The sequence below is a fragment of the Rhineura floridana genome, chromosome 7, assembly GCF_030035675.1.
Source record: "Rhineura floridana isolate rRhiFlo1 chromosome 7, rRhiFlo1.hap2, whole genome shotgun sequence".
Classification (NCBI taxonomy): Eukaryota; Metazoa; Chordata; class Lepidosauria; order Squamata; family Rhineuridae; genus Rhineura; species Rhineura floridana.
In genome coordinates, this window is record NC_084486.1 from 97,647,908 (window position 1) to 97,719,996 (window position 72,089).

The 72,089-nt window shown below is 43.0% G+C and overlaps 2 protein-coding genes across 2 annotated transcripts in view; one reads left to right on the forward strand and one right to left on the reverse strand.

The window, feature by feature from the left end:
- Positions 1-30,338: 30,338 nt before the first annotated feature.
- Positions 30,339-57,579, forward strand: LOC133389688 (galactose-3-O-sulfotransferase 2-like). Its single transcript, XM_061637715.1, has 4 exons — positions 30,339-30,436; positions 49,805-49,915; positions 51,187-52,084; positions 56,365-57,579. The coding sequence occupies exons 1-4, from the start codon at positions 30,339-30,341 to the stop codon at positions 57,202-57,204; spliced, it is 1,947 nt and encodes a 648-aa protein (XP_061493699.1). The 3' UTR covers positions 57,205-57,579.
- An 11,558-nt stretch (positions 57,580-69,137) lies between these two features.
- LOC133388467 (aquaporin-12-like) overlaps positions 69,138-72,089 on the reverse strand; it is a 5,293-nt gene continuing 2,341 nt past the window's right edge. The window contains exons 2-3 of the mRNA XM_061634422.1: positions 71,598-71,714; positions 69,138-69,380 (exon numbers count right to left, since the gene is read on the reverse strand). Of these exons, the coding sequence (XP_061490406.1) occupies positions 69,181-69,380; positions 71,598-71,714 (317 nt within the window). The 3' untranslated portion in view covers positions 69,138-69,180. The remainder of the gene's footprint in view (positions 69,381-71,597; positions 71,715-72,089) is intronic.

A 72,089-nucleotide genomic window follows, 5' to 3' on the forward strand; every position in this document is an offset into this window, starting at 1 on the left:
CATTAGCAGAGCTTGGAAAAGTTACTTTTTTGAACTACAACTCTCACAAGCCCAATCCAGTGGCCATGCTGGCTGGGGCTGATAGTAGTTGTAATTCAAAAAAGTAACTTTTCCAAGCTCTGCGCATGAGAGTGTCAGGGTAGGTTGTGCACTCACAGCTCTGTTCTTCAGCACCTCACCACTGCTGCCCACTGTCCAACATCTGCTGCCTGAGGCAGCTGCTTCACTCTGCCTAATGGTAGGGCCGGCCCTATCAGAAATAATGAATGTTCTAGGTTAACTAATACCATGCTCTTTCTGGAAGAAATCTAGTTACAGACTGTACTGTCACCCTTCTTCCTGTGTTGGACTTGTGGGCTTTGATGACTACAGACATGGCTTAAGATCCTTCCATGAAATATTGCTCCACAGGAAGGCAAAATTGGGAACTGATGTTTCCAAACCAGTCACAATGGTCCTGTTTAGCAAGAATGCTCAGAGAATTCTCTTGAAAACACCTCTAGCTGCAGTCTCATCGCATATATGGTTACTTAGATTCATTACTTTAAAATTCTATTGAATTGCCACCAGTGATTAAAGAACAAAATATTTTATTTTCTTTAAGCAAGAGAAACATCAAGAGACTAATCTCTCAGTAAGGCTTAACCTGCTGTTGAAAACAAGCTGTTGTGTAAGAATAAGGAAATAATAAGAAAGGATTCTTGCTTCAGATACCTCACCAAATATTATGCCTGCCCAAGGGTCTTGTTTTGTGTTTTTAAATTAGTTGCTGTGATTGGAGTGTATTGTACAAAGAACACTGCATGCTTGGCAGGGCAAAAGAATCTCTACACCACTGATCTCTTAATTGCAAAGAAAACTAGGCTGTCGGCAGGTATTCTAGAATACACTGCTGCGCCTTGTTCATTTCTGCTGAACTTGGAGCCAAGCTTCTGCATTCTGTTGTATGCTTAGTAAAGATTTGTGGCCCAGTCCTATGGATACATGTGCAAAGAAGCTCTCGGGATGGGCTGCAAGGTCTCCATTGTCTACAATGGTGTTGGGAGAGGAGAAGACTTCAAGAGGAGAAGACTTCACAACTGAACATTGTGGGATATGTTTGTAAGTTCCTGTGGGAGGGAGCATGACTGCAAAGAGATCCAATGTGTTGTAGTGGTTAGAGTGTTGGACTGAGCTGTGAATATCCAGGATCAAATCCACACTCAACCCTGAAGCTCACAGGGTAAGCTTGGACCAATCACTCTCAGCCTGGAATAGCTCACAGGGCTGTTGTGAGAAAGTCAGAACCATGTATGCTGATTAAGCTTCATGAAAGAAAGGTGGGTCAAAAATCTTTCATCATCATCTCATTTAAGTGTTTCAGGTAGGCAACACGAAAGAAACACAACAGCCCTTTGCAAAAGCTCAGTGTTCCCATATGGGGGGGGGATCGTGATCATGCTGCCAAGCCTCACCCTCTCCATGCATGAAATGACCCCATGTAGAAAAGAATGTCTACATGGGGCCTACAAACATATGCACAAATCATGGGGTAAGTCCATGACATGATCTACATTCCTAGGCCCTTGTGCAGACATTTCTCTACATGCAAACATCAGGCATTCAGAGAAGGCAGGGCCTGCAGATAAAATCCCTCACCCTACCCCTTCATGTGTATATTAAATGTTTGCATAGAATGAATGTATGTTGTTAAGGAAACAGTTACATTTGATGAATATTCACAACTCAGAATCCATCAGTGCAAGACTTCCACAGATAATATGCTGGCAACTGTCCTCTGAAACAAATGGGCTCTCTAGCTTGTTTTTTGATGAGGAATTCCAGGAAACTTTTTTGGGGGGAACCCCAATATTTGGAAGAAATCTAAAAATCTTTGACCTGGGTATGTAGATTCATTCTATCTCCCCATAAAAGGTTTTGCCTATCCGTGTCCCAATTTCCAAGTACAAGATGTGGCTTTAGGGGAGACATCACATGTCATCGCTTGTGCCACTGCAGATAAACCAGCCTTATAGGATTGGTCTGTAAAGGAAAATCCAGACGAACCCTTTCCCCTGTCCCCCCACCTCTAGTACATCTTGGCACTAAAAAAGTATCGTAAGATAAATTCACTAAATGGAGTGATCAGTTTATTCTTGCAGTACAAGCTGAGCAGATTTAATTAGAGTGCACTAAGCATCACATATATTACAATATGTGTTCTCATGATTCCCATCTGCCTGCTTTCCCCCCCATCTCCTATATCTTCATGTTTCTATCATAAATCATGGAAAACAGTGAGATCTAAGGAAGTCAAATTCAATTATGTTGGGGTCTGCTGTTTGGGGGAGCAATTGCAGTTGATTTTTAAACTGTGTCAGAGGTAAATGTTCCACAATGGGTTGACATTGCTTCAAAATCTCAGATAGGCCTCTCACCCTTCATAGGAAGCTGCATTATACTGAGGGCTGGTTCACACAAAGATTTGATGTGAGATGAGTGATTCCTGCACCCCCATTTAATTCACACAGTTTACATAACTTTGCAGACAAAGGGAAAGTGCGTTGCTGCTTTTCCCTTGAAATCTGAATCAAAGCAACCTGCTGAAAATGCGATAAGTGAAGGAAAAACCATCTCCACTTCACTGCGCTCCTCCCATGTAGGCTCTTTTCTCTGATGTTTTTTGCTGGGGGGTGGATCTCCACTTTCAAATACTCCCCTTTCTCTGCCCACTAAACTCTCCATGAATTCCCATTTTACTTCCAGTGGCTCAAGAAGCAACTTCTGACTGACTGCTCCCAAACTGCTACAGCCCTCTTTTCTTTTGCCCCTTACTCACCCAGTAAACCGCCTTCCTTCACTCCTGTTCTTGTGAACTCTTTTGACCCAAACTTCTTCGGGCTTTGCAAAAGCGAAGCTTAACTATCTCCGTGACTTTCCCGCACAGCGCCGCCAATTTACAGGAAGGAAGGGAATGTTGGGCTGTAAACCGTATGGGGTCAGCATCTACTTTTCAACGCACCATCATTTTAGACCCACACACACACAGAAAGCCTGTCTCTGACTACCTAATTTAAAAAAAGAAAAAGAAAGGGTTTTACTAGGAATAGGAGGGGGTATCTAGTCAGTGTCATGTCAATTTCATGCTGAGGCCTCTCCAGCCTTCAGCCTTTAAGCTGGAACAGTCATAGGGATTGCACCCCCTCTCCATTCTGAGTTCCATATGCCAAACATGTAAATTGGGGGCGGGGCCACAAGGAAACAACAATACTAAATGTGAATGGAAAACAGCAGATTGGAAGAGTGTGTGAATGTTGAAAATCTATCACGACGGGAAAAGCTTCGTCTTTAATACGAAGTTTAGCTCCCGTGTGAATCAGCCCACAGTCAGACCATTGGTCCATCTAGCTCAGTATTGTCTACACTGACTGGCAGCAGCTCTTCCAGACTGGGTTCTTTCCCAGCCCTACCTAAAGATGCCGGGGTTGAACCTGGGACCTTCGGCATGCAAAGCAGATGCTCTAGCACTGAGCTACTGCCCTTCCCCAGACAAACCCAGTCCAAGTCTGGTTTAAAGATAAATATAAAATGGGAGAAGAGAGGTCTTGAATTTGCCCACCAACAGTTAGCACATGGACAGCAGACTGAGAGGCACACAAGCCATCTGTTTATTGTCTTTTCCACTATGGCGAGATATAGCTCTATTTAAATTATAGCAATCATTTCTAAATTTTCATCTATACATAAGATTTGCAAATGTTATGCAAATCTGCATCCTCTTCTGTCCATCTTTTTGGTGATGTTTAAGTAACAACCCAAAATACAGCCTGGCACCACTGGTTTCTGGCAGAATGTGACTCCACCACCCTCTTTCCCTGATATGCATGGAACTACATGCATACTCCCAGTATACACATGTTCCTTTCTTCTACTGCCCTCCTACTACTCAAGGATTGATAAAGCAGGTGAAGAGGAAAGTCCCACATATATGTGGCTTGTCCCTAGGGTGGCCAGTTAAGAATCGCTAAAAAGAGGACATGCATCACCCAAAAAGAGGACAAACGACAACACAGATTTGGGGAGGGGAGAGAGTGCATGTGTTAATTTATATGTATAGATGCCAATTTAGATATAATTATTAAAATTTAAGTACAATACATCTCCCCATAGTGGAGAGGTCTTTGAGCAGGTGACCTGTGTTGTCTGCTCAGTCCATTATCCAGCTGCTGACTCTTAATGCACAACGTCAAGGCTCCTGCTGCTCTCTCTCTTCTTATGGTTCTTTTTCATGAAACTACACTTGGATGGATAGCCCTTCAAAAAGAGGACTGTCCTCTGTAACGGAGTAGGACACATGGCCATCCTACTTGTCCCCTTTTCAGACCTAATGCTCTCAGCTGCCACTGGCTGGAAGCTCCAGCCATCAGCCTGAAATTCTTCCATACGTATGAAGGTAACACTCTGAATTCTGTCATGCATGTGGCATGGATTTGCTTGGCATACAGGCTTCTGTTATGGCAAAGCAGGCCCTACTATTAGGTAGAGTAAGGCAGTTGATTTGGGGTGTCAGTTATTTAATTTACAGTAATACCTCAGTTAACAAATCCTCCAGGAAAGAAGCTCCTTTTAACAAAATCTTTTTCGGGTGCTTGGGGCTTGGGCGCACACTCTGACATAGTCACAATGTGGCTCCTTTTCTACTGGATTGTGGCTAGAATGGCACTCTTTGCCAGGTGGTGCAGGTGCCTCCACAGTTAACAGTGCTTCACAGTTTTCCTGGAAGCACTGTTTACTGCAGGCAGATCTGCTTGAGTGTAAGGGAGGGTGGCAGAGAGGGAGAGAAACAAAGACCAAACACAGGATGGTGATGGCGACAGTCCCTCACCTGCCTGCTTGAGTGTATGGAGAAAAGAACTGTGCTCAAAGTTTTAGATTGCTATAGCAATCTAATGCTACATGATGAAAGAAAAAAGGCAAGGCAAGCATACCTGGATGTATTTTGGAAGAAGCCTTCAAGTGGTCGGAATGCAAAACTTACCTGACCTGGCTGATTCATTTCAGACATGCTTATTGTTAGTTTTGAATAAAATGTTTGCTGAAATATGTTGAACTGCTTTTCTTTCTTGTGGCGTAGAAACCTATCCCTGTTACTTCCATGTTATTCCTACTTCTGGTACCAAAATTCTGTTAAAGAAGTAATGTCCAGGAATGCATATACTTCATTAACTGAGGTACTACTGTATTTTTGTTCTATTTTTACTGCGAGGGAGGGGGAGAGGTGCTTAAGGGTTTTTCTGCCTTAGGCCCTGGCCCTGATTATGAGGTAAACTAAATGTCCTGCATCTTGACAATCGTACATAAAATGAGTCATTTACTGGTAATTTTCTAATATCTATATCAGCCTTCCCCCACTTGGTGCCCTCCAGATGTTTTGGACTATAACTCCCATCATTCCTGACCATGCTGACTGAGGCTGATGGGTGTTCAAAACATCTGGAGGGCACCAGGTTGTGGAAGACTGATCTATGTCTTGGTTGTAATAGGAATACGGTCACATCCACACCATGCATTTAAAGCACATGGCTTCCCCCAAAGAATCCTGGGAACTGTAGTTTACCCTTCACAGAGCTACAATTCCCAGCACCCTTAACAAACTGCAGTTCCCAGAATTCTTTGGAGGAATAAATGTCCTTTAAATGTATGGTGTGGATGTAACCACAATCCGGATGATAACCTGTAAGAACGACGACTAAACAGGTATGTTGATGGCAGCAAAACCAAAAGAGTCTCTCAAGATCTCTCAGCAGAAACCAATAAAGTTTCAACTTTTGCCCCCAGCTTCCTGCAGGGATGATTCAGCAGTTATTCTTCATTCCTTCTGTGCTCTTCTTCCTAGGGTGGCTTTATAAAAATAAATAAATAACTACGCCTTGTGGCACCATATCGACTTACTTCTTGCAAAACCTTTGATAGCTTGCCAACATTCTCCTGCTTTGGATTTTCTCTCTGCCAGAGGATCTCAAACTTTGTCATAGGGCCCCAAAAGTTGAGAGAAAGAGAGAGTATTTTAAAGCTCCTACACGTTCTCAAGGCCCTAAGTAAACACTGCATGCAAACATAAACAATCTTAAAAGGGAAAGAAAGAAAGAAAGAAAGAAAGAAAGAAAGAAAGAAAGAAAGAAAGAAAGAAAGAAAGAAAAAGAATTTTCATTAAAAAGTACAAAGGAGGAGGGGTAAACTTTTTTTGTGCCCGCTACTTCTGTTTCAGATTATTCCCACCCCAGATATTTTCCTTACCTTGGGTTTCAAGTACATTTACCCCTGCAAGGGGAAAGAAGGTTTGGTGGGCCAGAACCAGGGGGCCAGTTGCTCCCCCCCAACTTACACTTTCACAGATGGAAAAACAGTTTGCGGGTGCAATTTGGAGCAAGGCAGCAGTGAACAGGGAAAGGGTCAACCTTCTCCTCACATACGTGCAGGCCCTCTTGGGGTGTTCCGTATTAGGATTAAATAGACACATGAGGGGGAGTCAGCAGGGATGAGTAAAGTAGCTCCCCCCCCATCACCATTCCAATCACCACCAGCAAGTTGAAGAGCAAACTTGTGAAACAGAGAGAGCCTCCTGTACTTATGGGTGTTTCCTGTGCATCCTGTTTTATGAAACAATGCTATCAGGTTTTTCTTTTTGCATGTAAATTTCATTAGGCCTTAAGAAAAGGCAAAGGTGGAAAAACCTAAACTTGATCTAGTTCCAGTGACAGGGAGAATAAATCAAAGAGGCGAAGGGCCCAAAAGAAGATTTACTTGTTAAATTACAGCACTCCCACATGCCAGTCAAACACAAATGACACACAGCTCTGTATTTATAGTTGTTGAGAAAAGTGAACATCAGGCTTAGTCAAAGCACATAAATACTGAGGTAGAAGGTGGTCAGGAAAGAATTACCTTCTCTCGCAACTTTCTACGGCTCTGTCTCCTCAAATGCTATAGCGCCTTTGACCAAATCTGGTGGTCCATTTTAATTTCAGTAGAAAAAAGTCATTTTATATTGGTAGGCAATCTTGCTAAACTTTTCAAAAGACCTGTTGTGCGCTGCTAGCTGTTTTCTCAGCTTCTGATGATGCCCATTTTATTTTGAATATTGTAAACATGCTTCGGGTGACCATGTGTCATGTTGCTAACTGACATTCATTTCTACAGCACCTATTAGAGACAGTAATTGTACAATTCTAAAATCCATGTTAGGGCAATACCTTTATTAGGCCAGCCAAAACATCACTTGCTTTCAAGTTCTCTTGAATTCTCCATCAAGCTTGATGTCAAACAAAGGAGTATTAATAATAATAATAATTGATTATATGATGATGAAGACATAAAGTCTACATCTGGTCACAGTCTTAAGATGGAATGGGGGAGGAACAAGCAGACATTCCAATGAGGCCCTTTTAGATGCTATACAGGTATCAGGTTGCACCAAGCCCTGCTAAGACTAACATGGATTCTGGATTTTTCTTATGGGCCAACTCCATAAGTACTATTTTTACTTCTTGTATGACTTGGAAAATATTTAATTTAGCTGTTCTACAGCAGGATCCTGAATTGGAGACATAAGGTTTTTTACACTGCCCCCCCCATTTTTTGCCATCTCTGGAGAACTCAAATGCTTGAACCCTATGCACCTGCAATTTCCATGATAGAGCTGTTCGGTCTAGTAAAAAGTCACAGACAGACAATGGATACTTCTAGGCAGACTTGCAAAGAGGAGAGGCTGCATGCATGTCTCAGATGTTACACAAAAAAGTCATGAGAGCATGAACAGCTTTTTAATTTCCAAAATATCTAGCTCCTGACAGGAACTAATATGCCAGTGAAACAATGATTATCTCTGTAAAGCGATGGAAGCTGGGTATAAGAATTACATTTCATCCTTGGCTATAATGAGTAGAGAAGAAAAGGAATGCGATGAATTAGCTGATTCAGCCTACAGATTGCTGAAGAAGCCCAATTGCAGTGTCACATCTGTGGAGCAAAAGTACAAAGCTAATCTGTTGCCCTGCATGTAAATATCTGGCTCTTTGCTAAGCAAACACCTGAGCTTCACACAACCTTGGACAGAGCATTTCAAAATGGTTCAATGAATTGACTGTTTAAGCAGCTGTGCCTGATAGCTGAAACTTACAATGCAATTTTATGCATGTCGACTCAGATATAAGTTCCACCAAATCTAAAGGAACTTTCTCCTAGATAAGTGTGCATAGGGTTGCAGTGTAATCCTATGCATGTCTCAGAAGGCAGTCCCACTGAGTTCAGTGGGAGTTACTCCCAGGTAATTATTATGTATAGCCCTTGTTACATTGTATCAGGGACAAAGAACTTGTGGTCCTCCGGATGGTGTTGGATTCCCAACTTCCAGTAGCCTCAAATAGCATGGCCGATGGGCAGAGTTTATGTGAGTTGTAGTCCAACAACATCTGGAGGACCACAGACCTCCCTATCCCTGAATTACATAACTAAAGGGGCTGCTGACTCTACAGGTGCAACTAAAGGTTTTTTTTTTAAATGAGAGTGCGTGTTTATTCTTCTGATTGGGAACCTGAATCTGAGGACCTTTCTGCACAGTTAGTCAAATCATGCCCAAACAGCATTTACACCCGCGTACAATACTGCCATAAATCCCTTTTTCAGTAACAACAGCATCCTGTCCCATGCCCATTTTATAAATGATAGGGACAATGGTTGCTGCAAGAAGGCAGCTGTGCCACTGTTCTCCTGTCTTAATAATGAACTCCAGTATAGATCCAGTGCAGGGGTGATGGGAACACACAGCATCCAATAGGGGGAAAAATCAAACACACTAAATAAAAAGTTTTACAGAGTGACAAGATATTACATAGGAGAGAGAGGGGAGACTTGCAAGGGTTGACCACTAATGACTGGATTGGTGCTCCTGGTGTTATAGCCATAGTTCTACAGCAGTTATTTGGAATGCTCTCCCCTCAGACATGCAGTTGTTGCCTTCACTCTGTTCATCTGGGCCCCAGCAGAAATTTGCTGAGTCTTTTATTGCATTTTACTAAGTTGAGTTAGTCTTATGCAGGAAATGTAACTTACAGTCACAGTACTGATTTGGAGATTGTGGTTTTATTTAAGTGCTGGCAGCTCTTGTTTATCGTTCTTAGAAATTTATTGTATTTATATGTTTTTATGGTTGCATGTCGTGATATTTTATAGACGGACAGTAGGATCACTGATCTTGCTACTACAGGTAAAATCCTTGCAAGGATCCTTGCAAATCTCCTCGTACCTATCTCAGAAGACATCCTCCCTGAATCCCAAAATGGTTTCCACCTTTCCAGGGGGACAGTGGACGTGATCTTCACTGCACAACAGCTTCAAGAAAAATGCAGGGAGCAAAACCGACCTCTGTATATGGCATTTATTGATCTGACTAAGGCCTTTGATATTGTAAATCAAACTGCTCTCTGGACCATCCTTCTGAAAATTGGATACCCTGATAAATTTGTGAATGTTTTGCGACTCCTCCATGACAACATGATGGCAACACTTTTGGATAACAATGGCTCTCAAAGTGATCCATTCAAAGTGGGATCAGGCATCAAACAGGGATGTGTCATTGCTTATTTGCTATTTTTATCGCCATGATTCTACACCTTGTGGAGGGGAAACTTCCCACTGGCGTGGAAATCACATATCGAACAGATGGAAAGCTTTTTAATCTCAGTAGGCTGAAAGCAAAAAGTAAGGTAATTACAACCTCTGTCATAGAACTTCAATATGCCAATGATAATGTAGTCTCCGCACATTCAGAGGAAGATCTTCAAACTATCCTTAATGTCTTTGCAGAAGCATATAAAAAGCTTGGCCTCTTGCTTAACATCAAAAAACCAAAAGTGCTTCATCAGCAAGTGCAAACCAATCCTTCTGTAGCACCATCAATCCAGCTTAATGGTGCGACGCTGGAGAATGTCGATCACTTTTCTTATCTTGGCAGCCATCTCTCTGTAAAAGCTGACATTGATGCTGAAATTCAGCATCATCCAAGCTCTGCAAGTGCCGCATTCTCCCAAATGAAGCATAGTGTGTTTGAGGATCGGAATATTCCCAGGGAGACCAAAATGCTTATTTACAAAGCCATTGTACTACTGACCTTACTGTATGCCTGTGAAACATGGACCATCTATAAATGCCACTCCCACCTTCTTGAAAGATTCCACCAATGCTGCCTCCAGAAAATTCTGCAAATTACTTGGGAAGATAGGTGGACTAATGTTAGCGTATTGGAAGAAGCCAAGACCACCAGTGTTGAATCAATGATCCTCCAACATCAACTTTGCTGGACCGACCATGTTGTTCGAATGCCTGATCACCGTCTTCCCAAGCAGCTACTTTACTCCCAACTTAAGGATGGAAAATGGAATATCGGTGGACAGCAAAAGAGGTTTAAAGATGTTCTCAAAGCTAATCTAAAAAAATGTAACATAAGCATCGAGAACTGGGAAGCCTTGGCCCATGAGCATCCCAATTGGAGGTCGGCCATTATCAAAGGTGCTATGGACTTTGAAGAAGCACGAGCACAGGGCGAAAGGGACAAACGAGCTAAGCGGAAGGCATGTAAAGCAAATCCTCATCGTGACCATCTTCCATCTGGAAACCTATGTCCTCACTGTGGGAGGCTGTGTGGATCCAGAATTGGCCTCCACAGTCACTTACGGACCCACCGTTAAAGATCTTATCTTGGAAGACAATCTTACTTGGCCACGAGTCATCGCCAATTAAAATGAATGACTGTGAGAAGGGTGGGCTAACAAAATAATATAAATAAGTAGGGAAAGAATTCAGAACCTCCAAAGAGTCTTATAAAACAGCAGCGTAATACAACATTTTTAAAGACACAAAAAACATTTTAAAAAAATACCTAGTAGGTGTTCAGAATAATTTAGAAGCATCACATTTTCCCAAGTACAAAATATTGCAGTTCTAGTGCTAGAAAAATGCACTCCCTCTGAAATAAAAGCTCAGCCCTCAGGGGAGAGATGCAGACTGGGTGCCTCAAAAGGGAAAACAAATGAGCATTTACTGGCAACTGATTGTGCAAAAAGGATCCTGACGTATCAAAGCCATAGAACATGGTCAAAATGTTGACAGTCAATCATGCTTTGCTGTTGCTTCCAGCACTCTCACTGGATGCAAATAAATAGCATCCAATCGATACTTCAAATAGTTCCAGGGCTGTAGTTGTAAGATGGGCACAACTCCCTCAAGTATATTTCAGGGGGCAGAGGTTGAATTTTTGCTTTCATTTTTTAAAAAAATAAAAATAATTCTCAAGCCCTTTAACTTTGTAGATAGGAAAAAAGGTATATATGGATTGTACTTGTGTTTGGTTGTAAGTCGCCCAGAGTGGCAGATTAACCTCTGCCAGATGGGCGTCTAATAAATAAATAAATAAATAAATAAATATAGGCATTATTTGAACCTAACTGGACACTAAGGAGTAATTAACCCTAAGTTACCAATATTTATGTTCTGGCTCTTTTGCAATTATTCTTTTTCTCCTTTTAGCTCACCACAACATTTCTGGCTACCAGCTTGGGTAGTTCAAAAAGCATATTGAGCACAATTTCATCAATATCATCTGCTCTGCAAGTTTTGGGACAGGGCCACATGCTGGTATGAACTAATACTGGGCATTGACAGGGTGTTTCCAGATGAAAGATTTCTAAGTTGCAGGCATGCAGGCTCAGAGCCAAAGCAAGCATTATGGAATAAGTATGTAATAAACAGCCTCCTGATTTCCAGCCCTACAAGTGTAGAACTGAATTTTGCAATCAGCTGTATAAATAGCTGCCTTCTAGATACAATCATCAGTTCACACTGATCCATTCACACAGGCGTGTTCACCTCTCACAGTAGATGGCAATAACCTGCATGTGTGAAACTACAATACTGGGATGAATAGTTTTTCATTTAACAAGCATGATGCATCATAAGTTCTTTCACTATCCCCAGATCTTACCCTGCAATTCCTCTGAAAATGCAGGTAGATGCTGCCCAAGTAATACAGGTGCCCATGTATGGGGTGGTAGAGGAGAAGTTGCAATTCAGATGCACACTGGGATTTGTCTGGGAGGACACTGCCCTAAAGAAAAGCCCCACATGGAGAAACAGCTTTGAGCTCACTGGAGTTTACTCCATTTCTCTGACCAGCCTTGCTCTCTCCCTTTGCTTCCAGTCCCTGTTCACATCATCATGAGATTTTCCCTTGGATAGACTCAGTGACTCTTCTCCTACTGCATGCACCTTGAACCCTAATCCTGTTTGCATCTGAAGTGCTGATCTGCTATTTCGAGGTAGCTAAAAGTCCAACCTTGGTCCAACTATTTGTGCAGTCCTTGATCAAACACCACAAGGCACGTCGCTGTATGCAGCAAAAGGCAGCCCCCCCAAAATGTTTTTAAAAAAACTAGCTTATGTTGCTTGTAACTGACCATTGTCATTGTCTTATGACAATTATAATAATATTGCATCATATGGATATGGAACCTTTTAAGTTTACAAAAAGGGTACCATGCAGCTATTGTTCACTGACTCTTTATGTAGTAGTGGTGGTTATTGCTTTTCCAAATTTGCAGCCATATCTTTCTGCTCTCCTCCACAGAGAAGCCCTTTGTCAGCTTTTCTTCGTTAGTGAATCATCAACATGAGAAAGCAGTCACTGAAGGGTCAGTATGACAACTCATTGATAATCCAGCCATTGATTGCAATCATCGATTGCAATCATATGTTGGAGAGAAACCTGGGAGATAATCTAACCTGGCACTAGTGACTTTAGGACTTTGTCATTGCGAGTACAAACTGTCAGCAGAGCTTGGAAAAGTTACTTTTTTGAACTACAGCTCCCATCAGCCTAATCCAGTGGCCATGTTGCCTAGGGCTGATGGGAGTTGTAGTTCAAAAAAGTAACTTTTCCAAGCTCTGATGTTTGATCATGATGCGGGCCAGAGCCACCACTAGAAAATCCCATTCAGTGCAATCAGGAAAGGGCCAGTCCCTTTTTTCACCTATTCAGAGTCAGATGAAAAGCTCATTGAGGGCAAACTGCTCAGGCATACTGGCATTCCTACATCATAGGTAAATACCACCAACGAGACTGAAGCAGCTATTAAGTAAATATAAAGAAAACTCCTGAGCATTCCAGCGTATGCATATCATATTGGCAGCAAGGAAAACAGCATATATTTTGATCTAACTATTCACTGGAATTTTCCTTCAGGCCAAATTGCCTGGTGATGATTTGGACATGGGAGCTGCCTTCTTCTACAATATTTTGACATAGGTTACCTGCTTGAATCAGTGGGGTTGCCTTACTAAATAATAAACTCCTTGTCCTACAGACCTCTGTGGCATGTCCAGCACTGGTTGTTCTCTGGTCCCTCTTGTTCTTTGTGCATGACGCATACCTCTCTCTCAAGTATCTCTCTGTTGTAAGGATCACATTCTCTTACCAACCAGAGGAACAAGAGAGGTGAGTAACAACACTCTGGAGAGCTAATGACAGAAGGTAGCAGGACAGCTTTTGAGGACATTTGTGAAATATATTAATGTGGCCCATCAACACTATAATTTGGAGCATCGTTTATATTGTGTGAGCTAAGCTTTTTGGTTGAATGGAGAAGTGGCTCCAAGCCCTGTGATTCACCTGCCAGAAAGTACAGGACAGACCAACACAGGGTCTTTGTAAGCATCACATGACAGTCAGTTCAGTTTCCCCAGTGTTTTCCCACTAGGTGGCTTCAGGATTGATGTTGGCACCATTGGGCACCTGCCAAGGTCCATGCTTCATGTGGGACCCACTGTCAATCCCTGGCGCTTCATGGCCCCGTTGGTCCTTCTTGTTATTGCTGCCTGTTCACCTGTCCCCTTGAAGTAAGCAAGCAGTGAGAGGAATGAGAAGAATGGACAGTAACCTCTCTATACCTTGTCCTCTCTTTTGAAGAAGTGATGTGAAGAAGGCCCAGAGGGGGAAGCAAGCAAATGGCAGCCTGGTGAGGAGGTGGACACACTCAAAGAGGAGGGGCCCCAAGAGCATCTTACCCAAGGGCCCCCCAACACCTGAAACCAGTATTGGGTGATTCCCTCAGTCCCAGGCACACACCAGGTTCCTGGCCTGAGACTGATCCTGTATCTTTAGAAGAAGAGACAGTCAGCCAAGTGCAGGTGTTCTTGCAACACTGTAATGAGAAAAACCACAAGGTGGAATTCTCCCTTCCCCCTGCACAACCTTTAAAGATACAGAAGACCTCTTGGTTGCCGGGCCCAGCCTCCAAGAGGTCTTCTGTATCTTTAAAAGTTGTGCAGAGGGAAGGGAGAATTCCACCTTGTGGTTTTTCTCACTACAGTGTTGCAAGAACACCTGCACTTGGCTGACTTTCTCTTCTGCTAAAGATACAGGATCAGTTGCAGGCCAGGAACCTGGCACCCTACTGCCAGGTAAGATTGGCACAAGGGACAATCATGGCCCCCAGCTGCAGGTTTTGACAGGTACTAACAAAGCAAGGTAGGACCTGGCAAATATATAAAAAAGATGAGCAATTTCAAGGAGAAATGCACATTATATAGCATGAATACAATAGTCCTCTGCCAGCCATTGCAGAAATGCTGTGTGGCATTATACATGCCCGGAAATATTTATTGATTTGTTGGATTTGTATCCTGCCTTTCCACCAAAGTGCTCAAGGTGGCTAAAGTAATAACACAGATACAATGAAACAGAAGCAAGACAGGTGAAACATCAATAAAAGCAGTAACAACGATAAACTAAAACAATTTCAACGTATTTACAAGTCAGCTTTTGGGCCAAAAACCTGTCTAAATAAAAATGTATTTGACTAGCAGTGGAAAGTAGCTGGGCATCCTTAGGCAAGGAGTTCTGGAGGCCCTGTCTCAAGTTTGTCCCAAATGTGCTTCACATGTTGGGAACTCAAAAAGGGCTTCTCCTGATGATCTTAAAACCTGGGCAGGCTCATATGGCAGAATGCGGCCTTAGGGCAGTCGCCAATCATCTTGGTGTGTGTTTGTGTGGGGGCACATACACTGCACAATAAGTAGCAATGACTGTGTGGGCATTTATTCTTTTGCTTTATTTTTGTTTATATGCTGCTTTTCAGCTCTGTTGTTCACAAAGGAACAAACAAAACATTATCATGATGAAGAAGAGTCCTAAGTTCAAAATGATACCAAACTCCACTACTCTTGTCACTAAAAAGTTTAGGAAGAAAAACAAGATAAAGAAATACAGAAAGAACTTGAGGCCTAGTTCTCACAAACAAAAGTAAGTGCAATGTGTGCAGTTATGCTGTAGTTAGGCAGAATCTAGACAGTGTTGTTAATTTTATATACTGCTTAATTGCCAAAGTGACTTCTACAGGGTTTTATTTTACTCAGGATAGCAGTTCAGATGGAGGGATCTCATTACTCCAGCAATATCAAGCCTTAATATGTTGTTACGACAAAAAAGGTGATCTACAAATATGTTTAGAAAATATGATCTAATATGTTTTTATAAATATGATCTAAATATGTTTCTATAGTGTGTTTTGGTTTGTTTTAACATTGTGTAAATTGCTTGGGGACCTTTGGGTATCAAACAACTAATAAATCTAATTATTGTTGTTATAACAGCAACAATAAAATAGTTACAGATAAAAGCACTGTAAAAACAGCTACAGATAAAAATGTTTTTCCATCCAATGGTCTCCAGGTTGCTAGGAACAGTTTCCTTCAGCCATCCAATGCCTGGGTAAACAGGAATGTTTTTAAATTCCTCCTGAAAGTCACTAATGAGGGAGACAGACACACCACACTGGGGAGGGCATTCTACCACTGAAAAGGCCCTGTCATGGGTCAACACCAACAAGGTCTTACCTGCTGATCGTAGGGTCTGAGATGGTTGATTCTGGGGAAGGCCCTCATTTAGGTCAGCATCAGATTTATGGCACAGTTGTAGGGTCGGAGGGGCAACTGATCGGCTTCTTTTTTGTCAACCACATCCTGGTACTCCTCATACTTGTCAGGCAAGACAACTCCCTCCTGCAGTGCGACTCCCACCACAACGTCGAGGGGAGTCTTCTTCTGCAGTTGGCAGTGTTGATGGCAGTACCCCGAGGTAAACACCACCACCGCTTCATCCCAGAGGATCATGGAATTGTGCTGAACCACCCAGGGCATTCCCAACACCATTGGGAAATGGGGCAGGGACGCCACGTAGAATGACAGTCTCTCTACATGTCCCGGGATTTCCATTCCCAGCATCTCCATCGCCCTGGTAACAGTTCCTGACTTTAAGGACTGCCCATCAATGGTCTCGACGGACAAGGGCTTCTCAAGCATCTGAGTGGGCACACCATGCTCCTGGGCAAAATTCCAGTCCATAAAACTTGGGGAGGCCCCACTGTCAATCATGGCACTGACCTGGAGACTTTGCCCCGAAGGTAGAGTCAACTGTACCAGCAGGTGAAGGGCGGGCTGCAACAAGAGGGGCTGCTGGTGAGGCCGCGTTGTCTGCTTCACTCCCAACTCTGACCTCTATGAGAGCTGGGATTTAGAGTTTTCCTGCACCAGAGCTCTTTCTCCTTTGGAGGGGTATCCTCGGGCCAGGTGCCCCCTTTCCCGCAGTACAAACACAACCCCTCCCTCCTGCGCTTCTCCTTCTCCTCCTCTGACAGGCATGGTCTAGCCCCTCCGATTTGCATGGGCTCCACCCCTGACAAAGTCGAGGTTCCCATGCTAGGTGTGAAACGGGAACGGGGGAGAAGTGTGGGAGCCTGGAATTGTGGAATTTCCACCCTGCACTCCAAGTGGCGACCTTCAATCCATCTGTCTATCTGCAGGCATAACTGGATCAGCACTGTCAGGCTGCTGGGTGGGAAGGTGCACGCCAATTCATCCAGCACCTCTGCGCTATGTCTCTTTCAGTAGAAGTACATCAGTGCAGGTTCATTGTAATCCACCTCCTGAGCTAGGAGCCTTTCCCCTGTTTCAGGCCTCCTAGCTGTCGGGATGCCATCTCTTTACGCTGAGGGTCATGAAACATCTCGGTCATGGCTATGACGAAGGTGGTATACTGAGAAATGGGGTAGCCTATTTGGCTGCTTCCCCTTCCAAGAGGCTGATGATAAACATCACCTTCACATCATCATTCAGAAACTCGGCTTGTCATATGAGTATGTACAGTTCACACTGGGCAAGGAACGTGGCGAACTGGTCACTCTGGCCTCCATAGGGAGTAGGTAGTCTCTCTGGTCCCTTGACTCGGGCAGGTGGCACGGCCGCTGGTGCCGTGCCTCCTTGGGCAGTTTTGTTAAACAAGGCTCGAAGGTTTTGATTCTCGAGTGGGAGATTCTGGGTTTCTGTGCAGAAATTCTGGACTTCGGCATACAAGGCTTCGATGGTTCTCTGAAGTCCCCCTTTGGCTGCGGTGTTGGCCTCCATGAACATCAGTGAAGGGAGGTGGTGGCTGAGTCAAGCTGTCCTGCCCAGAGTCAGAGAAACCAGACTGAGGAGTGGTTTGTTCTAATTCTCATTGTACTAGTGTGATGGTTACATCCAAAGCAGTGCGCTTCATAAACCTGTCTACACCGACTCACTACTTTCCCTAACTAACCTACTTAAACAGTCTCTGCAGCGTGTGGAGAGAGTTGACTCAGCACTAGAGTCCGGAAGTGCACCTGCTTAAGTAGGGAAAGACTTCACGCGGAAACGACCGCTCCACCAGAGTTTCACCCTCTGAATGTCCCTCTTCTCGTGCCTGACGAGGTGGGGCGAGCCTCCTACTGCCCATCTAACAGCGGGGCTTCACTAGGTGACAGTGCGATCTCAGAAGGTGGGAAGCAGGTTGGCGGGTAAGCGTTTGAAGTGCCAGGCGGAGATTCTGGCATGGGTGGGGTTGGTACACGCAAAGGGTCACTTCCCAGCAGCTCAGGCGGTGAACTCCCAGCAGGGCTGGACCTGCTTCGATGGGGTTGCCAGCTAAAGAAATCTGTGGGCTGACAGAGTCCTCCCATCCTCCAATGCCCTCAGGAACCTCATCCTCATCTGACTCCTCTCCCTGACCTAGTTCCCCGTGCGCCTGGGGCGCAACATATGGTTTGGTCTACCTTCACACAAAGCTGCTTGGGAACAACAACTGCAGCCACACTTCCAAGTATGTGAATTCTCTTTACCACTATTGGGCAAGAAACAAACCATCATCCGACCAACTAGGTACATCATCATTGGGTTTAAGGGGGTTGAGCTGACCACATGGAACTACTGTTATTGCTTCTATGGATATAAAGGAGTGAGGTTAAAGGTAAATGAAATGCAAATAGAAAAAGTAAAACAAAAGACAGTGATGATTTCCTAAATGCAGTACCATACCAACCACAACAAGGGTCCTATGAATAAGGCAGAAACCATCCCACAACCAGTCAGGATTCCTAACCAAAAACCAAAACTAAAAAAATCCTGGCAGCCACTCAGCCAAGGTCAGAGAAATCCCCATCCAGCACAACCTGACCCAGAGGCTGCAGTTAGCGCAGAATGCTGCCGCATGATTGTTAACATGAATGAGACCCTATCAGCACATAATACCTCTGCTCTGAAATATGCACTGGTTGCCGATTTGCTACCAGGCCAAGTTCAAAATGTGCTTTCCATGTTACTGGTGCCACATAGTACTTATTCTGCTCTTGTAACAAATCAGCTCTTTAGTGTGGCAGCACCTATGCTTTGGAACTCCCTGCCTATTGACATTAGGCAGATGCCTTCATTGTACTGTTTTCAGCATCTACTGAAAACATTCTTGTTTAGGCGAGCCTACTGAGGTATGTAGAAGCTGCTATGTTTTTTATAAGTTTTTAATTCATCGTTGGTTTTATTATTTTGAATGTTTTTAAATACCTTTCTTTAACTGTTTTTTCAGTAATTTTGTTTTAATTCCTTCTGTAAACCATAATTTGCCATAATCCAAGTGGGGAGTATGTGTACCCAAATACAAGAAGCATCGTGTTCAATGGCAAATACAGGACTCCCAACCTTTTGTTTACTACCAGTTTGCAAATGATGAAAGCTTATACCATAATCAGCGTGTTAGTCTTGAAGATGCCACATAAGATGCCACACAAGGCTCTTTGTTGTTTTTGTTACAACAGAAGGGACTAACACGACTTCATCTCTGGAAAAAGCTATCCCTCTTCAAAAGAGAAATGTTGGCAGTGCTCTTCTGTAGTTTGGCTCAGTAGATGGCGCTATGAAACAGCTTTATCTAATGCCTCTCATGTCCAAGGCTACTTCTTGACTGTAACTATTTTGTGGGTATGATTCAATTATATACTGGCAAATTTAGACTGCGTATTTAAAGTGGATTCAGTCCCCCAGCAGAACAAACCTGTTTCCAAAAGAAAAGTAAAAAAACAGATTTTTTTTTAATAAGAAAAGTGATGGGAAAATGCACTGGAACATGTGAGATAATGACAAAGTCAAGCAACATCATATAACATCCATACAAACAAAATCAGAATGAATGCTCCATAAACTGCAATGTCATTTCTTTTGTTTAGTAGATTTATATCCCACTATTCAACTAGAGTCCCCAAAGCAGCTAACAACATTTATAAAATGCAACAGATACACCAAGAATCGCATGCTCAGTTAACAAAACAACCAGCTCCAGTAGAGCAGGAGTTGGCATCAGATGTTCCTTCCGACAAGACAGTCGCTATAAGTTGGGGGAGGACTGCCCATCTGGAGCAGGCCCTGATGCAGCCCTGTAGCCAGGGTAGGACACATGGGTGCCCTGCTGCCCCAAAGGGTACTTTACCCCCCCTTTGGATTTTTTAAATTGTCTTTTAAATTTGTGACATGACAGATACTGGCAGCCCCCATATAAAGAATGGCAGCTTGTTTTCAGAACAGGAGCAATTTAAGAATAGAACCCTCTGAAAAATTCAGTGAATAAGGCTGCAATCCAATACATGTTTCCTCAGAGGTAAGCTCCATTTGGTTCAGTGGGGCTTACTGTCAGGTAAGAGTGTATTGGATTGCAGCTTTAGGTAGGCTGAGTGCACAAAAAAACCTCATCTAGAAGAGTCTCCAAAAGTCTTCTCAGTCAAGACTTTGCCTGACTGAGGGTGGTTTTTCGTGATCATAATCACCCTATAATTACCTAAAATGGAAATGGACTGCCTTCAAGTCAATTCCGACTTATGGTGACCCTACGAATAGGGTTTTCATGGTAAGCGGTATTCAGAGGGGGTTTACCATTGCCTTCCTCTGAGGCTGAGAGGCAGTGACTGGCCCAAGGTCACCCAGTGAGCTTCATGGCTGTGTGGGGATTCAAACCCTGGTCTCCCAGGTCGTAGTCCAACAATCTAACCACTACACCACACTGGTTCTGAAAAAAACAGCCTGTAGAGAACATGACTCTCGAAGAGTTAAATATTAGAACATTGTATTAGGAGCTAGAGTTAAACCCCACCCCTTGAACTTGATGTTTGAACTTGATGAGGATGCTCAAAAATGAGTTAAGGTATACATTAAATGCACCCAGGTTTCTGATTTTCCCAGTGTGTGCAGCCCAGCATGAGACCTTGCCAGGGTACACAGCTTTGACTATTAGATTCCGCTTGCTTAGTTAGTCCTTTATATGGCAACAAGTTGAAAAGTTTCCCCTTGATTGTGCAGCAGGGAAAATCTAAAGGTAAGGAACAAGGAGAGACCCTCAAGGAGGAGTTAACAAACACATTGTAAAGTATTTATTTTTCTCTGTTCCCTACCCTATACTTGTAACATGGACAAGTTTGTTTTTCAGGTGGAATCTAAAAGTGAGATAACACACTCTCTTCATGGAGGTGGAGTGAGGGGGAAGGTCACTGCCTTTCCCTTCTCTTAGCCAGGCCCTCACATCCTCTCCATCAATGATTGGGGAGGGGGGGAGATTGACTGACTGTATGGGCCTGCCCCCTCAAATGCCCCACATAGAAATTTGGCTGCCCACCTAACAAGAAAGGCTGGCTGCAGGGCTGCTGCCTTTCCTTTCCCCTAGCCTGGACCTGGCTGGAGGTGTGAAAATTGGAGGGAGAAATATGAATAATTTAAGATATGCAGATGATACCATACTACTAGCAGAAATCAGTAATGATTTAAAATGAATGCTGATGAATGTTAGGAAAGCACAAAAGCAGAACTACAGCTGAACGTCAAAAAGACTAAAGTAATGACAACAGATTTATGTAACTTTAAAGTTGACAATGAGGACATTGAACTTGTCAAGGATTATCAATACCTCGGCACAGTCATTAACCAAAAGGGAGACAATAGTCAAGAAATCAGAAGAATGCTTGGACTGGGAAGGGCAGCTGTGAGAGAACTAGAAAAGGTCTTCAAATGCAAAGATGTATCACTGAACACTAAAGTCAAGATCATTCAGACCATGGTATTCCCGATCTCTATGTATGGATGTGAAAGATGGACAGTAAAAAAGGCGGATAAGAGAAAAATCAACTCATTTGAAATGTGGTGTTGGAGGAGAGCTTTGCAGATACCATGGACTGCGAAAAAGACAAATAATTAGGTGTTAGAACAAATTAAACTAGAACTATCATTAGAAGCTAAAATGATAAAACTGAGGTTCTCATACTTTGGACACATCATGAGAAGACATGATTCACTAGAAAAGACAATAATGCTGGGAAAAACAGGAGGGAGTAGAAAAAGAGGAAGGCCAAACAAGAGATGGCTTGATTCCATAAAGGAAGCCACAGACCTGAACTTACAAGATCTGAACAGGGTGGTTCACGACAGACGCTCTTGGAGGTCGCTGATTCATAGGGTCGCCATAAGTTGCAGTCGACTTGAAGGCACATAACAACAACAATCCACCTCCCACCCACCCCCAATGCGTTTACCCCACCCAATAAGGAAGGCTGGCTGCAGGACTGCCCTGATGTTGTCTTTGCCTTCCTCCCTCCTGTTCTTCTTCCTTCCCACTTTAAAGGTCAAAATTTCATTCCAAGTTCCCAGCAAAGTGAATTTCTGTCATGTTTAATGTCGATACAGTAATACCTCAGTTAACAAATTGTCCAAGAAAGCTCCTTTTAACAAAGCATTTTTTGGGGTGCGGGGGCATGCACTCTGACATACTTAGAATGTGTCTCCTTGTCTATTGGTATCTGGCTGCTGCAGGCAGTGCTCTCATTTGTGGCTGGAATGGCACTCCTTGCCAGGTGGCACAGACACCTCCACCGTAAATAGTGTTTTGGGTGCCCTGTTTACTGCAGATGTGTCTGCTCAAGTGTAGGGGAGGGTGGCAGAGAAAGAGAGAAAGAGACCAAGCACAGGGTGGTAGTGACTACCCCTTGCCTATCTGCTCGAGTGTATGGAGAACAGAACTGTGCTCAAAGCTTTAGACTGCTATAGCAAGATGCTACATGATAAAAGAAAAAAGGCAAGGCAGGCATCCCTGGATGCGTTTTGAAAGAAGCCTTCAAGTGATCTGTATGCAAAGCTTACCTGACCTGGTTGTTTCATTTCAGACGTGTATATTTTGAACTGCTCTTATTTTTTGTGGTGTAGGAACCTGTCTCTGTTTTTTCCATGTTATTCCTATCTCTAGTACAAAAATTTCTGTTAAAGAAGCAATGTCTAGGAATGCATCTACTTCATTAATGAAGGTATTACTGTACTGTATCATGATTTACCTGATATATGTATTAAAACCATTATATTTGTGATTAATACTATACTGTGATTAATTCTATATACATTTTTCACATCTGTTTTAATTATGTACTTTTGTATAAAAATAAATATGCAGAAAAAGCAGTTTTATTCACATCAAACTACCCTAGGCAATTCTAGTACTACCAGTGGATATTGGTTGTACAATCTCCACACAGTTTTTGTGCCACCAAATCAGGGTGAATGCTCAATAAACAGGTCATCTGGAAAAGCCTCTAGTAGGTTTTTCTTGTGCCTTTTTTCAGGTTGTTAGTAAATGATTGCCCCAACTGATTTTCAATCCATATATGGAGGGAATAGAAACACTGAGATTTGCCACCTTTCTTAAAAACCAGAGTAGATATGCAGCCTTGCACTGAACATAGGGATGAAATCTGTCAATTTCCGTTTCTTATTTTTCCATTGTTAAATTTAGCACAGTAGGGGCCCGCTTTACAGTGCTTCGCTTTAAGGCGCTTCGCTTTAAGGCGCTTCGCTAATAAGGCGGTCTCAATTAGACGCAATTAGACTAAAGCCCCACTCATACAGTGCGTGTTCCGCTTTTATGGCAGTTTTGGGGCATCTCGCGCCATTCTATTCAATGAGTTCCGCTTTACAGCGGTTTCCACTTTACAGCAGGGGTCCGGAACGGAACCCGCCATATGAGTGGGGCCCTACTGTACTCCACATTTCTGCAGCAATTTTCAATTCCATTTTTAAATCCACACAAAAAGTCATCAGCATTTTTGTGCAAATTTCTCCTTGTAAGCACATTTTTGTATGACGTTTTAACTAACATACACACTTGCAAGTAATTTTCCTTAATATAATGCATGTTATGTGATTTTCACTAATATATGTATTTTATGCATGTTTCACAAATATATGTATTTTTGCATACATTGTTTGGTTTGAGAACTGCATCACAAAATTCAGAGAAGTGTGAATTTCAAAGTATAGCTGTGTTTCCATTTGTATATTGGTCCAAGAAATGTGAATTGGGTAGTTTCTCATTAAAATACAAACAAAATTGAATTTCTCCCCATTCCTAACTGGAGAGAGCAAGAGAGCAATCAGAGCCTTTGAAGTTAAAAGCAGTTAAAAAAATGTAGAAGATTCACAATATGGCAGTTTGTTGCTGCAGAAAAAGGAGTTACTTGCTGGCATTTGTAGGGTTTATTGCTAGAAGAGCTCTCCTGCGCCAGAGGTGTAGCATGGAATAGTGTTCAGCCTCTGAGATATACAAATCAGTAATAAAAACTTTTTTTTTAAAGCATAAAATGGTGCAGGGGATTGTGAGTAATTCATCTTCATTGTCAATAGGAAATAGGTGTGTGCCCATGATACCACCACAACCACGTGCCACATAACAATTGCAAGAGCAAATAAGGCCGCAGTTCTGTACACTCTTAACTAGGGAGTAGGTCCCATGGAACATAGTGGGACTTATTTCCAAGTAAACATCCATAGAATGGCACTGCCCCAGCTATAAAATATTGTGGTTCAAGCTTGTGAAAAACATTGGGGCTGTGGAAGGCATGTGGCCAACATTTCTCAGTATCTGTGAGGTAGAAAAAACCATTTGTCTTTGGAATAAGCCTAAGATTACTTTGTAAAAAGAACCCCAAACCTAATCTTTGGAACCTGTTAGACATCCTTGGAAAAGTAAATAGCAAATACAAATGTTCACCTTGAAAGCATTGTTTATTTAGCTGTTCTTAATAGTCTGATAAGATATCCTAAGAGATTAAATAAAATAAATATGAGGCAGTGGCTGAAGTCCCAGAGAACATTTCAAAGCTTCCCAAGACATTTAGCCAATCATCCCCCATTTTTTTTGTTATTAACATTTTGTTGAGCTGAACCTATAAATCTGCCTTATACTGAGTTAGACCATTTGTCCATTTAGCCCTGTATTCTCTATTCTGACTAGCAACAGCTCTGCAATGTCTTTGGCAGAGGATTTTCACAGCCCTGTAATCTGGGATCCCTTTTAACTGGAGGCAGAATCTGGGACCTCTTGTATACAGAGCATATGTTCTAGCCCTAAGTCCAGGCAACAGGCCACATTTGGCCCGGCATGGGTCCCAATGTGGTCTGTGAGGCTATTTCCCCCAAACTATGGCACCCTGCCCCACACCTGACATCATGTGTGCAATGTGAGGTATGGGGCAGATGGAAACACAAGCGGATCAGCTGCACAATTGAGTTCCCCATGGGGAACTTGATCACACAGCTGATCTCTGCAGAAAGCTGATGGGCAGTGACTGCAAGCCTTTTGATCAGCAGGGCTTCAAAGCACCATGCAGGGCCCTTTGCAAGCCCTGCAAAGAGTCCCGACAGTCATACCTGATGTCATCATGACATGAGGTGTTATTGTGGCCAGTGAAGGGTAAAGGAGATAAGGTCAGGTTCCCCACCCCTGCCCTAAGCTATGGATCCTGAGGACCAGACAACACATGGCCTTACCTGCATAACTCTCTGCCCTAAACTGCAGGATTGTTGTTTTTTCACAAATTGCCAATGTGGGGAGAAGGGGCAATCCAGATCAAGACCACTGTTAGGGGTAAAGGGTTAAATCCCCCCTGTCTTCCATGCTAGGAACCCAGTGTGGATCAGACCCCCTGAACTTCAATCATGTAGGGGTGGTACCTGCACTCAAGGGCAGAACTATGCAGCTAAAGCTCTCCTGCACTGGGAATTTGTGTGTGGGGAGTAGAGTATAAGGTCAGAAGCATCCCAAACCCTGAGATTTCAGAGGCAGGCCCTAGTGATGCCATAGGGGCGGGCCCTAGTGATGTCATTAAGCATGATACATAAAGCTTCAACCACAGTTTCTTGGAGCATACCACTCAAAAAAAAATCTGATTGGAAATTAAGATAGAAATAGGAAGAAAGCGTAGTGGAGATGTTAAATGGGAACACTCAGAAGTAAAGATGGATGTCCCTGAAGGCTGCAATTCTCAACATACTTACTGAGGGACTAAGCACCATAGAACTCAACAGGATTTACTTCTGAATAGATATTGTTACAATTGTGCTGTTGATAAGGGTTGACTAGGGATCTCCCGCAACAATATCCATATCGAAGCAGGGTTGGCAACCCCCTGCCTGGAATGTCCTGCCTGCCTTTTAACGTGGCTGTTCCAAACTTCTTTACAGACATGACCCTTCACTGCAGAGAGTTTTGAGAAATATATGAGTTAAGAAGATTCTCTACTCTTTCCTGCCTACTCTATGGGCTGGTATAAACCCACTCTGACAGCCAACCCAATTCCAGTGATTAATAATTGACAGAGAGAAAACACACATGGTTTTGTCTACATTCACAGGCAGTAGACTGGGAACAACAGCAATTGAAGCTACACATCCGAGTATGTAAATTCTCGTTTACCACTATTGGGTAAGAAACAAACCATCATACAAATAACAAGGTGCATCAACAATGGGTTTAAGGGAGTTGAGCTGACCACATGGAACCACTGTTGTTGCTTCTATGGATGTAAGGGAGTAAGGTCAGAGGTAAATGAAATGCAAATAGAAAAACAAAAACAAAAGACAGTGATGATTTCCTAAATGTAGTACCATACCAACCACAACAAGATTCTGATATGTAAGACAGAAAACTCAATATCCCACAACCAGTCAGGGTTCCTAACCAAAACTAAAAAAAATTCTGGCAGCCAGTCAGGCAAGGTCACAGAAATCTCTGTGCAGCATAATCTGACCTGGGGGCTGCAGTTAATGTAGAATGCTGCAGCATGATTGCTGACATGAGTGAGACCCTATCAGCACATAATTCCTCTGCTCTGAAATCTGCACTGGTTGTCGATTTGCTACCAGGCCATTACATGCTACATTAAAAATAAACACACACATACAGAGGTAGTAGAATAATTCTTTTTATCCATAAGATAGCAATGGTGGTCTCTCCGTTGGTAAGGGAGGTGGGGAGGGAGGCAGAGGCCACTACCCAGATCTTTGCACGTCAAACCAAGTGCAACCCACCCACCCCCACTGAGTCAGCCAGCATAATCTCTCTCACTTAACCACCTCCCGGAACCTGCCCTGCCACCAACTAAGGGACACTCATCCCAGCAAACATTTTCCCGAGATGCAAAAAAGTTAAAATACTGCAAATGCAGCACAGTAGCCAGAGAGAGTGGTGGGGGCCACTTTGTGTGCCAAGTGCAAACAAAATATTCACACACACACACACAACACACACACACACACACACACATGTTGTCATCTTTCACCTCCACAGTTCTTTATCTCCATTATGCTGCTGCCTCCTTCTCCTTTATCCATGTTCTTGACCTCCGGCTTCCTTCCACTCCATTCTTCACCACCACCATCCATTTTTTTAAACAATTGTTTTCTCCACTGTACCCCGTCTCACTCTCCACCTCCTCCCTCGTCGCCTCCTACCCACCCACAGAGCATGATTTCCATGAGCGACACTGAGTGACACTGCACAGAAGCCCAGTTTGAGGCACATGATTTTCATCCACAAGTCAGAGGAGCAGAGACTTCCCCTGCTTCCCCCCACAAGTAATGCCCAAAAGTAATACTAGAAACATTACAATTGCTCCACAAAAGTAATAAAATTACTCCTAGTTCTATTACAATCAAAATGTAAAGGAATTATCCACTCATTCCTCAAAAAAGTTATGAATTACAAGTAATTTTTTATTTGTAACGAATTACTTCCAAACTCTGTTTATATTTCCATTTATAGACCTCTTACTATCTAAAAGATCTCAAAGCAGTTTACAATTGAATACGCAAGGTACAATAAAAAATATCAAATTAATTTACAAAGCAAAATACATGAACAATATCCATATACATAAACACAGTATAAAAGCCAGAGTAGGCCTCAAGGGACCCAAGTGCAAAAGATTCAAGCATTGGAATTCCTTGGATGGACCTCAGGAAGAATGTATTTGCAGCTGATACTCTGAGCTCTGATTTAGCACCCATCAACAGCGCTAATCTGATCAGGGAAAATGGGGTCCAAAAACTGTCTGCTCCCTGGGCTTCTGTGGTGAGATGTTTCATTTCCTCCATCCAGGGCGTGGCGTGCACAACCACACTCCAGCCGCCCCAATGCACTGCCCTTTCTAGTCGTCTTCTGCACCAACACCGACCAGCCCCCAACCGCAACTGCCCGGGTTGACTTCTCATCCTGCAACTGCCGTTGCCGCCACCACTGCTGCCGCCACCCAGGCGCTAGTCCTAGACAAATGGGTCCTGGATGAGATTAAATGCTGCGAAACACTGCAAGTTCTTTTGGGTGTTCACCGTGGGCCCCACCACAACCATCCCAGGAAGGGAGGCGCTGTCGCCAGGGCTGTGGAGACGGAGTCGGAGTCGTGGAGTCGGAGTCAGAGTTGGGAGCAATTTTGGGTGGAGTCAGAGTCGGAGTCGGTAGAAATGTACCGACTCCGACTCCGATTCTGACTCCGACTCTGACTCCTTCATAAATGGCAAATGTATATTAACTAGTAATAACAAATTTACTGTAGTAAAATGGTAGCACAAGGCATTTCATCACCACCACGTGAATCCAGAGCTTGGAAAATTTACTTTTTTAAACTACAACCCCCATCAGCCCCAGGGATTGGGCTCGTGGGAATTGTAGTTCAAATAAGTAATCGGAGTTGGAGTCGGAGTTGGGGTCAGAGTTGAAGGTCTGGCGTACCGACACCACAGCCCTGGCTGTTGCTAGCTCCGCCGCCACCTCTGCAATGTTAGTGCTTGCTTCACTTCTCTGCATGCCGACAGCAGCCAACGAGAAGCTGAGGAGCCGTGTGGTCGCTGTGCAGGTGTTACACGCAGCCATCGCAATAGAGCACATTTACCCTCGGCAAGCCAGTTGACATCTGTGTTGTAGACACAGCACCTTGTCAACTGTCCCCCCCCTTAAACACACATTTTTAAAGCAAACCCACCAATCATTATTTCTCCATCTGATTTTCTCTCCCTACTCTAAAATCTCTTTCTGTCGTTATAACTCCCCTTTTTCTCTTCCCAGGCAGCGACCTTCTTACCCGTCTGCACCTTGCTCTCCAGCAGAGAAAAGCTCCCTGATCAGCTAAAAATAATAATAAAGCTCTCAGGCTTACAATCTAAAAGACATAGCACAAAAAGAAAAGCGATTGGGAGGGATGAGGGGTGAAAGCAAACTAAGGCACTAGTTCTGTTGCAAAGTTCATATAAGTGTTTCTTCTGGCAGGGAGGATGGGAAAGAAGCTATCTGCAGTGGCATCTTCTTTGGCCAATGGATGGGCAAGGTTATAATCAAAAATAGTCACGGTTTGTTTAAATCTAGCATGTGGAGGGGGGAGGCATGCCTTTCACTGAGTTTTAAAAAGCCTTGTGGCACCTTAAAGTAGGAGCAGCCCACATGATGCCCTCCATGTGTTGTTGAACTCCAACTACCATCACCCCCCAGCCAGCATGGCCAATGGTCAAGGATTATGGGAGTTGTAGTCCGGCAACATCTAGAGAGCACCACATTGGCTTCTCCTGCCTTAAAGATTACAAAGTTATTATGGCACAAAATTGTGTTGTTTTTGTTGCAACAGGCTAACATAGCTATCCCTCTAGAAATTATTTCACTGCGTAGATGCAGAACTCTATGGCAAAGTAATAAGCAGTCTTAAAAATTAACTCATTTATTGTGATGTAAGCTCAGTAGGGTTGCCAGATCCATGGCCTGAGACTGATCCTGTATCTTTAGGAGAAGAGAAAGTCAGCCAAGTGGCAACCAAAAGGTCTTCTGTATCTTTAAAAGTTGTGCAGGGAGAAAGGAGAATTTTACCTTGTGGTTTTTCCCATTCCACAGTTGCAAGAACACCTGCACTTGGCTGAGTTTCTCTTCTCCTAAAGATACAGGCTCAGGCTCAGGCCATGGACCTGGCAACCCTAAAGCTCAGGTCCAGCTCCAGGTTTCAGAGGGTTCTAGTGTCCCCCCCACCCATCAATGCTGCCCTTAGGCCTACCTGGCAGTGGCAGGCACTGACACTCTGACCTGTGTCTAGCCACCATTTTAATTCCCTACAATACCCTGCTACATCAGGGGCATTGTGGAAGATTAATATGGCAGCTAGACCCAGCTTTCTAACACTACTCAGAGTGCTGGGGTGATTTTTTTTAACATGGACGGTGGGCAGGTGCAAGCAGTGGACTCTACCAGGGTTCTGGGCCGGTGGCAGCTACCCAAGATGCCAGGCTTTGATGGCAACCCTGCATAAGCATTCATGAACTAAATTCCACTTCATCTGATGCAGGATAAAATGGTGCGAGGAAATATAAATTCGTAGCAAAGCAGTAGCACACAAGGCTAATACATTGAGAAGTCCTAGGTGCCAGAATCAAACGTTAAGACATCCTGATGTGCTTGCCATGCGTATGCATACATGAAACAGCTGGATGTACTAGGCATATGGTAAATGCCAAGTGGCAGTTTCCATGTTCTGGGATTATAGTATATGTGTGCTCTGACTGTCTGAAATGAATGAGAGCAAAGCAGACCTGGGGAGGTGACAATATTAATATTTGCCCACATTCCAAAGATGACTTCAGACAACCTTTATGGGCCTTCAGGATTAAGGTTGATGAAGCAAAGCTCCTTTCATAAAGCTGTCTATGAGGAAGGTAATGCTTATAACTGGTTTGATATTGTTGTAAAAAGGGAAGAAGTTGCTTTGGACATCCGGGCTGCTTCCAGACAAGTAGCTCCTAGTATTATCCAATCATTGCTCTTCTGTTGTAAGCTGCAACTGGCATTGCAATCAACTTTGCTCACTATTAGGAACATTGCACTTTGTGTATACTCTGCTATGTTCTGTCCACATCGATAGGCACCACAATGCTATTGTGGGTAGGGATGGCTGAATCTGTCAAAATTGCTTCTCTCCTTTTCTCATTTTTTTCCAGTCTTAAATTCAGTTATCCACATTTAAACAGCAATTTGCATATTGGGGGGGGGGAATCATGAAAATTTGTAAGTATTTTAGGGCAAATTTCTCCCAATACATTATGATATATACTGTTTTACAAGCCATTTCCCCTGATATAATGCATTTTGGTGTGATATTTCCACTAATATATGTATTTATATGCACACTTAACCCTGATATTTGCATTTTTCTACACATTACTAGGCTGGAGAATGGCATCACAAAATTCAGAGAACTACTCATTTTGAAGAAAGGCTGTGTTTCAGTTCACATATTGTTTCAGAAAGTGCAATTTAGGTAAACTGGTCTTTAAATGTGAACTCAAATTTCTCCCTCATCTCTAGCTGTGGGTGGGGTCATTTGAAGCTATAACCCCTATGGTGGGCACCATTTTGTGAACCCTGTTTACTATTTAAAAATTAATCTTAGCAGAAAAAAAAACTTTTATTGCTTTTTTAATGTGTGAGAGAGGTATATTTCTACGCCATCACACTGTTATATTGTTTATTTTTGTATTATGGTGCTATAATGCTATTTTAAAAAAAGAAAAATTCTACAAACTTTCTGGCTATGACATATTAGCAACATGGTGAGGGGTCCCTCCGGACTGGTGGGGTTTTTGCAGATGTATTCTGCAACATGTCATTGAAACTATAGTAGTGCATTAAACTATTTCTACTGCGTTGCTCATACATCATTCTGCTTTATTAGCTGTTCTGTAATCCTTCCCTGAAGTTACTGGGTTCCTGCCATCTGAAGGGGCATTCTTGCACTATAGCGCAACAAAAGCAGGAACAAAAAGGGGAAAAAAACACCACCCTGGAACATTTGCGGTATAAAACGTTACCAGATTTCAGCAGGAAGTTACAGGACATGCTCTTACAGGCATGATGCAGTATTGCCAACCCCAAAATTTTGCAGGCACAAACAGTATTGAAATTGGGATCATAAACAACCACCCTGATACCATCACGAGCACAAATCACCATGAATACACAATTAAAAGGAGTTTAGAGGGGCCCTAGAAAGGTTTTCTTTACTTTATCTTTTAATATTATATATATATATATATATATATATATATATATATATATATATATATATATATATATATATATATATATATAGTGTTGTGGTCTATTAGCATTGTACCTCCCTTTCATTTAAAAAAAATATATTGCCAGAAAACATTTTAGCAATAATTAAAAGCTCTTTAAAAAAAAATAAAAGGAGCGCAGGGTCATAAAATGGCACCCATCACAAATGTTATAATGAGTGTGTTAGGCTGTGATAAGGTTACTTTAGTTTCCTGCCCACATCAAAACCCTGCCCTTTAAAAAAGATGGTAGAGTAGAGCTAAAGGCATCTGTAGCACACCTGTGGAGAATGTGCTACTTGTTCTTCTGAAAAAGTCAGACTTTCTTCTGTCTGAGAAAAGACAGAAGAACCACAGGGAAAATATACATTGAGAATTATTAGATGATGGAGGTCGCTTCCAAGTTATTTCTTGAACATTCATCCTCATTTGTTTGCACAAAGTTTGCAAGGAGATTAGATAACGTTAGCTATTTATTGAGCATTCATCCTGGTTTGTTTGCAGGGAGGTTAGATAATGCTGTGTCAAGCATATGTTAGCCCACACTTTCCAGGACATTTCCCCATTACTTCCCTTATTGCGAAAAAACTGATATTTCAGGGAAGTGGGTTTGTTGCGCAAGAGCTCCAAATCAACTTTAATTGTGCAGCCTTAATTTGTTACTATATGATTGAATCACATTTGAAAACAGCAATAGCCTGAAAGGGCCGAGTGTCATGTGGATGCCCCATGTAGAGTGACAGAACGAAGTCTGGCAATTCCACCCTAATGCCTAGTATAGTATAGAATCACCCTTGGTTTCTTCAACAGTTTATTTCCTAAAAAACTAGAGTATTTGCTTTTCTCAAGCCAGCTTTGTGATGCAGGTTGTATAATTTTCTCATACACACCTTTGTTTCTCTGAGAATCATAACAAATAAACACACCCCTTGGATTTGCATCCAAAACTATAAACTTTGAGAATCCACTTTGTGTAAGCCAGCTTTTGATTCTACTGTGTTTGGTAGCTACTTTTCTATATTTGGTCTTCCAATAAAAATGGAAAATGGACAGCTTCCCTGCAAACAGAGAACATATTCCAGCCTGTAGTTTTGACTTCATTGGGCCTGTGCCTGTGCTGAGCTTTGTATGTTTGTGTGATCACAAAGAGCATAGGCACAAAAAGAATTAAAAATTGGCTTCTTCTAGTCATTTTTCTATGGATACTTTTCAGCTTGTAAAGCCTGAGGATGTGGACAGGACTCTGGAAGAAATGAGGGCCACTACTTGCTCTCTTGACCCTTGCCCATCCTGGTTAATCAAATGGGAGTGGCTGGCTGGTTAGCGTATTTAATTAATATCTCCCCAACGGAAGGTTCTGTGCCAACATTGTTGAAGGAGGCTGTGATAAGACCTTTGTTAAAGAAGCCTTCGTTAGACCCTGCGGACCTTAACAACTTCTGCCCAGTCTCTAATCTTCCCTTTTTGGGCACGGTGATTGAGAAGGTAGTGGCTGCTCAGCTCCAGGCTTTGCTGGATGAATTGGATAAGCTAGACCCTTTTCAATCAGGCTTCAGGCCTGGTCATGGGACAGGACCTGCTTGATGATCTACGCTGGGCATCAGACAGGGAGAGTGCATTCCTGTTGGTGCTACTGGACCTCTAGGTGGCTTTTGATACAATCGATCATGGTATCCTTCTGGGCTGTCTAGCTGGGATGAGATTGGGAGGCACCATTTTATGGTGGCTTCAGTCCTACCTGACAGACAGCTCCCAGAAAGTCATGCTAGGAGACTACTGCTCGACCCCTGGCCACTGGCCTACAGGGTCCTGCAGGGTTCCATTCTGTCTCCCATGCTCTTTAACTTCTATATGAAACCACTGGGAGAGTTATCTGGAGATCTGGAGTTCAATGTCATCAATATGCTGATGACAGACAACTCTATCTCTCCCTGCCATCTGATTGCTTATCCTAAACTAGTGCCTCGAGGCTGTGAAGGGCTGGATGTGGACCAACAAACTGAAACTTAATCCAGACAAAATGGAAGTGTTGTTTGTCAAGCGGAAAACTGTGCCAGGGATAGGGCTGTAACCTGTTCTGGATAGGGTCGCACTCCCCTTGAAGGAGCAGATCTGTACTTTGGAGTACTCCTGCATCTTGCCCTGCTGCTTGAATATCAGATGGCTGCGTTAGCCGGGAGTGCTTTTGGCCAACTCAAACTGGTTTACCAGCTGTGCCCATTCCTGGAAGCAGTTGACCTGGCCACAGTGACACATGCATTGGTGACAATGAGGCGTGATTACTGTAACCGCACTCTACATGGAGCTGCCTTTGAATTCTGTTTGGAAATTGCAGTTGGTTCAAAATGCAGCAGCCAGAATGTTAACTGGATTGCGGTGCAGGGAGCATATCACCCCTGTGCTTTATCAACTCCACTGGCTCCTAGTTTATTTCCGGGCTCAGTTCAAAGTGCTGGTTCTCACCTTCAAAGCCCTAAACAGCCTTGGACCAATGTACCTGAAGGACTGCTTACGCCCATATGTATCTGCCCATGATTTAAAATCAGCTGCCTCTGTTCTCCTCAGCATGCCTGGAATGACAGATGTCAGACTGGCTGGCACACAAGAGAGAGCCTTTTCAGCTGTGGCCCCCAAGCTCTGGGATACCCTACCTCAAGAAGCCTGCTCTGCTCCCTCCCTGATGGTTTTCCGGAGACTTCTGAAAACCATCTTGTTCCAGAGAGCCGTTGGGAGGGACTGAAGGTACAGCCTGAAAATGATTTTATTTTTCCCCTTTTTAGTTTTTCCCTATTTAGTCCCTTTTAATATCCCTCCCTTATACAGTATTTCTTAATTGTATTTTATGTATTGTTATCTGTTTCAATGTTTTTTGTGATTTTATTGGGCATGATTTTATTGTGAGCCGCCCTGAGTACCCTATTGTAGGGTAGAAGGGTGGGGTAATGAATGAGAGCAATTCATATTAAAGGCACCACCTTCATGATAGCCTCTTCTGCTTATCTTACTGCAGGATGGTCTATAGTCAGTGGTGGGTGGTGACCATGTCAGCACATTGGACAGCTCCTTGAAAGTTAGGACTAAAGCCCAGAGCAGATCCTACTGCCCCACTGACATGGAACCAACAGCTGCCACTGCCTATAAGGGAGCAGGCATTCTTTCAGGTAACTGGGTCCCAAGTTGTTTAGGGCTTTGTACACCAGTACAAAAACTTTGAAGTGTGCTGTGTAGCATATAGGTAGCCAATGCAGTTATTTCAGAACCAATGTTACATGCTTGAGGTAAACAACTTCCAGTAGGAGCTCAGCTGTGGTATCCTGCACCAGCTTCAGCTTCCAGACCAGCTTCAAGGCAGCCCCACATAAACTGCATTATAGTGATGATCCAATTTTGAAGTCACCAGCACATAGTAAAGTTCTCCCTATTCAGGAATGGCCATAGCTGAAAAATGACACTCTTCACCATGAAGATCATTTGAGCCTCCAAAAGCAGTAATGGCTCCAAACCTATGGCAACCCCATTCAGAACAAGCAATTTACCAGATTTCCAGACCTGGGAACTACCCATGCCCAGGACCTCCAAATTACCAGAATCCAGTTTCAACTGATCAGCCCCAATCCAGCCCACCATTGTATCCAGGCATCATTGCAGGATCTGCATAGCTTCACTTGACTCAGCTGGCAAACAGAGATAAAGCTGGGGGTCATAAGCATAATGCTGTGCATATCGAAGTCACATCTATGGACTTCTTTCTATTTCCCATTATTTCATTTTATTTTTAGTATGGCATGGATATATTATTTAAGTTTAATAGAACTACTGATCTTACAAAAAAGATGCATGAATAATGACTCTGTGCTATCATATGCAGAGTTGGTTGGAGCAGCTTGGTAGATGACTGGGGGAATGTGCATTCATTATATCATGTGATCTTTGCAGGTTCCTACCTATAATTGACCCCCAGGGGATGTAACAAAGCCATTATTTCCCATTAGTAATCCTTCATTAGTTATGTGGCAAATTCCAGCCAGTTCCTGGTTAGTGCCAACACAAAGCAAGCCCTGCTCGTAATAAAAAATACAGATTCTGCATACTTAGCCTGCATACTTAGCCTGCAGACTAAGTAGGCGGGATTATTCAGATTAAAAAAAAAAGTTATTTGCTTTAAACTTTTTCCTATCTCAGAGCAGCCTGGGCTGACTTCAGTGGAGTAGGTCCCTTTTTGTGCTCCATAAACCAAACCATGTGGAAACTTACAAGACACTGGACGAAGTAAGTGCGTGAACCTTATTCTTTAACTCCAGCAAAAGCAATCTTGCTATGAGGAACAAGTACATTCCCCCCATGTGTCTCTAACACAAAGTGGCATTGTGTTGCATGCTGGTAGTAGCGATAAACTCAGAGTCAAGGTTGAAGAAAAGTTGAAATGTTGTTAAGGTTTTTTGGGGGGGGGTGAACTGCAGAACATTTCAGAGTGAGAAAGGCAAAGATTCTAGGAAGACTGTGGGCTAATATTGTCCACTAGGTTGTTATTGATGATGATGAACCTATCTCTCTGGATATATTTTTGACATGCACAGTGAGTCCCTCTTTTGGTTTATGCTTTCTGGTTCACTTATGCAAATCTTGTCTCCATCAGAGGTAGCTAGGACCCCTTGGCCCTCTAAGTTTCCCATATGCATGAATTAAATCAGGGCAGGCAAAGAGAGTAGATCACTGTTTCTGGTTCCTGTTGGTTATTGGGATTCTTACAAAGAAACAACAGTTGGACCTGATTGGATTCAGCACATCACTTCTTCCCTTTTTAAGTGAAATGCGCTTTCAGAATTTGTTGTGTGTTAATTATGAAGAGATATTGCAAATTTAAAACATATCATGGAGATTGTAGTATAGAAAAGGTAGAACACACAACCAGGACTGACATTAGCCCTCCACTGGGCTAAAGAATGCTATTGGGGGATGAGGGCTGTTTTCTACCAAAGAATGTGTTTTTCCTATTGAATAGATTTTTACATGACACGGTGGGAGATCTTTCTGCTCTTTACTCCTCATTTCTGCAACCTGTCCTTCCCTCAGTTTGTCTCTACTAGTTAATATTTTTATTTTCTGCTATTTAAGATATCTATATACCGCTTTTCTGAAAGACCCCACACATTTACATAAAATTATTTTAAAAATAAGCATCAAACAGTTTGTTATTGAAGAAACTAATGCTGCTTTTTCAGAAGACCCTCTAGTGGCCATTGGGAGAGAGGAAGGAGCCACCACTGGGAGTTTAGACACTGGCCGCTCACCCAGCTGTTTCCCCTCTCAGGACTGAACAGATCTTTAGTTATCTATTTACAGCACAACCCTATATACATGCCTACTTAGAAGTAAGTCTCATTGAGTTCAATGGCACTTACTCTCAGGTAAATGGGTAAAGGACTGCAGCTAGACAGAGCAATCCTGCATCGAGGAAGCTGGGGCAACTTAAGCCATCTGAAGTTACACTGGCTTAAAGGGCACCAGATCCTAACTCCGTTCAGGAGCTCTTGGGAGGGGAGAATGCTGACTCAGCTGGCAGAGCCTGGTGGAAAGATAAAAGCAAAAAACAGAGCTATTGCGTGTTTTTACTTTGACCACCCTTTTTCCCTGCTCAATTTATACCAGGACTGGAGGTCACATGACTCAGCTGGACAGATGGTAGGATACGGCATAAGTCCCCCTCCCCTTGGTCTCACACCTACCACACCCCCAGAGTGGCCCTTTTCTGGGGCTTACACTGGCTTAAGTTACACCAGTTTCAAATAAACTGGCTAAACCAGGAGGGTTGGGGTTTTGCCGACTGAGCAGAGATGAGGGACTTACGCCAGCATAGCCCAGCTGAGGTGGGATCCAGCTAGCACAGCAAGAGATCTGCTATATCCAAACTTCCCTCAGCCCAGTGTAAATACCTATTGGATTGCGCTTTTGGTGAGGTACAGTTACGGACACAAATCCCAAAGCACAGGCTCCAGAATAGATTTGCCAAAGTTCTATACTAGTCCCTATCTATTGTGTTTTCAAGATTTTGGTTCCTCGCTATTGGAGTTTGGAACATTACCTGAAATGTCTTGAGGGGAGATGCAAAAAAAAAAAAACCCTTTCATTTCATGATAAACGTCCAGCATTTTACATGTGCCCATACTTAAATAGAACTACAGAGGGTCTACTATCAATTTGAAAAACTAGAATTTTACATTTTTTAGAATTTTTTTTTATTAAATTCAAGAATATACAGTAATTATAACAAATAATTAAATACCTGTAATAGACATGTACTTATATTTTAACATATAGAGAAGCTATTATATTCATTAACATTGATGCTGAATTGATCCTTCATACATTTGATTATTCCACAAATCTTTATTTTCTCTCTCTCTTTTTCTTCTCTTTAAATTTTCTCTCTCTGCTTAGATGTAGTCTAACTCTGCTCTGAAAAGCTGGATACAACTGAGATTGGGACAATAGAAGTTATATAGTATTAAATCCATCTCATATACCAGCCTTCACCAACTTGGGGCCCTCCTAATGTTTTGGCCTACAACTTGTACAGTAGGGCCCTGCTTTACAGCGCTTTGCTTTACAGCGTTCCACTAATACAGCGGTTGTGAATTGTAGAAAAGCCCCGCTTTACAGCGCTTGTTCCGCTTTTACGGCGTTTTTTTGCCGCCAGGCGCCATTTTGGTCAATGTAAGTCAATGGGATCCGCTTTACAGCGGTTTTCGCTTTACAGCGGGGGTCTGGAACGTAACCCACTCACTGTATGAGCGGGGGCCTACTGTATCAATCATACTGCGCTGGCTGGGGCTGATGAAAGTTGTAGTCCAAAACATCTGGAGGACCGCAAGTTGGTGAAGGCTCGCATATATTTTACCTGAAATTAAATTCACCTTCTATTCTCTTGTATTTTCTTTCTCAAAAAGGAAAAAATAGATCTGTACATACCACCAGCTTTGTTGTGATAAGTGACTGCAGCTGAACGCTGTGCGTTTGCATAATCTACTTCTGTCTGCTTTCCGCAGGACTTTTTGAGAGACTGTGGACTTTCCCAACCGTTGGGTCTGCAGATGTTGCTGGACTACAGTTCCCATCATTCCTGACCATTGGCCATGATGGCTGGGCCTCATGGGAGTTGTAGTCCAGCAACATCTGGGGAATCAAAGGTTGGGAAAGGCTGGCTGGTGTGTTGGGCAAACATGCATGTCAAATTATTGTTTAACATTAAAAAGTAAGTGTATTATTTAAAAAAGGTAAAGGTGTCCCCGCACTTATAGTGTGAGTCGTTTCCGATTCTTAGGGTGACGTCTTGCGACGTTTACTAGGCAGACTCTTTTTTTTATATGGGGTGGGATTGCCAGTTCCTTCCCTGGTCTTTCTTTACCCTCCAGCATATGCCAGGTACTCATTTTACCGACCACGGATGGATGGAAGGCTGAGTGGACCTTGACCCTTTTTACCGGAGATTCGACTTCCTCCTTCCGTTGGAATCGAACTCTGGCCGTGAGCAGAGCTTCAGCTGCGTTACCGTTGCTTACCTCTCTGCGCCACGGAGCTCAATAATACTGGGAGAAACTGGTTAAGTCAACCATGAAGCTCCTATAAGCAGAAAGGGCATGTGTACCACCCCCTATCTTGACACCGTCAAGACCTAATGCTTGTTAGCAAAATGGTCAGTGTACTGTAAGCCCCATACTGCATTCAACCTAGGCAATCATTCCTGACCCTTATCAGTTTAGCAGGATTCCTGGTGCTTGCCTCGACCGTACCTGTCTAACCTGCAATAGATATGTTTTCATTGGCATCAGTTGCAATAATGAAGGTGTCAAAGGTTTCCATCAGGCAACAAATTATCATGTTCTACTTGGGTAGTGTCTGTAGACACTGAGAACTCTAGGCTTGCCCTGTGGTCATCGGCTTTGCTATATGGTGGTCTTCATTTATTCTCATCCATGATTGGTATGCTCCAGTTTGCTAAAACTAAGTAGCATACAAAATAAGATCAGCAACCATGACTACTACTCAGGGGCAACCATTACTTTTATTTCAGCTCTGTCTAGGTGTTTATAGTTTTCTTTTTGCTGTAACAGGGATCTTCCACCTATTCATTGTCAATGCAACCTTGTGCAAAATCATGCAGACTGGTGTGTTTTTGCAGGTTTATTCTGCAACGTGTCATTGATGCACTAATAGTGCATTAGTGGTGGATTTATACTGGACAGTGCACATATCATTCTACTTTATTAGTTGTTTTGTGATTCTTCCCCAATGTTATGGCATTACTGCTATCTGGGGGAGTGGGGGAAAAAAAAAGAAGAGAGCCCGGAACATTTGTGGTATGAAAAGTTGTGAGATTTTAGGAGAAAACTATAGGCCATACACCTATCGCACCCAAAGAGTATGACTGCTGCAAAACATGTGCAGGTGGCCAGGCACAAATGGTATGAGAGCCAGTGTGGGTAGTGGTTAGAGTGTTGGACTAGGACCTGGGAGACCAGGGTTCAAATACCCACTTATGAAGCTCTCTGGGTGACCTTGGGCCTGTCACAGTCTCTCAGCCTAACTTACCTCACAGAGTTGTTATAGGGATTAAATGAGGAGAGGGAGAACCATGTACACCACCTTGAGCTCATTGGAGACAAGGTGGGACATAAATGCAATGAATAATAAATCAATCAATTTTAACGTGTGATTGCATATAACCACCCAATAATATAATAAACACAAAGCATTACAAATGCTCAATAAAAAGGACATCTGGAAGGGCACCAGGTCTGAAGGCTGCTACAGGAGCAGAGAAAGACGGTTCACCCTGCAGTCTTCATGTACATCAGAACTAAAAGTGGCATAACATGGTTTGACTCCTATGTCTCAGCAGCAGGATAGTCAACAGCATGACAATAGCTGTAGAAATACAAGCTAACCTAGCAATACTGACAAGATACTCCCACAGGATCCCTGGAAATTTGGCTGCCACCATCCCATCAGTTACGGCACTGTGCACCAACAATACTCCCACATTTCCCAACCATGGGAGGGACTCATCAGTGCATGGTGACTGCATTATGACCCGGTGCCATTATCCAGCACATCTATATACACCATATACATCCAGTCAACCAGAAAGAGCCCATAGTGCATATGGTGTTGTGTGAAAAGGCCTACATGAAATACCCAGAGGCTTTCCAAGTGAAGGGTTCAAGCCCCAAAGTGAGAACAACACTTCCATGCAAACAAAGTCCATAACCCTATGTACACAGCGTTTGCATTGCTGTCTCTCCCCCAGGATAGGTCCAAAGGAGAATGGAAGCTACAATGGGAAGCCCACGGCAGAAAACACATCATGAGCTATCCATTAGCTGTGGTTGCACACACACACACCATGAATTTAACCCCCCCAAAAAAGAATCCTGGGAAGTGTAGTTTGCTAAGGGTGCTGGGAACTGCAGCTCTGTGTGGGGTAAATGCAAAGGAATATAGGAGAGGACAGTCCAAGCCCCAAAACCGCTGTCGTTTTGCCATGCGGCCTCTGTTTGTTTTGCTTGTTATCAGTCGCGTTTACACCCTGGCTCCTCTGCCTTGGCTTCCTTGAGAACTGCCCTGTTGGTTTTGATTTCGAGGGGCCTGTTGTCCCGCCCCTATCTTTCTTGGAGTTGCTGGATGTTAAGATTGGGGGAGGATGTGGCTTTATATCTTGCAAATGAACTATTACCACACTGGTTCGATGCTTACACCAGGAACCTCCATCGGTAGTTACACATCCGGACTATACAGGAGAGAAGCCCTATTATTACTGGAACTTTTTGCTTCTACGTTATTGTTAGTTTTTTTGTTAGTCTCTTAATGTTTTGATGTTTACATGTTCTGCTTTGTACGTCGCTTAGAGTGGCTGACAACTCAGCCAGGTAAGAGACTAATAAGTCGAATAAATAAATAATAAATAAATCCTGGGGAGATGAGAATGTGGCTGCTACAAGGCTTGGCATATCTTTTGGGGGATCCTGCTGGCAATTATAAGTTCAGGTGGGGAGCAGGGAAAGGGGCAGTATTTTTATTTATTGAGCAAGATCTGGAAAAGCCAGTAGGAAGCCAGCTGTGCTTCTGTGGGTGTGTCAACTTCTTCCTCCCAGGGCTCCATTCCCTTTGCAGATTGTGCCTTTTTGCTGTAGGGTGAACTTCTTTAAAGATACATTTACCTGTTTCTGAACCCCCTGCGGATTGTCAACCCTCCTCTCATGCTAGCTGTCTTCTTTCTTCTTGTTTTTCCTTTTCCAGCATGGGTATCTGATCACTTGTTCAGCTCTTTGGGCAGGTCCACACCATACATTTAAGGCACATCCAACACACATTTAAAGCACATGACTTCCCTCAAAGAATCATGAGAACTGTAGTTTGTTAAGGGTGCTGGGAATTTGTAACTCTGTAAGGGGAAACCCACACTTTCCAGGATTCTCTGAGAGTAGGGTTACCAACCGTACTCTTTTAAGAGTACATGTACTCTTTTTGAGATGGTGCAACAGCATGCTCTTACTTTTCACTTATCGAAGCCAAATGTACTCTTTTTGAAATGACAAAATGATGGTAACCCTATCTGAGAGAGTCCTGTGCTTTAAATGTGCATTGGATTTATTTATTTATTTATTTATTTTATTACATTTTTAGACCGCCCTATAGCAATAAGCTCCCAGGGCGGTGTACAGCATAATAAAACAGGTTAAAATACATTGGATGTGCTTTAAATGTATGGTGTTGAGTTTTTTTTGGCTCCAGAAAAGACAGGGAGGTACCTTCATAAATGATGTAAGTAGAGTAGCCAGGTGAAAAAGGGGATGGAGCTTCTGCACCTATAACGCCTTTGTGCCGAAGAAGGAATTTCAGCAAGTGGCACTTGCATGACGGTGTTGGAAATGGGGCAAGAGCCACTCCTGTTTTGTTCTTTTGTTTATGTTCCAGAAGGGAGATAGGGTTAGGGTCCTCCAGATGGATAGGCTTTGACTACCTTTACCTGTGCTGTGCTCTGACTAATTTCCTTCCTTGTAAACTGATATGCTCAGGGAAGCTTATCTGCCCCTCCTCCTTCTCTTCTTCGACTGTCCGAGAGAGAGGAGACGCCTTTGTCTCTGCTCTCTCTCTCCTGAGCCATAAGGGCAACTCCCAAACCTGGGTGTTGCGCCTCCAACTTAGTTAGTTAGAACTGGGTATGCCTTTCTATCTACTATGTATTTCTATAAATAAAGTAGCTTTTCTTATTTTACGAAGTCTCAAGTCTCAGCGATCTCAATGCAGGGTAAAAGCCTGCCACTTAGTTAGACGCACACACTGGTACACACTGGCACATAAGGATCTCAGACCGTTGACAACCTCTGCTAATATCTATACAAATTTACATAACAGACACAAGGTGCAGCTTGTGTGACTGTGTGCAGTGCAGTCCTGCTATGAGAAGTTGGGGGACATGGCTTCCTGAGGGACACAAGGCCTGGCTAAACAGTGCTGTGAAAATCTGGCTCCTGCAGAAAGGAAAAACAGGTTTCCCCAGCTTGATCTGGCAGAGAAGATGACACATGTGAATACAATGTAATTGGGCCTCCACAGCAGGTTCACCACTAAAACTATGTACATCTATATGTACCCCTAAATGTGAGAAAGTGAGCTACCCGCTTAGGTGCTGTTCTATTCCACATGCCCCAGCCTAGCTGCACATTCATCCAGAGTCTATGCATGGAGCTTCACCTATTGAGAAATATAGTCACTGCAATGCTGTAACTGTAGGGACTTTTACATTAAAACCCTCTCTGCAAATCATCTTTGCACCCTGGATCATGTCCTGCGAGTAGGGATAGGGGAGAAATTTGATTTAGTTTGCATTTTAAGGGGAATCTATCAAATCTGCACTTTCCAAAACAGTATGAAAACCAAAACACAGCCATCCTTTGAAATTTGAACATTCAAATTTTGTGATGCAGTCCTTCAACCAATGTTTAGAAAAAATGCATGTATTAAGAGTGCATAAAAATGAATACAATAGTGAAAATAACACACAAAAATGCACTCTATTAGAAGAAATTGCAAAAATGTGTACGTTTATCAAAGCTACATAAACATTGTGTTTATTAGGAGAAATTTGCACTAAAATGCTAAAGAATTTTCATGAGGATTTTTTAAATAAAATTGCAAATTGCTGCAGAAATGTGGAGAACTGAATTTAAGAATGGAAAAATGAGAAGCTGAGAGAACTGAAATGGACAGATCCTTCCACCCCTACCTAGGAGCAGAGCTTGGAAAAGTTACTTTTTTGAACTACAACTCCCATCAGCCCAATCCAGTGGCCATGCTGGCTGGGGCTGATGGCAGTTGTAGTTCAAAAAAGTAACTTTTCCAAGCTCTGCCTAGGAGTAAGAGTCAATCATGAGTGGCAACTGCTCTGGACAACTAATTTTGAGCATTTCAAATGGACAGCAAATTGTTAATTACGTAATTTACTGTTAATCGTTATATTTTTACCACCAGGAAGAGGAGAACTGCTTGTGGGATTTTCTGTCTCAAGTGCCAAAATAACTTGGTGGATATTATAGACCTTGACTTGTGGGGGGGGGATTTGCTGCTCTACCTCAAAACATCTTGGGCCAGCCCTTCATAGTGTCAATCCCTGGGTGAATATAGGATTTCACCTAAGGTCCACTCCTTTCCCCTTGTACACCCAATTCTTCATATGTTTTTCCATTGTACTGACAGAGTCAGGACTGCATCATCAGCATGGTGGCTCCAATGTCAGGGGGCAGTGAATCTACTACTTGAGCACCTTGGACAGCTACTTGAAAGTTTGGACTAAAACCTGGGGTGGATTCACTGCTCCACTGACATCACATCCACCAGTCTCCACTGACCATCAACACCTCCCACCAGCACAAGGATATCGTTATGTGGGTGTATTTTTAATTGCTGTTGCTTGTTCTGCCCTCCTAATGGCAAGGAGGTTTAGGAGCTATCTTATGCCACCCAGAAGGCTTAACTTGTGGTTACAATCATTCTCTCAAATATTTTCCCAACTCCATTCCAAAAAGCAAACAGAAATATGCACAGAGAGTTAACCTCTATAACATGTGGGATACTTGGCTCAGCTATATGACATGTGAGAAGGATCTTGGAATTGTCGTTGATCACATGCTGAATATGAGTCAACAGTGTGATGTGGCTGCAAAAAAGTAAAACGCTATATTAGGCTGCATTAACAGAAGTATAGTTTCCAAATCACGTGAAGTATTAGTTCCCCTCTATTCATAAGAACATAAGAACATAAGAAGAGCCTGCTGGATCAGGCCAGTGGCCCATCTAGTCCAGCATCCTGTTCTCACAGTGGCCAACCAGGTGCCTGGGGGAAGCCCGCAAGCAGGACCCGAGTGCAAGAACACTCTCCCCTCCTGAGGCTTCCAGCAACTGGTTTTCAGAAGCATGCTGCCTGACTAGGGTGGCAGAGCACAGCCATCACGGCTAGTAGCCATTGATAGCCCTGTCCTCCATGAATTTGTCTAATCTTCTTTTAAAGCCGTCCAAGCTGGTGGCCATTACTGCATCTTGTGGAAGCAAATTCCATAGTTTAACTATGCGCTGAGTAAAGAAGTACTTCCTTTTGTCTGTCCTGAATCTTCCAACATTCAGCTTCTTTGAATGTCCACGAGTTCTAGTATTATGAGAGAGGGAGAAGAACTTTTCTCTATCCACTTTCTCAATGCCATGCATAATTTTATACACTTCTATCATGTCTCCTCTGACCCGCCTTTTCTCTAAACTAAAAAGCCCCAAATGCTGCAACCTTTCCTCGTAAGGGAGTCGCTCCATCCCCTTGATCATTCTGGTTGCCCTCTTCTGAACCTTTTCCAACTCTATAATATCCTTTTTGAGATGAGGCGACCAGAACTGTACACAGTATTCCAAATGCGGCCGCACCATAGATTTATACAACGGCATTATGATATCGGCTGTTTTATTTTCAATACCTTTCCTAATTATCGCTAGCATGGAATTTGCCTTTTTCACAGCTGCCGCACACTGGGTCGACATTTTCATTGTGCTGTCCACTACAACCCCGAGGTCTCTCTCCTGGTCGGTCACCGCCAGTTCAGACCCCATGAGCATATATATGAAATTCAGATTTTTTGCTCCAATATGCATAATTTTACACTTGTTTATATTGAATTGCATTTGCCATTTTTCCGCCCATTCACTCAGTTTGGAGAGATCTTTTTGGAGCTCTTCACAATCCCTTTTTGTTTTAACAACCCTGAACAATTTAGTGTCGTCAGCAAACTTGGCCACTTTACTGCTCACTCCTAATTCTAGGTCATTAATGAACAGGTTGAAAAGTACAGGTCCCAATACCGATCCTTGAGGGACTCCACTTTCTACAGCCCTCCATTGGGAGAACTGTCCGTTTATTCCTACTCTCTGCTTTCTGCTTCTTAACCAATTCCTTATCCACAAGAGGACCTCTCCTCTTATTCCATGACTGCTAAGCTTCCTCAGAAGTCTTTGGTGAGGTACCTTGTCAAATGCTTTTTGAAAGTCTAAGTACAGTATGTCCACTGGATCACCTCTATCTATATGCTTGTTGACACTCTCAAAGAATTCTAATAGGTTACTGAGACAGGACTTTCCCTTGCAGAAGCCATGCTGGCTCTGCTTCAGCAAGGCTTGTTCTTCTATGTGCTTAGTTAATCTAGCTTTAATCATACTTTCTACCAGTTTTCCAGGGACAGAAGTTAAGCTAACTGGCCTGTAATTTCCGGGATCCCCTCTGGATCCCTTTTCGAAGATTGGCGTTACATTTGCCACTTTCCAGTCCTCAGGCACGGAGGAGGACCCGAGGGACAAGTTACATATTTTAGTTAGCAGATCAGCAATTTCACATTTGAGTTCTTTGAGAGCTCTTGGGTGGATGCCATCCGGGCCCGGTGATTTGTCAGTTTTTATATTGTCCATTAAGCCTAGAACTTCCTCTCTCGTTACCACTATTTGTCTCAGTTCCTCAGAATCCCTTCCTGCAAATGTTAGTTCAGGTTCAGGGATCTGACCTATATCTTCCACTGTGAAGACAGATGCAAAAAATTTATTTAGCTTCTCTGTAATCTCCTTATCGTTCTTTAGTACACCTTTGACTCCCTTATCATCCAAAGGTCCAATCGCCTCCCTAGATGGTCTCCTGCTTTGAATGTATTTATAGAATTTTTTGTTGTTGGTTTTTATGTTCTTAGCAATGTGCTCCTCAAATTCTTTTTTAGCATCCCTTATTGTCTTCTTGCATTTCTTTTGCCAGAGTTTGTGTTCCTTTTTATTTTTTTCATTCGGACAAGACTTCCATTTTCTGAAGGAAGACTTTTTGCCTCTAAGAGCTTCCTTGACTTTGCTCATTAACCATGCTGGCATCTTCTTGGCCCTGGCGGTACCTTTTCTGATCTGCGGTATGCACTCCAGTTGAGCTTCTAATATAGTGTTTTTAAACAACTTCCAAGCATTTTCGAGTGATGTGACCCTCTGGACTTTATTTTTCAGCTCTCTTTTTACCAATCCCCTCATTTTTGTGAAGTTTCCTCTTTTGAAGTCAAATGTGACCGTGTTGGATTTTCTTGGCAATTGGCCATTTACATGTATGTTTAATTTAATAGCACTGTGGTCACTGCTCCCAATCGGTTCAACAACACTTACATCTCGCACCAGGTCCCGGTCCCCACTGAGGATTAAGTCCAGGGTTGCCGTCCCTCTGGTCGGTTCCATGACCAACTGGTCTAGGGAATAGTCATTTAGAATATCTAGAAACTTTGCTTCTTTGTCATGACTGGAACACATATGCGGCCAGTCTATGTCCGGGTAGTTGAAGTCACCCATTACTACCACCTTTCCTAGTTTGGATGCTTCCTCAATTTCACATCTCATCTCAAGGTCTCCCTGAGCATTTTGATCAGGGGGACGATAGATCGTTCCCAGTATTAAGTCCCTCCTGGGGCATGGTATCACCACCCACAATGATTCTGTGGAGGAGTCTGCCTGTTTTGGGGTTTCGAGCTTGCTGGATTCAATGCCTTCTTTCACGTATAGAGCGACTCCGCCACCAATACGTCCTTCCATTCAGCATTGGTTAGGCCTCATCTTGAGTGCTGCGTCCAGTTCTGGTCTCCGTGCTTCAAGAAGGATGCAGACAAACTGGAACAGGTTCAGAGGAGGGCAACAAAGATGATCAGGGGACTGGAAACCAAGCCCTATGAGGAGAAACTGAAGGAACTGGGCATGTTTAGCCTGGAGAAGAGAAGACTGAGGGGAGATATGATAGCACTCTTCAAATACTTGAAAGGTTGTCACACAGAGGAGGGACAGGATCTCTTCTCAATCAGCCCAGAGTGCAGGACATGAAATAATGGACTCAAGTTGCAGGAAGCCAGATTTCGACTGGACATCAGGAAAAACTTCCTAACTGTTAGAGCCATATGAAAATGGAACCAATTACCTAGAGAGGTAGTGGGCTCTCCAACACTGGAGGCATTCAAGAGGCAGCTGGACAGCCATCTGTTGGGAATGCTTTGATTTGGATTTCTGCATTGAGCAGGGGGTTGGACTTGATGGCCTTATAGGCCCCTTCCAACTCTACTATTCTATGTACTTCTATGTACCTTTCTTAACATTTGCGAACAGAGTGCTAATATTCCAGTTAAGGATGAATCGGAGCCTGTGCACACAAGCCTGGTTGTTTAGGTTAGCTTTGCTTAAGAACTACTTAACTGCAATCCAAACTCAAAGTGTGTTAATCTGAACAGCTCATCCCAAACACAAGACACAGTTTTGTATGTCTACTTGGGGGAAGCTTTTAAATAGCACACACATCACTTTGTCCTCTAATAAATCTCTTGTGTTCACCACACCAAATATTCAGGACTATGTTGTACCCTGCATGTCTATTTTTGAAATAAAATAAAATAAAAATTCTACATGAATTCAGCTTGCAGATGGGAGTTGTAGTCCAAAAATCTGGAAAGCACCAATTTTGGGAAGGCTGCCTTAAAGACTAACAAATGTATTATGGCATAAGCCTTTGTGGTCTAGAGTCCACTTAATCTGATGCAGATTTGATATTTCTGGTGGGTAGAACTTATTGCCCATTAAAAAATAAACAAACAGTGAGTGTATACAAGTGTATATGATGAGAAATACCTGGGACTTTCATGTTAATAAAAATAGGGGCTGTTACCATAGGCCAACAATCTCTGGTTGTTGACTATGTGTAAGCAGTGGTTTCCTTCTCCAAATGAAAAGAAATCCAGACTAAGCCTGCTTGCAGGACTAGTGCTAGAGGTCGGTCAGGTTAGACCCTGACTGAGGACCCCTGTGGCCCAGAGGGGGCCCTGAAGAGACCCTCCTTAGGGTGGGAGGTTGGCACTCCTGTTCCATGATCCATGATAGCATTGAGTCCTGCAACCTGACCCTGCTGTGGATTGTGGAGAGGGAGCTCCCAGGCACCCCACCCGAACATGGACAGCACAGGCTTCAATAAGCCTGACCGCAGACTCCACCCATCTCTCCCATCAGTGTGAATGTCATGCATGCTGTGTGCACATGCCATTACCAAAGATGGTGGTGAGTGCTTTCCTAAGGGGCTAATGCCCCTGCCGCCATCTTGGTTGATGGCAGGCATGCATGCTACATGCACATATCATTCACATGACACAAGAGGTAGGTGAGGCATGCAGGCGGCTTATTGGCCCAACAGTGACGGTATGGGGGGTGTTGGGCTACAGTGCCACATGCCCAGGGCAGGCTGGTGCCCAAGGGCCCAGCCATGCCTGGCACCAGCCCTGCCTGCTTGGCATTTCGCTTAAGTCCTGTAACCTTAACTTCCATAGACTTGTGCTGTCTACATAAAGTGCAATCAAAAATCAAAAGTTCAGATTAGGCTGATGTTTTTCTTTCCCTGTAGGAAATGCAAACATACATATAGCAGCCAACTGGGAAGGCTCTGGATTGTCCTTTTGCTCCTCTTCCTCCTCTGTATCATGCTCCAAGTTATTGAGAAGTTGCAGTACACCAGGTAGGTTCAATGAGTCCTACACAGGATGATAAATGCTATATATTATTTCCGGGAATATGGCACAGCACCAATGGGAGAATTTCTGCCCAGTGCAAACAGTAACTTCCATCTAATTCTAAACACACTATTTTCATCTCGACTGCAGCAAGGGAGTAAAGAGTTAAATTCCCCCACTCCATCTGTTGCAATCTGGATCATTTGAAAAGCTTATGCCATAATTAATTTGTTAGTCTTTGAGGTTCAACAAGACCTTTTCTCAGCATAAATGTATGTGTTAAAATACCTTACCTACTATATTAGTTTTAAGCAACATGAGGATGGCATGTGAGAGGGTGAAGACTCCTGGGAAGAGCTTAATCATCACTCTTTCTGATTGTCTAATACTGATATCCATGAAAGGATTTAAATGTTCAGACAAACAGCTATGGTGACATCTGAAAATGAAAGGATTAATTTAAGTATATAAGAATAATCTAGAGGGCCCAGGGAGTTTGCAATTATATGATGAGGAAAATGGCTACAGAATGTAAATGTTTGCATAGGATTTCTACAGAAAATTCCAGCAATTATTTGAAATTATGCCCCCAAGCCCAGACATTGGTAGCAAATGGGAAGATCAGGAGCACTGACCAGTGTCCCAGGGCTCTTATGCAGTCTGCAGTGGCAATATTGGCTGTACCCAGCCTCTAGTTCTTTTCCCAATCTCCAAATTGCGTCACCTGTATACTGTTTCACCAGTAACTCACAAAGCCACACAAGATGCTTGCTAAATACAAGTTGCATGGATCTTTTTAAAAATGCAAATAGCAGCCACATGGAGACTGGATCAGGCTCAGGACTATGGTAAGGGGTAGTTTAATCCTTTTCCCTCTGCCATGGTACTGATAACACCCTCCCAAGCTGCTATTTGCATTGGGAGGGAAGCCTCATGTGTATCTGGGCTCACAGCCAATGGACAAGAGCGTTTGTATGTCAAGGAAAGATGGAGAAGCAGTTTATGTGTGTTTATAATGGGTGGACGATGAAAGAGGCTAATAGCAGGGGATTAATGGGTGTAGTGACATAAAGGGTGCTGTCTGCGTGGATGACATATGGTGTTAATGTGTGTAGTGACATATGGGATACATAAAGGAAAATAAAAGGAAATGTGTGTGAATTGGGTGGAGTGGGAAGAATCCAGGGAAGGCAAGCAATAGAAAGTGATTTTTGGAAAGTGGGTGCAGGAGTTGACCTTTGTCAACCATATCTGAACCACATTCTGTCTTTCACAGCAATTGCAGGTGCGACTTCAAACTGAAGCAGCTTTCCCTTAAGGAAAGCAGAGCCAAAAAGAATTCCTTCCAGATTCAAAGGAGCCCAGCCTCTGCTCCCCTTCATTCCAAACATGTGCAGAAAAGCACCCCACAAATGAGGGGCCCCAGCCCTGCCAAGAAAAAGATGCATGTCACAAAACTGAGCAAAGCATTCAGTAAAACCAAACTGCTGTCTGCCAGCCTAGGCAGCAAAGAATTCTGGCAAAAACCATTTGTAGAGGGTAAAGACAGGGTGTGGATCCAACATACCACAAAAAGACTGGAGGACTGGTGGAACCACAGCACCAAAGAGGTTCCCCAAAGAGACAGGGCAGTGGTGACCTTTGCCAATGATTGGGTGTCTGTTGATGCAACAAAGGCTGGAATTTCCCTGGTCAAAGTAGCAGAACCTGCATCAAAGACTGCTGCAGAGGATCAAACCTCAGATCTTAAAGGGCCCTGGAGAAGTCCCTCTCCCAATGGCACAACAATTACTCAATCAGAGGCCTTTGATGCCCTAAAAGTCAAAAGACCAGCTGGGATGGCATCAGCAAAGCCACCAGAAAAAATAGCTCTTCCAAAAGTTGGAACAGCAAAGGATGGAGCAAGCATTTCCAACCCCTCTCAAGGTTCAACATGCAAGCCCAAGACCCACATTGTTTTCCTTAAAGTGCACAAGAGTGCCAGCAGCACTGTCATGAACATTTTATTCCGCTTTGGTGAGACTCGCAACCTCACCTTTGCCTTGCCAGTCAATGGCGCCAGTCAGTTGTACTATCCTCATTATTTCACAGCAGCAGTTGTGGAGGGATTTTCTCCAGACAAAGATCCCCAGTTTCACATTATGTGTCATCACATGAGGTTCTTTCAGCCAGAGGTAAGAGCCAGAACTCTGATTTGCTCCAGTTCTAGAGCTGAGCTGTAATTTGCCTCTAAAATTATGGGTAAGAAACTGATTCTTTTCAGATGGGGACAAGAATAGACTTTGTAAGAAAGGGGAGGGGAAAGCTCAGTGGAAAGGGAGGGATGCTGGGAGTTGTAAGGCAGTGGAGGGAAGTGGAGTCACTTATGTATAGGATTCAGTGTTCAAAAATTGAGGCTTTGACCACCCTTGATCAACACCAAGCAGGATGGCATCATAGTAATGTCAAGTTGCAAAGGTTATCAGCCTGTCTTACAAAAAGACATTGTAAGGAAACCAAATTGGAAAGAGCCCCATGCTGAGATCAGGAGGGACTGACAAGATGAAATTCCAAAAAGCATCTGTAGGACAGGAGGTTCATTGCTTAGGGCAAGGGTGAGTAGAAACTAAATCAGGATCTACTGGAAAATCTCTGGGTGTTTTGTGGTTGCATGGAAAGGGTTTCTGAATTCAAATTTTGCAACAATGGCAACAATAAAATGACACACACATCAAATCAGTGGTAAATTTTCAAGTGTAGACACTCATCATGACAGCCCTGATAGTCACATTCCCAAACAGAGTTTAAAAAGGCAGACATCACACACCCCAAAGAGCAGCAGTACATAGCATAATAGCCAAATTATATCAGGATGACTATAAGCCTATGCAAACGTTTCTGGGAGTAAGCACCATTGAACTCAGTAGCGCTTACTTCTGAGTGCATAGGTTCTACTGGTAAAACTCATTGGGCTTTAACAAAAGGCTTTCAGCCAGCTGAAATGCAACCTTAAGCTTTTAATTAGAAACACAAACAAGCCTGCAAAGAAGTGTTACAGTTTAAACTGCTAGCAAGAAGTAGGAACTCTGTAAAAAAAAAAAAAAAGGTATCTAGTCTGTGCTTGACTATTTCCCCCAATCTCCTACTTCCTCGAACCTTTGTCGAACCGATTAGGAGCAGTGACCATAGTGCTATTAAACATACATGTAAATGGCCAGTTGCCAAAAAAATCCAACACGGTCACATTTGACTTCAAAAGAGGAAACTTCACAAAAAGGAGGGGATTGGTAAAAAGAAAGCTGAAAAATAAAGTCCAGAGGGTCACATCACTCGAAAATGCTTGGAAGTTGTTTAAAAACACTATATTAGAAGCTCAACTGGAGTGCATACCGAAGATCAGAAAAGGTACCACCAGGGCCAAGAAGATGCCAGCATGGTTAATGAGCAAAGTCAAGGAAGCTCTTAGAGGCAAAAAGTCTTCCTTCAGAAAATGGAAGTCTTGTCCGAATGAAAAAAATAAAAAGGAACACAAACTCTGGCAAAAGAAATGCAAGAAGACAATAAGGGATGCTAAAAAAGAATTTGAGGAGCACATTGCTAAGAACATAAAAACCAACAACAAAAAATTCTATAAATACATTCAAAGCAGGAGACCATCTAGGGAGGCGATTGGACCTTTGGATGATAAGGGAGTCAAAGGTGTACTAAAGAACGATAAGGAGATTGCAGAGAAGCTAAATAAATTTTTTGCATCTGTCTCCACAGTGGAAGATATAGGACAGATCCCTGAACCTGAACTAACATTTGCAGGAAGGGATTCTGAGGAACTGAGACAAATAGTGGTAACGAGAGAGGAAGTTCTAGGCTTAATAGACAACAGAAAAACTGACAAATCACTGGGCCCGGATGGCATCCACCCAAGAGTTCTCAAAGAACTCAAATGTGAAATTGCTGATCTGCTAACTAAAATATGTAACTTGTCCCTCAGGTCCTCCTCCATGCCTGAGGACTGGAAAGTGGCAAATGTAACGCCAATCTTCAAAAAGGGATCCAGGGGGGATCCTGGAAATTACAGGCCAGTTAGCTTAACTTCTGTCCCTGGAAAACTGGTAGAAAGTATGATTAAAGCTAGATTAACTAAGCACATAGAAGAACAAGCTTTGCTGAAGCAGAGCCAGCATGGCTTCTGCAAGGGAAAGTCCTGTCTCAGTAACCTATTAGAATTCTTTGAGTGTGTCAACAAGCATATAGATAGAGGTGATCCAGTGGACATAGTGTACTTAGACTTTCAAAAAGCGTTTGACAAGGTACCTCACCAAAGACTTCTGAGGAAGCTTAGCAGTCATGGAATAAGAGAAGAGGTCCTCTTGTGGATAAGGAATTGATTAAGAAGCAGAAAGCAGAGAGTAGGAATAAATGGACAGTTCTCCCAATGGAGGGCTGCAGAAAGTGGAGTCCCTCAAGGATCGGTATTGGGGCCTGTACTTTTCAACTTGTTCATTAATGACCTAGAATTAGGAGTGAGCAGTGAAGTGACCAGATTTGCTGACGATACTAAATTGTTCAGGGTTGTTAAAACAAAAAGGGATTGCGAAGAGCTCCAAAAAGACCTCTCCAAACTGGCAAATGCAATTCAATATAAACAAGTGTAAAATTATGCATATTGGAGCAAAAAATCTGAATTTCACATATACGCTCATGGGGTCTGAACTGGCAGTGACCGACCAGGAGAGAGACCTCAGGGTTGTAGTGGACAGCACGATGAAAATGTCGACCCAGTGTGAGGCAGCTGTGAAAAAGGCAAATTCCATGCTAGGGATAATTAGGAAAGGTATTGAAAATAAAACAGCCAATATCATAATGCCATTGTATAAATCCATGGTGCGGCCGCATTTGGAATACTGTGTACAGTTCTGGTCACCTCATCTCAAAAAGGATATTATAGAGTTGGAAAAGGTTCAGAAGAGGGCAACCAGAATGATCAAGGGATGGAGTGACTCCCTTATGAGGAAAGGTTACAGCATTTGGGGCTTTTTAGTTTAGAGAAAAGGCGGGTCAGAGGAGACATGATAGAAGTGTATAAAATTATGCATGGCATTGAGAAAGTGGATAGAGAAAAGTTTTTCTCCCTCTCTCATAATACTAGAAGTCGTGGGCATTCAAAGAAGCTGAATGTTGGAAGATTCAGGACAGACAAAAGGAAGTACTTCTTTACTCAGCGCATAGTTAAACTATGGAATTTGCTCCCGCAAGACGCAGTAATGGCCACCAGCTTGGATGGCTTTAAAAGAAGATTAGACAAATTCATGGAGGACAGGGCTATCAATGGCTACTAGCCATGATGGCTTGCTCTGCCACCCTAGTCAGAGGCAGCATGCTTCTGAAAACCAGTTGCCGGAAGCCTCAGGAGGGGAGAGTGTTCTTGCACTCGGGTCCTGCTTGCGGGCTTCCCCCAGGCACCTGGTTGGCCACTGTGAGAACAGGATGCTGGACTAGATGGGCCACTGGCCTGATCCAGCAGGCTCTTCTTAGGTTCTTATGTTCTCTTTGCTCATCTGTTACAAGCAATAGTAAAACCAAAAGCCTCCTTATCACCTTATTCACTTGCCAGAGTAAGGAGGGTCTATCAGCCGGGCAAATAATGTTATCCCAGCTTTGAAAAAAGTTCCCACACTATACCCCTGCCCCCCCATGATGTGACTGAAGAAGACCAGGGAGGAATGTGTGTGTGGAAGGACTGTGAGCTCCATTCAGTTCTAATATTCAGAACAAATTCCTGGGTTCAGAATTCTTTAACTCTTAAGCGTATGTCTTTTGCACCAGGCTGCACAAGGTGGATTTAGAGCTTCTAGTAACACAAAACCTAGGTTGCACAAGCATGACATCTTCCCACCCTGGTTTAAGACTGACAGGCACACACTGCACACTTTCCCAGTTGGAACACTGTAGTTGTGAAGAAGTCAGTACACTGCTGGTAAGCGCTTATACCTGTATTTTGTTTATTTAAATGCTAATAGTAATGCCACCCATGAACTAGTTGGCACTTTGTAAAGGATGAGAGGAAAGGAAGCCATATGACATGTAACTGGATAAGAATAAGAATAAGAATAATTCTCTGCCCTGAGTAGTTGCAAACTAGATGTCTGTACAAGGGAGACCACAGAGGAAGCGAAAAGAAATAGAAGTAGGGGTTAAAAGGAAAAGAATGCTGAATGCAGCTATAGTAGAGAGTATGACAGCCTTCCCGCAAACTAGTGCCCTGCAGAGGTTTTGGACTACAACTCTCATCACTCCTGCCCTGATAATTGGCCATGCTGAATGAAGCTGATGAGAGTTGCCGTTCAAAACATCTTGGTAGCAACAGATTGAGGAAAGGTGGTGTGTGGGGACCAGGGAATTGTGCCAAACGTTTAATGGAAAATGTGAGTCAGATTCTGATTTTTTTAAAAAATGTTTCCTCTGCTTGCAATCCCAGGTTGCCAGAGTCATGCCAAACACTACCATTTACTTTTCCATCCTCCGGAATCCTATTCATCTCATGGAATCTTCATTCAGCTACTACAAAGGGGTGTCTGCATTTGCCAAAGCCAGGAACCTAGAGGAGTTTCTCAACCAGACTTCTCAGTTTTACAATGCCTCAGCCAATGATAGCCACTATGCCAAAAATCTAATGACATTCGATTTTGGCTACAACCACAATGGTAATTTCTCAGCAAAGCGCATCCAACACATGCTGAGAGCCATTGAGATGGAATTTGACCTTCTCCTCATCTCAGAGTACTTTGATGAGTCCATGGTGCTGCTGAAGGAGGTCTTGTGCTGGGACTTGGATGATGTGGTCTCCTTCCCTCTCAACAGCAGAGATGGTGGCACCAAGTTCCATCTTTCAGAAAGCACCATAGAGAAAATAAAAAGCTGGAACCTGCTGGACTGGGAACTCTATGTCCATTTCAACAGGACTTTCTGGGAAAAGATAGACTGGCACATTGGTAGGGAGCACCTGCAGCAGGAAGTGAGGGCATTGCAACAGAAGCGGGAGCAGCTAACAAAGACTTGCCTTCAAGAAGGTGGAAGTGTAGCCCCTAAGAAGATCACAGACGAAGCACTGGCTCCCTTGCAGTATGGCAGTGCAAAAATTCTAGGCTACAACCTGAAGCCTGGGATGGACAGGACAACAAGGCAGATGTGTCGGCGTTTGGTGACACCTGAACTTCAGTACAGTAGGCTCCTGTATAGGAAACAGTTTCTCAAGAAATCCTTGAAGCTCAGCAACCCAGCTCACTTGCCAAAACTGTACAACCGCAGGACAGTTTGAGAACAAATCTGAGATACACATTAGTAAGAACTAGGCCCTGATCCACATCCTGTGATCATCAGAAATAGGGCATGGTATGAAGAAGGATAAAAGACCAGGTGGAAAACATATCAATATCTAGAGAACGTTACCCATTACCAGGGCCTTTAAAAAGATATTTTGATTCACATGGGAATAGAAACCCACATAGTTCCATGCCTCCCAACTTCATCTATAATACCTAAGCTGTTTCATCTTCCTCCTTCCAAGGTGACTGTAGGAAACCACCATATAAATTGCTAGAAATAACTAACAAATAATTAATTCAAGGCACGTCGGACTGTTCATACACCTATTTTATTAGCAGCTGGGTTATCCCCAAATAGCTAAGTGATGCCAACAGAGAAGGGATTTGTAAGAGATTTAAATAACACCCCACCCAGCCCAAAATCCTGACCATGTACTTGAATTTCAGGACTAGCTAGTTTTTTTATAAGTCAGTACATTACAGGATTTCTCATCATATGTAAGCCAGAAACTGTTCTGTGTGGATCTCTTAATGATTAACAGTCAAACAAGAAAAGCGCGCTAGACTTAGAATGATGGGATATTACAAGCCAGCAGTCTATTTCTGAAGTGCTGGTGCTCTGCATCAAGAAAGGCACAAGATATTCCCAGTCAAGAGCCAGAGCCCAGAGGTCCATCTCCAGTTGTGTTCTAATCATATTCTGAATCTGGATTTCCTATTCCAAAGTACTGGCTTCTGGTCTTTTGTTAACAAAATACCTGAAATGCTGAATGGAAAGTTGGGTCCAGGAATTTTTCTGTCTGTCTCAGACACACAGTTTTCCACTTCACACTAGTTGCATTTCCTGCATAAACATGACTTTGGTGATAGAAATTATATCAGGCAGCTCATAATCTCTGTAACACACACACATACAACCCTGAGATGTCAGAAATAACTTGAGGTTAGCTCCAGCAAAATCTCTTCTGCAGAGAGGAATAAATATGTTTTTATTTAATTTATTTTTATTATTTTTGTACTACCCCTTCAGTTATATTCTCAGGGCAGGTAACAAAAAGAATAAAACATTTAAAATGTAAATACAAAAAAAAAAAAAGCTTCCAAAGTCATAAAATCATAAAAGCGGCATTAAAAAAACAGTCAACAGGATGACAATTGCAGCTAAGAAAGCTTAGGAAAATGAAAAGGTCTTTAGCTAGCACTGAAAGAACTATATGGTAGGAGCCCATCAAACCACTCTTGGAGAACATTCCACAACTGAGGCACCACCACTGAGGAGACTCTCCGCTGGTTGTCCCCTGCCCAGCTCAGCTAGGAGGCACTCCCACTGAAGATCTTAATATACAAGTAGATGCAGATGTAGGTGAATGTTAAAGTTACCTTAGTCCTAAACTATGAAGAACTCTAAACAAACACACAAGGATTTCTCCCAGTCCCTCTCAAGGATCCTTCCTGCAAAATACAGGGATTTTCCTTTTCCAAAGAACACTTTTCACAGTTCTTAGCTATAAATGTTTACAGTTGTCGGGGGAAAAAAACAATATTGCATTAGAAACTGTTCCTGATTGAAATAAAGCTGGCAGCCTGTTTCTTGCAGAGTCATGGCTTTGTGCAGCCTCATTGTGTGGTAGGAGCATGTTGTGCCCCCTTTAGCAACAGGAATAACACAGCCAGACACAGATTTATGGGTGAAGTAAGGCCACAACTTTATTGATAAGAGCAAGTAAAGCGGGCAGTAGGGCAAGGATCCGCTTCATTCTGGCAGCCCATGCTGGAGGAATGCTGAATCAACCAACAAGCAGTTGGGAACTACCCTTGGGAGTTGGCTCACTTTAGACCCAGGTGGGATGTGAACTGAAGGCACCTGTGGTCCTGCTGACCAACCAGTGGGAGGGGTTGTGAGCTGGATGAGGCGGTGCCCCTCCCAAGCTAGGGGCATGGCCATCATGTACCCCCACTGGACTCCTTATGGGAGTCCCCCTTATGATTGATCCTGCCCAATGCCATTTCTGCCACCGGGGAGGGGAGCTGTGCTTCCCAACCAGCCGCCAACCCCATTCACTTGCTGAAACCAGGCCCTTAGTCCTTTGGTGAGATCGTCAAGCCAGGCATCATTCCCCTTCATGGAGAGATGAATTCCATCCGTGTGATAAAACTCAGGTCACAAGTGCCTGATGAGCGGGTGACAAACAATGAGGCCCCCTTTTGCTGGCACTACTTTTGCTATGGCTCTGCTGACACGGCAACGGGTAGCCTCGATGCTCCCCAGCTCATATGCATTTCTCTACTGGAGCCTTGGAAGCCAGGCTGACCACCCCAACCACATGGATGGGTACCCTTCAGCCAAATGGGTAAGATCAGATATTGCAGACCACTTCAAGTCAACACCGGTCCGGGTGCCAAGGTCATTCTCCCCCAGATGTATGAGCAGCAAGTCAGGAGGGCCATAGCGACGGAACTGTTGAACCAACAAGGGTCGAGACTGTTCCCACCTCATACCACGTCTGGATATCCAGCACACTCTCACCCGGGATGACACACTGAGCTGTTCAGACCATAGAGTGGATCTAGAATGATGCTCGGCCCAATGAACGATGCTGTGACCGAAGATCCACATCCTTTTTAGGCCTGAAAAAGATCATAGGTTACTGGCAGCTTTGGGTCTCGCTTGTGGCATGAGATCTCCAGTGCCCAATGGCCTTGATCCGAGCTGTATTCAAGCCCCACTCTGCCGCTGAAGTGGCAGCCCCAACCCTAAAGGAGTGTGTGCCAAACTCCTGCTCTGGAAAGCCTGCCTTTGCCAGGCATAGCCTAAGCATCCCAGCAAATTGGTGCCTTGTGAGGGGAGATCCATCTTTATGAAGAAAGAACTGCCCTGAGTGTGGAGGCCGGAGGTGGAGATAAACCCTGGTGTCATGAAGTGGGCAAGGCCCCCCTTTTGGAGATGGCCTGAGTGAAAAGGAAGAACCCTTTGCCCTTTGGTCTGTTTTTGATTTCCGAATGGTCACTGACTCCTTAGACTTGGAAACCATGACGTCATCCCATTGAAGGGATACGGCAGAGGTATCTCCCTTAGCTGGCACTGTGAACTCCCCGACCCTCAGAGCCCCGAAGAAAGCTAGTGTGAACGCTGCCTTGAACAGCACAGCTTCATAGCTGGACCAGCATACCACGTGTAGTTGTTTCAGAATGCAAGAGAGAATGTCATATGTGATGGGGTGTCGGAAGTCCTTCCTAGGTGGATCCCTCCTCCGCCATCCTTCAATGGCTCTCCGTGCTCTAGCCGAATTGCAGGGGTCTGGGTAACCCAGTGCCATGGGGAAAAAAGGGAAATGGCAGCTAAATGGGATGTCATGGTCCTAGGGGCCCATCCTTGATCCCTCAGATGGGATAGGTAACTGAGGACTATAGCTTCGGATGCTGGCCAAGGTTTTGGGGATCCCTGCATTTTGGTGAAATTTACAAATGCTTCCCCTGCTGTTGTGTATGAGTGGAAAGTGGAAGAGGCCGGCTCTCAGGAGACTGGGGCCTCTAAAGGCCCAGGTCTGGCTCCACCCCTTGGCTGCTCTGGCGAGATTGCCCAGGATTGTGGGTGATCTCTCGAGAGCCAGGTCATAGATGGAAGGGTTCTAACTCCTCCCTCCTGTTACTGCCTGGGGCATGCTCCACCCCACAATTAGCACCCCGTGAGGAGGCTGGAGGCTTGTCTTATGATGGAGGAGGTGATGAGGCTTGCTACTGAGACAGATGGCCAATGCTATTCTGATTACTACTTCCCCATCTGCTGTGACAGTATCTGACATGTGATGGCTCTATTTGACTCTTTTAATATAGCCACAAGGTCATTTTAACTATCGCAATAGCATCTCTTGAATAAAAGATAAAACGGACACAACATGCAAACCAATGCTTTTCAAAGGCAGACTGATTTCAAGGAGACAGTTAAATATGCTCAGTGGTAGAGCATCTGCTTTGCATACATAAAGGTCCTGGGTTCAGCCACCAGCATCTCCAAGTAGAACTGGAATGTCCCCTGTCTGATTACCCTGAAGAGCTGCTGCCAGACAGTGTAGACAATACTAAGAAAATAAAAATTAAAAAAGAGCCTGCTGAATCAGGCTGGTGGCCTGTTTAGTCCAGCATCCTGTTATCACAGTGGCCAACCAGATGCCCGCAGGAAACCCGCAAGCAGGACCTGAGCACGAGAGCACTCACCCCTGCCACAGTTCCCAGAAGCTGCTTCTGAAGCACGCTGCCTCTGACTGGAGGCAGAGCATAGCCGTCACGGCTAGTAGCCTTTGATACTGAGCTAGATAGACCTATAATCTGACTCAGTATGAGGCAGCTTCCTATATCCATCCATACTTAACTGCAGCCTGATCAGGGCTTACTCCCAAGTAACTGCATAGGATTATAGTGTTACAATGCAATCCTAACCATGTCTACCCAGAAGTAAGTCCTACTTAATTCAGTGGGGCTTACTTCCAGGTCAGGATCAAAGTCTTACTGCTTATTTTAGCTGGGTTATACCATTTGTACTGAAGGTGATTGGCTGGAGGAAGGGAAAATACAATACTGTAAGGTTCTTTGGCAGTTTAAAGAACCATTCACCTTACTCAGTGTTTACAGAGTGATTTGCGCTTTCACCACTGCTCACTCAGATCAGCTGATAAGAACACATTGTTATGAATTACATAATGAGTATTTTTAATGACTTTGTTTAATGATCCTCTGTACTCAAGGATGCAGAAAGTTGGGGTGCAAAATTATACAAAGTTTAAGGCACAACAGGTGCAAGGGGCAGATCCAACTTCACTTAGGATGCTTCAGGATGGAGATTGGTTGTGGAATCAGGGTTGCTCATGCACACACATTTTCTGCACTGTCCACATGATGTCATCACCATCAAAATGCCAGCCTGTACTTTTTTTCCATTTAATCTGGATTTTCTCTTACCATAAAAAGCTGTTATTTTAAAACAAGCTGTTATATAACTGCAGCCACCACTGGTGCTGGAAGTTGATCAGCATATTTTTTGGGGGAAAGGTGGCTTGTCACATGTGTAGTGATGTTTTGTGATGGTCTCTATTGTCACACCTCTACTTCCAGATGCTTTTCACCTGAGCACAAACCCAACCATTTTATTTGGAAGGTGATGGAGAAGGGGAGAGAGGGGCAAAAAAAGGAGGAGGGGGCAAGAGGGAGGAGGAGGAAGCAAGGGCAGGTATGATCATTTGCATGCTTTTTTGAGTTCAGTGGGATTTACTCCTGTGCAATCATGCTTAGGGTAGGTGAAACTGACCTGGGGGAGGGGTATGGGGAGGAGGAGGAGGGGAGGAGATTGGGTGGGTGGGCACGGGACAAAGGGAAAGCCCCTTTTCTTTCCAAAAGGAAGACACTGTGAACAGTATCACTGTTTTTCAACATTTTCCCCACTTTTTTATTCTGCAGCAGGCACATGTAGCCTTCCACCCAAATTTAAACTAAAGCTGTCCCTAGCCGTATCCACACCAGAACTTTATTTCACTTTAGACAGTCATGACTTCTAAGTGAGTCTGGCTGTGAGTCTGGCTGTGAGTCTGGCTTTTAGAACACTGACAGTTGGTTCTTACTACGTGTGCCGGGGTTTATCATTGACTCCAATGGCAAATTTCTTAAATTAATTAAAAATCAGCGAGGCATTTTTTAAAACTTTTAAACTGCAGAAGATGAAGGTCAGAGTATGGGGCAAGGTCAATAATAGAATTACAGGTACTCTGAACATAGCTGATTTTTAATTAATTTCAACAAATTATGAGACCACTGACAGAAAAAAGTCCAATAGGGGTCTGGTTTTTCTCTGTCTCTTTCTTTTTACACTTTGAACTCTCGATTCTCCCTGACTGTTTTGTGTATCACCATGAAAATTAAGAAGGTTGTTAAGCCAGCATTTCTGAGTTCAGGACTATAAGTTTTGTAAGGTTTTGTTTTGACATGAGCTTATGGGAAGCATCAGAATGGCATGGGGGTATTTTCAATTTAACATTGCGGAATGTGAAAAATCCATGCTGGCTATAGTACACAGCCACTCTCATGGCTGTATAATTATTAAATATAAATCATCTAAATAAATTACAATCTAAATAATCTATTGATCTGTTCCTTAGAGCTTCAAAAACTGCCACAGTATCAGTGAGCAAAGAGCCACTATTGCAAAGACATTTTATTGATATGCAACTTGTGGAACATTGTAAGAGAAGCGCTGCTCTCCATCATCCATCCTTTACAGCAGAAGTATCCAACATGGTGCTCTCCAGATATTATTGGGCTACAGTTCCCATTATCCCTGACCACTGACTATTCTGGCTGGGGCTGATGAGTGATAGAGTCCAACAACGTCTGGAGGGTACCACATTGGCTATCCCTGTTTTAAAGAGTTGAGAACTCAAGGTCTCTCAGCCTTGCCATTGTCAAGAATAGCTAACTTTGGTCAAGCTGAAATGGGCCACCAGAGAGGATTCTGGGAGCCCATGATTACCTAGGACTCCCTACATGGGGAGATCCGCAGCTCAGGGTTAGACAGGCAATTTGCAACCTGGGCAGGGGGATGTAACTGATCCCTAGCTGTTATTCCTTATCAGCTTCCTGGGATTAGAAGTCAGGAAGAAGGGGTGTGTAGATCAGAACCCCTGGGGGAGGCTGACTAGCTCCCTTATCTGCAAAGGCTTCAAAGGAGTAGACCCCTTCGGAGGCGGGAGATGACTGTTTGCCTCTGTGATGCGTCCTTCCCTGGCTCTCCCTGTCAGGTTCCTACCTGCTCGTGGTTACTGCCTGTCTCTAGGCACCACCAGGGACTCCACCAGTCCGGACCGCTCTCTCTTATGATTTCTCTCCCCGCTCTAGCACAGATCTCAACAGATCCCCCTGCTAGGCAACCACCAGTAACGTCCCAATACTAGTATTCCCAGAGACTCTGAATACTGGTATTGTTATTCTCTTCACCGCTGCCACCATTTGTTACAGTTCCCCTTCAGCCTTGGTCATTACCTTACCCTCCCTTCTGGTCTGTGAAACCCCAGCCAAGGATCAGGCCTTTGGTAAACCAAATTAAGTATTTATTACAGATAACAAAGCTAACAAGATTAACAAGATTTCTTCTTAAGGCACATAAGCATATGGTTTTACTCAATACTAATCCGAACTCCACTCCCTCCTGGTAAACAACTCTCTAAACCCCACCAAGCAATCCACTCTTTCTCTTCTTCCCCCAGATTCCACAATTCACCACCTCACATTCCCCCAGATTTACCTGTCATCCTTTCATTTATACTCTCAGCCATTTTAAACATTCAGCCAATCATCAAGCATTCTATTGCCCATTCACTCCCCCTCCTCTTTCACTACTTACCATGTATACTCTAAACAACCAGCACTTACCATATATACACTAATATATAGGAACATCACAGCCTCCCCCCCTCTTTGGTGACTGTTAAACTCCATAAAAAAGGAAGGATAAAATTCCAAAAGGGAGTTCCCTATTTTCCATCTACTCGACCTGCCTGAAACGTGACAGAGAAAGCCTTTTGCAGGAACCGGGCTGATCTATGTAAGTATAGGATCTAGCTAGAAAGTCCTTTGTTTTATTCTGGTGTCTGCATTGAACCTCTCCCCTTTTGTCATGCCAATGTGCCTCGGGTAACCCATCTGTGGGTAATTATCTTTAAGGAAACAAACCGCTGCTCTCTTTTGTAATTACCAACTCATTTGTGTTCAAATAAATTCTCTTTTATAAGTGCTGTGTGTTGGCTTGGAACTGAGGATTCTAAATCTAGTCCTTGGCTACTGAATGCTACTGTTACTGTTAATTGACGAGGGTTAATCCCTTGGAATTCACATTGGGCTCTGAGGTCCCTTCCCTCAGAGAAAGGAACCTAGCCAGAAGGGTGGTGGCAGTTACTACGGAAGTAATTACTCCTGGAAGAGGGAGAGTTTGCCTGGGAAGCAGCGGCCCAAAGGAGTGGGACTGTTCTCAGAAGCAAAGACCCCCCCCTGGAGAACTAAGGACAAGGGACCCCAGGGGGACAAGTCTTTGACAGCCATCTTCTTGGTAACATCCATATTGCAGAATATATTACTCTGTCATACAAAGCACAGATGGTTATCACTCTGCTAGTATTTCAGCACTTAGTAAAGACATGGCTGTTTCAAAAAGCATTTGTGATGCCGTTTAAGGCAGGTGGAGTTAATATTAACCTTGTATCTTAAATGGAAGCCCCTTTTTGGGCTATTTGCTATGCTGATTGTGTTGAATTTTGTGTGTTTTGAAACATTCTTATCATAATGTTTTTTCATGTTTATTCCCTACTTCAGTTGCCATTGTTTTGGTAAAGAATGTGATCTGTCTTTTAAAAAAACAACCAAGAATGCACAACTGAAAATCTCAACAGTTTCTTCATAGATAGAATAGTAGAGTTGGAAGGGGCCTATAAGGTCATCAAGTCCAACCCCCTGCTCATGTTGAGAGTTGCCTGGTAGGAGAGGAGGACTGATAGGCATAGGGTTACCAAATGCAGATCCTGAGGGGAGCACTGAATTTCTCTTTAAGAGGTGCTTAGAAGGGAGAATTTCACATGCTACAGCTGTTTCCATGACAGTACTACAGTGATGGAAGAAGCTACATGCCGTAAATTTCTCCCTTTTCAAAATCTCTTAAAGGCACAGGAGACCAAGCATCCTTAGATGTGGCAACCTCTCCATTCAGCAGCAGATACCCAAATGAGCAGTGTGTGCCAAATCTGCCAAATCCAGGGTTTACTTGGCCTTGTCATGCTAACATGGAACTTCTTCATTTAACAAGATATTGGGTTGTATTCAACTAAGTCCTACTCAGAGTAGACCCACTGAAATTAATGAACCTAAGTTAATCATGTTCATTAACTTCAGTGGGTCTACTCTGAGTAGGACTAGCATTGAATATCACCTGTTATTTAAAAAAAATAATTGTTAATTAAATATTATATTTTCACTATTGGGGGAGGAGGATGGGATTTGGCTCTTTCATCTCTAGTGTCTAACTAGTTTAAGTAGATCTAAAAACATCTCAGCCTTGTCATGCAGACACAGAGTGGAAAGGACATGAACAAACTGACAGTATTCAGTTGGGAGAGGGGCTGTAGTTCAGTGGGAGAGCACATGTTTTGCACACAGAAGGTCTCAGGTTTGATCCCCAGGTAGGGCTGTGAAAGACTGAAACCCTGGAGAGCTACTGTCAAGGACAATAGTGGCAAGGCAGATAGACAATAATGAGCTAGATAGATCAATGGTCTGACTTGGTATAAGGCAGCTTCCTGTTCCAGCTCTTGAACAACAGCAAACAACAGCGTTTGTGCAGTGAGCTGTTAAGAAAACTGAGGTGACTGACTTCCAGGAAGGGTGACTTCGCTTGTGCCTGCTTTTGAGACAGGCTCCCGCCTCAAAAGAAGCTTATTCAGATATAAATCAGTCAGAACATTTTTTTTTTGACTGATGAAATTTCTCCCGGGCAGGGAGAAACGTAGAGATCAACCTCAAAAGCCTGTTTTTGTTGGGAGGACTGGATTTCATTAATTTATGAGAAAAGGTCCAGCCAGCAATGCCGGACGGACTTCCGAACAAGCTCTATCTGTTTAATGCGATACGTTTATCTTTTCTTCAAAGAGAAAACAGACTAACAGGCAAGCACCCTTCTTTCTATTCTTTTTTTTACTTGGTTTAAATTGTTGCAGCAAAAAGAGATTTGTCAAATTAATCAGCTTTAAAGAACTTCTGGATGAGCTATAACTCTTCTCTGTTATTCACGAAATTAACAGCTTATCTCTGTTTCTATTGCAAAAAGCTGTCCTGGAAGTGCATTCTAAAGATATAAACAGAAGAGGGATTTCTATTCCGAGGAACATTATATTGTCTGGGACTATTCTCTTTTTGGTCTATTTTATTTTGACGAATCTGCTTCTTCACGACGCCACTAACTGTTTTGATGCTGGGAACTAAATTTGTTTTGTATTTTTGAACATAGAGAGATAAGGCAGGCTGCTCTGTTTATACTGTGATGTCATCAAGCCTGGAATATTAACCCAATTGTTGCTGAAATAAGAAGTGGTTCTTCTTTATTTTTGTTTTGTTTTCGTGGTTTTAAAAATGGCAATCAAGAAAGTGGCTGAGAATCTGGAAGTAATTATGTTTCAGAAAATAATGGATGAGATTGAGATAACGAAACAAACCCTGCGACAGGGCAGTAAGGAGCTGAAAATTGAACTGAGCAAAATGACGCAGGAGCTTAAAGAAATAGGGGACCCTGTGAGAGAGGAGAATGAGATCAGAGATGAGAAAAGAAAAAATAAAGGGAAGATACAAGCCCTGGAGATTGGAACAAATGTGGAATTGGAAAAAGATCTGGAGTTTATGGATATTAGAAATAAAATCTACTGTTTGGAATTTAACATTATCTCTGAAGAAATTAATAAAGATATTAGAGATAAAGTTATCAATGGCTTGGATAATTTTCTGGACTGGAATGACGTGATGGAGCTTGATATAGAGAAAATCTATGGAATTAACTGCAGCCATGTGACAATGGAAAAACTCTCAAGAGATGAGCCAGTGCATTTTGTAAAAAAGAAGAACAGAGATATGACTTTACAACAATATTTCAGCAACTTATTTAGAATTGATGGCAAGAAAATATTTGGGATAGAGGAAATCCCCATCAGACTCTTATTATATGACTATGGCTATGACAGCAAGATTATTATGGAATACTGATAATGGAAGATTGGACACTGAAATTACTGGACTTAACAGGACTATTGAAGATGGAAGATGGAATTAATATGGATAATGGAATAATGGCTATTGAAATTATTGGACTTAACAGATTTGATGAGATGGCTTAATCGATATGTTTATTTGGACTATGGTTATGACAATAAGATTATTATTATTATTAACGAGATGGATTAATCGACATGTTTATTTGGAGAAAAATTGATAGATATATTTCTTAAAGAATTGAAACCTCTCTTTGACTTTTTGTGGAAAGAATAAAGTAATGTCTATGAGATTTGATGATTAATTAAGATAACTACTGGAGGAAAGTGATTTTATAATATAATTTAAGAGACAGGATTGTTATATATTGTAGACCTATAACTGATCTGCGACAAATGGGAAGTCAACATTTTATTTTTTTGTTTAATCATTTTTGTTTTGTTTTGTTTTTTGTCTTTGAATGTTTTATGATTTTGTTTTGTATGTTTTATGAAAATTTGAATAAAAATTATTGTAAAAAAAAAAGAAAACTGAGGTGACTGTGTACTAGGAGATGAGTCAGGAACAGTCTGATAGGAAGGACTATTTACTACATTTTACAGTAATATTTCCATTTTCCATAGGAAATCAAATATGTGATTGAAGCCTCAAAATTTTTTTAACACATACATTCAAAAACGGCATAAACCCCACCTAATTTGTAACAGGGGTGGGGAACCTGTGGTCCTCCAGATGTCCCTGGACTACAATTCCCATCAGCCCCGATGGGAGTTGGAGTCTAACAACATCTGGAGGGCCTCATATCTTCTTTATATCACAGAATATGAAGGCAGCTAATTTTCTCTGGATGAGGGCCACAGGATGTTATACAAAATACAGTCCCACCTGTTCATAACGATGCTACAGTATAAAGAATGTCCCAAACAGAGCACTAGGAAGACGACCTGAATGTATGGAATATGAAGAGTCTTAACTGTGTGGTTTCTGCAGACATTCTCAACAACTAAGCTCAATACAATGCACTAGTAATGTAATAGTATATGATGCAGGATGATATTGTGTTCTCTCTGGCCAGAATGTCCTGTAAGGGACCTCAGAAAGACACATAGATTCCCAGGGTCTCCCTTCTTGTGACAAAAAAATCAAAGACTGAAAGGACTCCAAGTCCCTACCCATAAATGTCAATCTCTTTTATTCTGTTCTGGCAGATATCCTGAGCAGCTGGTCCTCTTCTCTGTTTTTGCCTGTCTCTGTTCAGTGCCGGACACCGGAATTATTTTCCCTTTGGGTATCCTATATCTGTTCTTTTGACTGTACAACATATTTGTCTGGAAGAGTCGTGGGATGTTCCCCTGATACACGAAGAGAGCTACCAGCATCCCTAGAAGAGAGTTAGGAACAGGAAGATCTTATCACTTTAGTTCACTGTGCTTTATTCCAGACCACAGAACATATCCTCTCTCGTCAGGCTAGCACATACTCTGGTCTGCACCAGAAGTCTGATCAGTTTATTGGGAGAATTTCCTAATAAAATCTGCATGAGTAGTAGGATTGCAAATGTTTGTGGAAAGACTTGGAGGCCTTCATATAAGAGCACCTTCACTATAGGTAATCCTGCCCCAGATTAGAATAATTTGTTGGGAGCATCAAACACATCTTACCTTGAGTTAGAAAAGGGAAACAAATCTTTCTGAATTACCATTTTGTTTCCGTTCATTTTTTTTTAAAAAATATCCATTAGTTTGCTTTTGTTCTAGAAATCAATGTGTTGATTTTGTTAAAGACGTCCCAAAACAACACTGCTGGCAATTAAGATAAGTACCATAAACTTGCAAGGGTTATGAAGGTAGTTCAGAACTACACTATTGATATTTAATCAGCCCTTCTCTGAAAGGGGATAAGAACAGAGGGTGGAAGTTGTGGAAGGGATATATAGATTTGTGTGTGTGTGTGTGTGTGTGTGTGTGTGTGTGTGTGTGTGTGTGTGTGTGTGTGTGTGTGTGTGTGAGAGAGAGAGAGAGAGAGAGAGAGAGAGAGAGAGAGAGAGAGAGAGAGAGAGAGAGAGAGACTGACTCTAAAATGGCCTCTGTTGAATATTAAAATAAGAGGATTCTTGGGTCAAGTTCTATTGAATGTTCATGGCTGTGGCTGCCTCAACAAACAGAATTTCACTGTTGGCATGTAATCCAATATTCTTCAAAAGGTATTCTTCAATATTCTTCAAAATGGCTTTTGGAGGTCAGAATTAAGCTGGCAGGCAGAATTAGGCTGCCAGACAGTTATAGTTTAACTTAATTTAAAGCAAAAATCTCCAAATTTTTCAAAGTTGAGTTCCATCTCTAAGCCCCCTCCCTAACTTCTAATTTTTTTAACCAAACCTAGAGATGTGAAGGTCCAGAAAAAAACAGAATATTGGGGGAAATGGTTTTTCCCCATTTTTTCTATTTTTTCTATTTTTCCTCCCAAAAATCTGGGAAAATGGGGTGAAACTGAAAAAGGGGGGGTCCACATTTTTCTGTTTCCCCCCCAGGCTTAATATCGAAACTTCATTTTGCATCGTCTTTACCATTCAACCTCCTCTAAAAAAATACAGAGAGCATTCTTATCAGAAGCTAAGCAGGGTGAGGCCTGGTTAGTACTTGGATGGGAGACCGCTTGGGAATACCGGGTGCCGTAGGAAGGCAATGGTAAACCACCTCTGAATACCTCTCACCATGAAAACCCTATAAAAGGTTCATGGGTTGCTGTAAGTCGTAATCAACTTGTAGGCATATAACAACAAAGTTAACAAAAACAGCATTTAACAGCAAGTCTGGCAAATATACAATTTATTTGTTTATACTCAACATCTTTTAATATTTCCAAGGTAGCTGAAAAATTCCCATCCGCAGGGGCAGTATAAAATTGTCCAGAGTGAGCCAAGGTGGCTGTTGATGCATGACTTGTGCTGCTGATGGAAACAGATGCACAAGTTTATCCTTTATATCTGCTAGGAAGGCACTCCTGTTTTTTATCTTTGGCAATATTACTAATGGAGTTTGTCTTCTCTTTTCCAGGGATTTGGGGAATGTCTTTGAACAGTTACATTCTCTAGCTTCCTGAACAATTTCAATCTTCCCATATCTGACTGCTTAGGAAGAACCTCTCAACTTCCTTTTTCTCTCTTTTCCTGCTACTTGCTCCCACTTCCCCAAATGCCTGGAGTCATTTTTTTAAAAAACTTACAGAAAACAATGGTGCCACCACCAGAGTGGTGACCTCTAGTCTTGTCACAACCCACTTGTTTTAATGAGATAAATTACAGTCAAATAAATTCTCATCCCATGGAATGAGCCTTGGAATAACTTCAAATCAACCAAAATAAAATTAGTATAGGTGTTAGCCCAGCCTTTCCCAACTAGTGGGCCACCAGATGTTGTTGGACCACAACTCCCATCAGCCTCAGCCAGCATTGCCAATGGTCAGGAAAGATGGGAATTGTGGTCCAACAACATCTGGTGGCCCACTAGTTGGGAAACGCTGTGTCAGCCGATGCTCCCGAGTCAAGTCACAGTTGCAACTGTAGTTCCACCTTTCACTGTCTTGGAAGCTAGCTTACCTGCAATGGGCCCCAGCCAATACACTTGCGTGTATTCCAATAAGCTGTTCCCAGAACAGGAAAAGGTCACAGCAGAGGCTAGAGCAGGGCTAAAAAAGGCTCCTGTGAACGGTGCAGCTGCAAGAGAAAAGCAAACAGTTTAATCCACATCTTTTTTCTCAAATTGGCATACACACTAACATGTGTCATGATAAGGTCTATTAAACAGACAGGATTAAAGGTGTTTGAATTAAAACAAGAACAGAAGTTCCTAGGAGTTTAACCTGAAGTACTGAGTTGCAACTCTACTAGGTAGCACGTGGCAGAGAATAGCCTCTGGGTCCAGGAGCAGTATAGTCTCAGGCTACTTATACGCCATACATTTAAAGTACATGACCTCCCCTAAAGAATCATGGGAAATGTAGTTTACCCCTCACAGAACTACAGTTCCCTGGATTCTTTGAGGGAAGTCATGGTGTGCACACAGCCTCAGTCTGCAGGTAAGAGGCCTAA

Coding starts and splice junctions, on each gene's coding strand:
- LOC133389688 (XM_061637715.1), top strand. CDS start 30,339: ATGACTTCAGACAACCTTTATGGGCCTTCAGGATTAAGGTTGATGAAG. Junction 49,916..51,186: donor GAGAAGTTGCAGTACACCAG/GTAGGTTCAATG, acceptor TGTCTTTCACAG/CAATTGCAGGTGCGACTTCA. Junction 52,085..56,364: donor TGAGGTTCTTTCAGCCAGAG/GTAAGAGCCAGA, acceptor TTGCAATCCCAG/GTTGCCAGAGTCATGCCAAA.